Source organism: Magnolia sinica, chromosome 15, assembly GCF_029962835.1.
Source record: "Magnolia sinica isolate HGM2019 chromosome 15, MsV1, whole genome shotgun sequence".
Lineage (NCBI taxonomy): Eukaryota > Viridiplantae > Streptophyta > Magnoliopsida > Magnoliales > Magnoliaceae > Magnolia > Magnolia sinica.
The window spans coordinates 17888267-17952151 of NC_080587.1; the positions used below are offsets into that span (position 1 = coordinate 17888267).

At 40.8% G+C, this 63885-nt stretch overlaps 3 protein-coding genes and 1 pseudogene across 3 annotated transcripts; 2 read left to right on the forward strand and 2 right to left on the reverse strand.

Annotated features, from left to right (window-relative positions):
* Positions 1-14332: 14332 nt before the first annotated feature.
* LOC131226833 (DNA topoisomerase 3-alpha-like) lies at positions 14333-28645 on the reverse strand (annotated as a pseudogene).
* A 256-nt stretch (positions 28646-28901) lies between these two features.
* Positions 28902-34050, forward strand: LOC131226834 (putative invertase inhibitor). Its single transcript, XM_058222555.1, has 2 exons — positions 28902-28967; positions 33673-34050. The coding sequence occupies exons 1-2, from the start codon at positions 28902-28904 to the stop codon at positions 34048-34050; spliced, it is 444 nt and encodes a 147-aa protein (XP_058078538.1).
* Positions 34051-36787: 2737 nt separating this feature from the next.
* LOC131226835 (putative invertase inhibitor) lies at positions 36788-37123 on the forward strand. Its single transcript, XM_058222556.1, has one exon. It carries the CDS (start codon positions 36788-36790, stop codon positions 37121-37123), a length of 336 nt encoding a protein of 111 aa, XP_058078539.1.
* Positions 37124-48829: 11706 nt separating this feature from the next.
* Positions 48830-51158, reverse strand: LOC131226836 (polygalacturonase-like). The gene is made up of 3 exons (XM_058222557.1): positions 50860-51158; positions 49868-50093; positions 48830-49221 (listed from the first exon to the last, which is right to left on the reverse strand). Exons 1-3 carry the CDS (start codon positions 51156-51158, stop codon positions 48976-48978), a joined length of 771 nt encoding a protein of 256 aa, XP_058078540.1. The 3' UTR covers positions 48830-48975.
* Between the last annotated feature and the right edge of the window lie 12727 nt (positions 51159-63885).

The following is a 63885-nucleotide window of genomic DNA, read 5'->3' on the forward strand; positions in this document are numbered from 1 at the left end:
TCAGAGAGAGAGAGAGAGGGCGTGCGTGGGTAGGGCGTTTGGCAACGGTCCGCAAGAGAGAGATCAAAGAGAGAGGAAGAGAGATACAGAGAGAGGAGGTAGAGGATGCGAGAGAGACAGAGAGGGGACATGGATTAGAGAGAGAGGAAGAGAGATTCAGCGAGAGAGAGAAGGGAGAGGATGCGTGAGTGCTGGAGGTGCGAGAGAGACCGAGAGAGAGGGAGAGTAGCATTGGACGCCCTACTTTCACTGACGTCACCAAGTTCTGTGGGCCCCACTATGATGTATTTGTTATATCCACACCGTCCATCCATTTTGAGATATCATTTTAAGTCATGAGTTAAAGAATGAGATAGATAAAAATCTGTAGTGGACCCCACTACAGAAAACAACGAGGAGAGTGATTCCCACCATTGAAACTATCCTGAGGCCCATCGTAATGTTTATTTGAAATCCAACCGGTTCAAAAGTAAAAAAATTAAAAAAATTACAAAAAAACATGAAATAAGCGAATACACAAATATCAGCTTGATCAAAAACTTTTTTGGCCTTTAGAAGTTTTTAATGGTGGGCGTCACTGTCCCACTATTTTTTGTGCTGGGGTCCATTGGAGCTTTGGATTTAACTCATTCTTTGGATATTGCCCTAAAATGATCTCTTTAAGTGGATGAAAGGTGTGGATATAAAACATTCAGATGGCGGAATGAGAGGTATATAAATATCAGGTGGACCACACCACATGAAAACAATAGTGACAGTTATCCATCATTGAAAACCTTGTACGGCCCACTGTACTGTTTATTTGACATCCAATCTGTTTATTAGGTCATACAGGCCTAGATGAAGGGGAAAAACAAAAATCATCTCGATCCAAAACTTTTATGGCCCCCAAAATGTTTTAAATGGTTGACGCTCATTCAACATTGTTTCCTGTAATGTGGTCCATTTCATATTGGGATATGCCTCATTTTTGGTCTCATGCTATAAGATGATCTTTAAAAATAGATGGACGGCATGGATTAAACACATACATCATGGTGGGGCCCACAGAGCACCAACCACCAGCCATTGGACGGAGTCAGGGGGAGTAGTCAATCTGTTCCCCTTATTTGTGGTGTAGTCCATTTAATCTTTGGATATGATTTATCTTTTGGATAATTCTCTAAAATGATCTCAAAAATGGATGAACAGTGTGGGTTAATCCTGAATTTTCGGTAAATCCAAAACTCAAGTGGACCATGCCACACGAAACAGTGTGAAATAATGATTTCCACTATTGATACCTTCCTTGGGCTCACATTAATGTTTATTTGATATCCAACATGTTCATAATATCAAAAGGATATGAATGAAGAGAAAACACAAACATCAGCTTGATCCAAAACTTCTATGGCCTCCAAGAATTTTTCAATGGTAGATGTCCAATCACACTATTTCATGTGGTGTGGTCCACTTGAGCTTTGGATATGCTTTTTTTTTCTTCTTTATACCTCAAATTATCTGTTAACATAGATTAATTGAGTGGATAAAATAAATAAATAATGATGGACCCCACAGAGTTTACTCTAGTAAGGGTAATGATCAGTAACTCACTTAAATGTAGTGGAGAGAGAGGTTTCCTTAAAACATTCATAATCATATATTGGGCCTGCCTAAATGTGATTCAAATATCCAACCTACTCATTATGTGTGTCCCACTTGGATGAGGGGTCAGACCAAGTTTCATCCGCATCCAAAACTCATGTGGGCCCCACCAAGTTCTTTTATATTTTTTAAGATATCTTCACATGTGGGCCCCACCAAGTTTCAGCTGCATCCAAAACTCATGTGGGCCCAAAAATTAGGCACATGGCCTACTAAAACCTCTAAAATCATATTGTATGGCCCACTAGAGTTTTGGAATGGCCTAATTTTTAGGTACCACTCCATCCTGGTGGGGTTCATATTATGAATGGATTGGATGGCATGTAAAAAAACACAGGGCCCCACACATAATATGGAAGGTTTTAATGGTGAAGGACCCAATGCCAACCATTCCCTGTGGCACGACTTACTTGTGCCTTGGATCCACCTAATTTTTGGCTTACGTGGTGGACTTTAAGGGTGGTGCCTAATGGACGAAGAGGATGTGGGCCCTACATGATGGTGGGCCCAGATGTAGTTGCAGAATAAGATTATTAAAATAAAAAATATAAAATAGAATAAGCATAGTCTACAAACGTGGTAGAGGAATCGTCCATCACTCATTCGGGGTGTAGTAGCATTGTTGATACTTGGGGTGGGCATACTGTGATCTAGACCATCCACAACGTGGGCCATTCTATGGTGACTGCTAATTGTGAGGTTTACTATCGTGCATCGAATGTGGACAATTGCATGGGCTTTTTTTTCCCACTTAGCTACTACCTACCGGTTGGATGGTTAAGATCATCTAATCAGTGCAATATTTCAGGCCTTTGATGTTTTGGGGTTGTCAGATCATTGGGAAATATTAACCTAAAGGGGACACATTAAATTCACAGTATTAATATTCGACACACATTATGATGGGGCCCACAAAACTTACCAACATCAACACTTAGGTTCTCACGAGATCAATAAAGTTGGGTCACAATTTTCACCAAAATATTTAGCCCATTTTACATGTCTGGTCCATTCACTCTATTTTTCTGATCAATACTCAATTTGGCTAGTTACTCGTCCCGATCAGGCTACATATGAAAAAGAAATTGGGCATACAAGATTGATAAACAATTTTAGTGAAATTTGATTCAAACATCTGAAGTTATTTACTCTTCAATCCGAACTGATTCGATTATTGTCATGAGAGCGATTAAAGGCCTCGGGATCGATTACGGACCGATTTATAGTCACAAGAGCGTTTGCGTTCCAAAAGTAGGAGGTCCTTGATTGACCTGGTCGTCGAAGTCCTTCTAACCTTTACATGATCAATCTCATGTATTTTTTATTTTTATAACAGATAAGATCCGTCGTAAATTTGTGACGAATCTAAATCCGTCACAAATCCATCACAAATTTTCGATGATTCACATCCATCGTTTGATTTTTGCTCCGTGGCAAATATCTATGGACCAAAATCGTTGTTAATTTGAATTTTTGACGAAAAAGTTTCGTAAAAAATTCACATTTTTAGCATATTGTCTGAAGCGATTTCTGATCGATTGGAGGTCGTAGGAGCGATTATATTCTCATTAGAGGTCCAAAGAGCAATTACGGGCGCGTTGGAGTTCCTTAGATTGATTGTAGGTCCCAGGAGGTCTTAAGAGCAATTACAGATTGATTAGAAGTCAATGGAGCGATTACTGTCACGGGAGCGATTAAGGGCCTCGGGAGCGATTGCGGACCGATTTATAGTCACAAGAAAGTTTGCGTTTCAAAAGTAGGAGGTCCTTGGTTGGCCTGATCATTGAAGTCCTTCTAGCCTTTATATGATCAATCTCACGTATTTTTTATTTTTATAACAGATAGGATCCGTCCTAAATTTATGCGGATCTGAATCCGTCGCAGATCCATTGTAAAATTTTGACGGTTCACATCCGTCGTTTGATTTTTGCTTCGTGGCAAATATCGAGGGACCAAAACCAATGTTAATTTGATTTTACGACGGACAAGTTACGTTAAAAATTCACAACTTTGGCATATTGTCTGAAGCGATTTTTGATCAATTGGAGGTCGTAGGAGCGATTATATTCCCATTAAAGGTTCGAAGAGCAATTACGGGCGCGTTAGAGTTCCTTAGATTGATTATAGGTCGAAGGACGTCTTAAGAGCGATTACAAATTGATTAGAAGTCAATGGATCGATTACTGTCACGGGAGCGATTAAGGGCCTCGGGAGCGATTACGGACAGATTTATAGTCACAAGAGCATATGCGTACCAAAAGTAGGAGGTCATTGGTTGGCCTGATCCTCGAAGTCCTTCTAGCCTTTACATGATCAATCTTACTATTTTTTATTTCTATAACAGATAAGATCCATCGTAAATTTTTGACGAATCTGAATCCGTCACAAATCCATTGCAATTTTTTTACGGTTCACATCCGTCGTTTTATTTTTGCTTCGTGGCAAATATCTATGGACCAAAACCGTCGTTAATTTGATTTTGCGACATCCATGTTCCGTTGTAAATTCACAATTTTGGCATATTGTCTGAAGTGATTTCTAATCGATTGGAGGTCGTAGGAGCGATTATATTCCTATTAGGTCCAGGAGGTCTCAAGAGCGATTACGGATTGATTAGAAGTCAATGGAGCGATTACGGTCACGAGAGCGATTAAGGGCCTCAGGAGCAATTACGGACCGATTTATAGTTAGAAGAGCGTTTACGTTCCAGAAGTAGGAGGTCCTTGGTTGGCCTAATCCTCGTAGTCCTTCTAGCCTTTACATGATCAATCTCACGTATTTTTTATTTTTATGACGGATAGGATCCATCGCAAATTTTCGATGGTTCACATCCGTCATTTGATTTTTGCTCCGTGGCAAATATCGACGAACCAAAACCTCGTTAATTTGATTTTGCGACGGATAAGTTTCATCACAAATTCACAATTTTAGCAAATTGTCTGAGCGATTTCTAATCGATTGGAGGTCGTAGGAGCGATTATATTCCCATTAGAGGTCCAAAGAGCAATTTCGGGCACATCAGAGTTCCTTCGATTGATTAAAGGTCCCAAGAGGTCTCAAGAGCGATTACAGATTGATTAGAAGTCAAGGAAGCGATTGCGGTCACGGGATCGATTAAGGGCCTCAGGAGCGATTACAGACCGATTTATAGTCAGAAGAGCGTTTACGTTCCATAAGTAGGTGGTCGTTGGTTGGCCTGATCATCGAAGTCCTAGCCTTTACATGATCAATCTCACGTATTTTTTATTTTAATGACGGATAGGATCCGTTGTAAATTTGTGACGGATTTAAATCCGTCGCAGATCCATCTCAAATTTTCGACGATTTACATCCGTCGTTTGATTTTAGCTCCGTGGCAAATATCGACGGACCAAAACTGTCGTTAATTTGGTTTTGTGACGGACATGTTCCTCATAAATTCTCAATTTTGGCATATTATCTGAAGTGATTTCTAATCGATTGGAGGTCGTAGGAACGATTATATTCCCATTAGTGGTCCAAAGAGCAATTGCGGGCGCGTCGGAGTTCCTTAGAATGATTATAGGTCCCAGGAGGTCTCAAGAGCGATTACGGATTGATTAGAAGTCAATGGAGCGATTACGGTCACGAGAGCGATTAAGGGCCTCAGGAGCAATTACGGACCGATTTATAGTTAGAAGAGCGTTTACGTTCCTGAAGTAGGAGGTCCTTGGTTGGCCTGATCCTCGGAATCTTTCTAACCTTTACATGAATATTCTCACATATTTTTTATTTTTATCCGTCACAGATCCATCGCAAACTTCCGACGGTTCGCATAAGTCATTTAATATTTGTTGCATGGCAAATATTGATGGACCAGAACCGTCGTTAATTTGATTTTGCGACGGACATGTTCCATTGCAAATTGATAATTTTGGCATATTGTCTGAAGCAATTTCTGATTGATTGGAGGTCGTAGGAGCGATTATATTCCCATTAGAGGTCCAAAGAGCAATTACGGGCACGTCAATGTTCCTTAGATTGATTATAGGTCTCAAGAGCGATTACGGATTGATTAGAAGTCAATTGAGCGATTACGGTCACGGGAGCAATTAAGGGCCTCGGAAGCGATTATGGACCGATTTATAGTCACAAGAGCGTTTACGTTCCAGAAGTAGGAGGTCCTTGGTTGGCCTGATCCTCGGAGTCCTAGCCTTTACATGATTAATCTCACGTATTTTTTATTTTTATGACGGATAGGATCTGTCATAAATTTGTGACGAATCTGAATCCATCACAGATCCATCGCAAATTTTTGATGGTTCACATCCGTAGTTTGATTTTTGCTCTGTGGCAAATATCGACAGAACAAAACCGTAGTTAATTTGATTTTGCGACGAACAACTTCCGTCCCAAATGCACAAATTTGGCATATTGTTTGAAGGATTTCTGATCGATTGGAGGTTGTTGGAGTGATTATATTCCCATTAGAGGTTCAAAGGGCAATTTCAGGTGCGTCGGAGTTCCTTAAATTGATTATAGGTCCCACGATGTCTCAAGAACGATTACGGATTGATTAGAAGTCAATGGAGCAATTACGGTCACGAGAGCGATTAAGGGCCTCAGGAGTGATTACGGATCGATTTTAGTCACAAGAGCATTTTCGATCCAGAAGTAAGAGGTCCTTGGTTGGCCTGATCCTCGGAGTCCTAACCTTTACATGATTAATCTCACGTATTTTTTATTTTTATGATGGATAGGATCCGTCGTAAATTTGTGATGGAAATTAATCCATGAGAGATCCATCGCAAACTTTCAACGGTTCACATCCGTCGTTGGATTTTTGTTGCGTGGAAAATATGGATAGACCAAAACTGTCGTTAATTTGATTTTGCAGTGGACATGTTCCTTCGCAAATTCACAATTTTCGTATATTTTCTGATGCGATTTCTGATCGATTGGAGATCGTAGAGCGATTATATTCCCATTAGAGATCCAAAGAGCAATTACTGGCGCGTCGGAGTTCCTTTGATTGATTATTGGTCCAAGGTCTCAAGAGCGGTTACGGATTGATTAGAAGTCAATGAGCGATTATGGTCACGGGAGCGACGAAGGGCCTAAGGAGCGATTACGGACAGATTTATAATCACAAGAGCGTTTACGTTCCAGAAGTACGAGGTTATTGGTTGGCCCGATCCTCGGAATCTTTCTAACCTTTACATGAATATTCTCACATATTTTTTATTTTTATGATGGATTGGAACTATCGTAAATTTGTAACGGATTTGAATCCGTCGCAGATCCATTGCAAATTTTCGACGATTCACATCCGTCATTTGATTTTTACTCCGTGGCAAATATTGACGAACCAAAACCATCGTTAATTTGATTTTTCGACGGACATGTTCCGTCATAAATTGACAATTTTGGCATATTGTCTAAAGTGATTTCTAATCGATTGGAATTCTTAGGAGCGATTATATTCCCATTAGAGGTCCAAAGACAAATTACGGGTGCATTGGAGTTCCTCGGATTGATTGTCACAGGGGGTCTCAAGAGTGATTACGGATTGATTAGAAGCCAATGGAGCGATTACGGTTACGGGAGCGATTAAGGGCCTCAGGAGCGATTACAAACCGATTTATAGTCACAAGAGCATTTAGTTCCGAGTAGGTCTTTAGTTAGCCTAATCCTGAGTCATTCTCACCTTTACATGATCAATCTCACATATTTTTTTTTATGAACTCGATACATCGTACATTTTCTACGGTTCACATCCATCGTTTGATTTTTGTTGCGTGGTAAATATCGACAAACCAAAACCGTCGTTAATTTGATTTTGCAACGGACATGTTCCGTCGCAAATTGACAATTTTCGCTTATTGTTTTAAGCAATTTCTAATTGATTAGAGGTCGTATGAGCAATTATATTCTCATTAGAGGTCTGAAGAGTACTTACGGGCGCGTTGGAGTTCCTTTGATTGATTATAGGTCCCAGGAGGTCTCAAGAGTGATTACGAATTGATTAGAAGTCAATTGAGCGATTACGGTCATGGGAGCGATTAAGGGCCTCAGGAGCGATTACGGACCGATTTATAGTCACAAGAGCATTTACGTTCCAAAAGTAGGTCCTTGGTTGGCCTGATCCTCAGTCCTTCTAGCCTTTACATGATCAATCTCACGTATTTTTTATTTTTATGATGGATAGGATCCATCGCAAATTTTCGACGGTTCACATCCGTCTTTGATTTTTGCTCTGTGGCAAATATCAACGGACCAAAACCGTCGTTAATATGATTTTGCGACAGACATGTTCCGTCGTAAATTCATAATTTTGGCATATTGTCTAAATTGATTTCTAATTGATTGGAGGTCGTTTTAGCAATTATATTCACATTAGAGGTCCAAAGAGCAATTACGGGCGCATCGGAGTTCCTTAGATTGATTATAGGTCCCAAGAGGTCTCAAGAGCGATTACGGATTGATTAGTAGTCAATTGAGTGATAATGTTCACGAGAGCGATTACGAACGGATTTCTAGTCACGAGAGCGTTTAAGTTCCAAAAGTATGTCCTTGGTTAGCCTAATCCTCGGAGTCCATCTAGCCTTTACATGATCAATCTCATGTATTTTTTATTTTTATAACGGATAGGATCCGTTGTAAATTTGTAACGGATCTGAATCTGTCACAGATCCATCACAAATTTTCGATAGTTCACATTCGTCGTTTGATTTTTCCTACGTGGCAAATTTCAATGGACCAAAACCGTCGTTAATTTGATTTTGCGACGGACAAATTCTGTCCCAAATTCACAATTTTGGCATATTATTTCAAACGATTTCTGATCAATTGGAAGTCGTAGGAGCGATTTTATTCCCATTAGAGGTTCAAAGAGCAATTACAGGCGCATCGTAGTTAGATTGATTATAGGTCCCAGGAAGTCTCAAGAGCGATTACAAATTGATTAGAAGTCAATGGAGCGATTACTGTCATGGGAGCGATTAAGGGCCTCGGGGGCGATTACGCACCGATTTATAGTCACAAGAGCGTTTACGTTCCAGAAGTAGGTCCTTAGCTGGCTTGATCCTCGAAGTCCTAGCCTTTACATGATCAATCTCACATATTTTTTATTTTTATGATGGATAGGATCCGTTGTAAATTTGTGACGGATCTGAATCCATCACAAATCCATTGCAAATTTTCAACGGTTCACATCCGTTGTTTGATTTTTGTTCCATGGCCAATATCGACTGACCAAAACCATCGTTAATTTGATTTTGTGACGGACAAGTTCCGTCAAAAATTCAAATTTTTGGCATATTGTCTGAAGCGATTTCTGATCGATTGGAGGTCGTAGGAGCGATTATATTCCCATTAGAGGTCCAAAGAGCAATTACGGGCACGTCAAAGTTCCTTAGATTGATTGTAGGTCCCAGGAGGTCTCCAGAGCGATTACGGATTTATTAGAAGTCAATGGAGCGATTACGGTCACTGAAGCAAGGGCCTCGGGACTGATTACGGACCGATTTATAGTCACAAGAGCATTTACGTTCCAGAAGTAGGTCCTTGGGTGGCCTAATCCTCGGAGTCCTATCCTTTACATGATCAATCTCACGTATTTTTTATTTTTACGACGGATAGGATCCATCGTAAATTTTCGACGGTTCACATCCGTCGTTTGATTTTTGCTCCGTGGCAAATATCGACGGACCAAAACTGTCGTTAATTTAATTTTGCGACATACATGTTCCATCGTAAATTCACAAATTTGACATATTGTTTGAAGCGATTTCTAATTGATTAGAGGTCATAGGAGTGATTATATTCTCATTAGATGTCCAAAAGGCAATTACGAGCGCATTGGAGTTCCTTAGATTGATTATAGGTCCCAAGAGGTCTCAAGAGTGATTGCGGATTGATTAGAAGTCAATGGAGCGATTACGGTCATGGGAGCGATTAAGGTCCTCAGGAGCGATTACGGACCGATTTATAGTCAGAAGACCGTTTACGTTCTAGAAGTAGGATGTCCTTGGTTGGCCTGATCCTCGGAGTCCTTCTAGCCTTTACATGATCAATCTCACGTGTTTTTTATTTTTATGACGGATAGGATCCATCGTAAATTTTTGATGGTGCACATCCGTCGTTTGATTTTTGCTCCGTGGCAAATATCGACGGACCAAAAATGTCGTTAATTTAATTTTGCCACAGACATTCCATCGCAAATTCACAATTTTGGGATATTGTCTGAAGCGATTTCTAATCGATTGGAGGTCATAGGAGCGATTATATTCCCATTGTCCAAAGAACAATTACGGGCGCGTTGGAGTTCTTTAGATTGATTATAGGTCCCAGGAGGTCTCAAGAGCGATTACGAATTGATTAGAAGTCAATTGAGCGATTACGGACCGATTTATAGTCACAAGAGCGTTTACGTTCCAAAAGTAGGTCCTTGGTTGGCCTGATCCTCGGAGTCCATCTAGCCTTTACATGATCAATCTCACGTATTTTTTATTTTTATGACGGATAGGATCCGTCGTAAATTTGTGACGGATTTAAATCCGTCGCAGATCCATCGTAGATTTTGGACGGTTCACATCCGTTGTTTGATTTTTCCTACTTGGAAAATATCGATGGACCAAAACCATCGTTAATTTGATTTTGCAACAGACAAGTTCCGTCAAAAATTCACAATTTTGGCATATTGTCTGAAGCGATTTCTGATCGATTGGAGGTCGTAGGAGCGATTATATTCCCATTAGAGGTCCAAAGAGCAATTACGGGCGCGTCGGAGTTCCTTTGATTGATTATTGGTCCAAGGTCTCAAGAGCGGTTACGGATTGATTAGAAGTCAATGAGCGATTATGGTCACGGGAGCGATTAAGGGCCTAAGGAGCGATTATGGACCGATTTATAGTCACAAGAGCGTTTACGTTCCAGAAGTAGGTCCTTAGCCTGATCCTCGGAGTCCTTCTAGCCTTTATATGATCAATCTCATGGATTTTTAATTTTTATTACGGATATGATGCGTCATAAATTTGTGACGGATCTAAATCTGTCGCAAATCCATTGCAAATTTTCGACGGTTCACATTCATTTGATTATTCCTGCGTGATAAATATTGACGGACCAAAACCGTCTTTAATTTGATTTTACAACAGACATGTTCCATCATAAATTCACAATTTTGACAAATTATTTAAAGCGATTTCTGATCGATTGGAGGTTGTTGGAGTGATTATATTCCCATTGGAGGTCCAAAGAGCAATTTCGAGCGCATCAGAGTTCTTTCGATTGATTATAGGTCCCACGAGGTCTCAAGAACGATTACGGATTGATTAGAAGTCAATGGAGCGATTACGGTCATGGGAGCGATTAAGGGCCTCAGGAGTGATTACGGATCGATTTTAGTCACAAGAGCATTTTCGATCCAGAAGTAAGAGGTCCTTGGTTGGCCTGATCCTCGGAGTCCTAACCTTTACATGATTAATCTCACGTATTTTTTATTTTTATGACGGATAGGATCCGTCGTAAATTTGTGACGAATCTAAATCCGTCACAGATCCATCGCAAATTTTCGACAATTCACATCCGTAGTTTGATTTTTGCTCCGTGACAAATATCGACGGAATAAAACCGTAGTTAATTTGATTTTGCGACGTACATGTTTCGTCCCAAATTCACAATTTTGGCATATTGTCTGAAGTGATTTCTAATCGATTGGAGGTCGTAGGAATGATTATATTCCCATTAGAGGTCCAAATAACAATTACGAGCGCGTCGGAGTTCCTTAGATTGATTATAGGTCACAGGAGGTCTCAAGAACAATTACGAATTTATTAGAAGTCAATGGAGCGATTACGGTCACGAGAGCGATTAAGGGCCTCAAGAGCGATTACGGAACGATTTATAGTCACAAGAGCGTTTACGTTCCAAAAGTAGGTCCTTGGTTGGCCTGATCTTTAGAATCGACGTTCTTGCGGACAGGTGCGGAGTAGAGGTCGGCGGGATCGCAGGAATGCCACTTGCGGTAGGGGTCGTCGAAGTCAAGCTCCATGAGGTGGCCGGTGACGGAGGTGACGAGCATGCGGCAGGGCTCGGACCGGATCGTGTAGTTGAACTCGAAGATGCGGTTGTAGTGGGACCGTCCATCTTGGGTGCGGAGACCGTGGTTGCGAGAGAGGATCCCAGCCACTGCCTTGGCGACGGACGGCTACTTGGCCACGTTCAGGACGCGGATGGGGCTACCGCCGGACATGACGCGCGACGGACAGGACTCTCTCTCTCTCTCTCTACTGAGAGGGGATATTTTGGAGGGAAAATTAGATGGTAAAGGGAGGGTGGAATAAAAGGCGTAAAAGGGACTGCTGGAGGTGGTAAATGAAGGGTGGAGCGTGTAAACAAGGCAAAACAATGAAGACTTTGAGGAAAATGATTCTCCTTTGCTTTTTCTGTATTTGAGACAACCCTAAAAAGGGTTGAATTTATATAGTTCTACAATGACTATACAAGGTAAAATGATAAATACAAAATCTCATATTTATACATTGTCCATCTATAGAATCGACTATACAGGGCAAGGCATGTGGCCTGTCTAACATCCCCCCTCAAACTAATGCAGGTCATCGACAAGTAATAGTTTGCTAACTAAAAATGAGTGGCGTGCAGAAGTGAGGGACTTCGTGAGAATGTCGGCAATCTGATCATGGGAAGCAACATGTGGTAGCGAAATGAGCCGAGAATGAAACTTCTCGCGGATGAAGTGACAGTCAACTTCAATATGCTTTGTCCGTTCATGGAAAACCGGATTAAAGGAAATCTGAATGACACTCAGATTATCTACATGGAGTGGAGTAGGATCTTGTAAATGAACGCCCAAGTAAAAAAGAAGTCCACGTGACCAGATAATTTCACTACAAGCTGCTGACATTGCTCTATACTCGGCCTCCATAGTTGATTAGGAAACAGTGGCCTGCTTCTTACACTTCTAAGAGATGAGAGAAGTGCCAAGAAAAATACAGTAGCCAGTGGTAGATCTGAAGGTGAGAGTACAACCGGCCAAGTCAGCATCTGAATAAGCACGAAGATCCAGAGAGGCCGTGGAGGAGAAGAACAGAGATCGATCCAGAGTTCCATGTAGGTACTGTAAGATGCGCAATACTGCAGTCATATGAAGAGTTCGAGGAGCAGAAACAAATTGGCTGACAACTTGGACCGCGTAGGCAATATCAGGACGAGTCATTGTTAAGTAAACCAGACTCCCAACCAAACGGCGGTATAATGTAGGATCTGTAAGGAGTTCATCATCGTCATGGCCATATTGAACGTTAAGTTCCAAGGGAGTCTGAACTGTCTTCTGATCCGTTAAGGAGGCCAAGGCGAGAAGATCCTTGGTATATTTATGCTGGCTGACCAGGATTCCACGTATAGAACGCGAAAATTCAAGTCCAAGAAAGTATGTTAGATGACCCAGGTCCTTCATCTTGAAGGATGACTTCAGAACGTCTTTTAATGCCGAGATGTCAGTATCATCACTACCAGTCAGAAGTAGGTCATCAACATAAACGAGAACAATGACGATTCTATGCTCAGAGGTGCGTAAGAATAAGGATGGATCATGACCACTTTGAGTAAAGTCAGCTCCTATAACAACATCATGAAAACGTTGGAACCATGCCCGAGGGGCCTGTTTGAGACCGTATAGAGCTTTCTTCAGGCGACAGACTTTATCGGCAGGGATTAAAGAACCAGGAGGAGGTTTCAAATATACTGTTTCTTGGAGGTCTCCATGAAGAAAAGCATTTTTCACGTCCATCTGAGTGAGAGGCCAAGAGCGAACTGATGAAACTGCCAGAAGAGTGCGAACAGTTTTCATCTTGGCCACAAGAGCGAATGTCTCATCATAATCAATTCTATGTTCCTATTTGTATCCCCTTCATCTATCCTTTCTTCCATCCATCTCCTGTATTCTTGAGCTTCACAGAATAAATCCATTTACTGCCAATTAATTGGTGGTCAGGAGGTCGAGTAACAATGTCCCACGTATGGTTATCATCCAATGCTGCAAGTTCTTCTGCCATAGCCTTCTTCCAACAATCATGACTGGCTGCCTGATGGTATGAAGTAGGAATAGATACAGTATCCAGGGTAGTATTCATGGCAGACATAGAGTATATCAAGTGATCAGGTTGTCGATGTACACAAGAGGAACAACGTATCAGGGTGGGTTCTAGATCAGCAACAGGTACAGTAGGGAGAGTAATAGGTGGAAGATTGGTCTATGGCCGTCGTGAGTAAACCTGTAATGGACAAGGGAGAGTACTCGAGGTAAAAGGAATGTCAGGAAAGGTGATAAGACCAGGAGAGTTTGGTGCGTGCAAAGGAGAAACAGATGAATGAAAGGCAATATGCTCAAAAAAAACAACATGTCATGATACCCGAACACGATGAGAGACCTGATCATAACATCGCAAAACCCTTCCGAGTTTCTCCAAAGATCAAGTACATATATTTGACTGATTTTAGAAATAGTTTGTTACGTTCACGTGATGCCAGGTGAACATAACATACACGACCAAAAACACGAAATGTAGAATATGTAGAAAGAGAACTGGTGAGAACAAAGTAGGGAGATTTATTATTCAGAACTATGGTTGGCAACCGATTAATCAAGTAGACTGAATGCACATCATAACTTCAGCCCAGAAGGAACAAGGAACACTCATAGCTATCATTAAGGTATTGGCAGTTTCAACAATATGGCGATTTTTGCGTTCAGCCACCCCATCTGTTGTGGAGTATCAGAACAGGTGATCTGATGAGTAATCTCTGATACCATGACCAATCCTTCGACAATACGCACACCAATCTGAGCGATGACATGTCCTACTTTGTTACAGCCGCGACAAATCAAAGCAGTGGAACCTCGGTTCGGTGCATATGTGGATACAGTTAGTGCCAGGTCAGATGGTCCCTGAGATGTCCCCTGAGAGAGGACCTGCAGTCGTTGTTCCTCGGCCAATAAATCATTAATAACCGAATTCATTGAAGGAGTGGGGCTACGGTTCAGAAGAGCAGCCCTGCAATGCTCAAATTCCGGACACAGTTTCATAAGAAACTGTCTAACTTGCGCACTCTCGCACATTGTGTGGAATATTTTAAAGTCATTTGGGAATTCTGGATCCATCATAGTCATCTCTGTCCAAATTGTAACCATTGTAGAGTAGAAAATTTGAATACTTTTGTCATCCTGAGTAAGGTGAACCAGATCTTGTTCCAGGCGGTATAACCGAGCCGCATTACTCTGTTGATATATTATCTGGAGATGATCCCACATAGCCTTAGCAGTGCGATGTGGCGTGAGGCCAACAGCTATTGTTCGATCGACCGAATCAAAATCCAGGTAATAATCCGTCCATTTTTCATTTCCCAATCAGCCATTTTGTCGGCATCGGTGGAAGCGGGGATAGTAACAGATCCATCAATTAATCCCCACAAACCACCACCCTTGAGAAAACTCTGAAAGTGGATGGCCCATAGATTGTAGTTGGTGTCATCGAAACTACATCGTGGGGTCTATACGGGAGTCTTTTTCCATAGGTTGGAAGTGAGATAAACCATGCCAAGGAAGAAGTTACCTTGCAGCAGGAGGGCCGGTTGTATAAACAGAAACAAAACAGCAATAGCACCAGAGGCAGGGATTGTGCACAATACAGAGGCAGGAGCGTGCGCAGAGGGTGATCAGATGAGGCAGGGACTTGTGCAGCAGGTCGTGCGCAGTAGAGGGTGATCGGATGAGGCAGAGGACGTGATCGGACGGGACAACAAGGCGTGATCGGACGTGACAGGATGCACGCGGATGTGATCGAACAGCGGGGCGTGATCGGACAACGGGGGTGTGATCGGACGGGCCTAGGAATAGTCAGACAGAGGTCGGACAGAGATTGAGGATGATCGGACGTGAAGCAGGGGCATGCGCAGGGCCAGATGCAGGGCCGGATGCAGCAATAGCAGGGCTGGACAGGGCTATTGCTCTGATACCATGTAAACAAGGAAAAACAATGAAGACTTTGAGGAAAATGATTCTCCTTTGCTTTTTCTGTATTTGAGACAACCCTGAAGGGTTGAATTTATAGAGTTCTACAATGACTATACAGGGTAAAATGATAAATACAAAATCTCCTATTTATACATTGTCTATCTATAGAATCGGCTATACAAGGCAAGGCATGTGGCCTATCTAACAGAGTGGACAGCTGGAGGTGGTAAATGAAGGGTGGAAGAAAAGCTTAAAGGGGGCTTCTCAAGGTGGGACCATGTAATCAGACTTCAAACAGTTTGACTCCAATGATGTGGTCTTGAATCCAAAATCCCGGGCAATCCCAAAATCCAGGCAAGGGCACTGATGATCTCCCTCCCTCTGGAGATGCATGACACCTCCTAAGAGGCTCTTCGAGAATTAGAATATCCAAATAAACAGTTAGGAAACTAACTTGGGTTTAAAAGAGGGCAACATTTATATATATATGGGAAAAGGTACTATGCGCTCGAGATGAGAGGTCGAGCGCATAGTACCTTTTCTCATATATATATATATAACAGAGTTGTGGAAATTTGATTTCTGCGGCTCCAATACATATATAAAACCCTAGGTTTCTATGTTTGTGTGTGTGTATGTGTGTTCCACATTAGAGAAACTCTGAATTACAAATAATAATAATGAAATTTTATTATTATTATTTTTTTATAAAAAAAAAAAAAAGAATGAAAGTACCTGTGGCATGGAAATTGGATTTCCACACCATAGATATTCAGAAAAATTAAAGTGGTGCCGACCCCAGCTTATGGCAAGGCTGGGTCCCATACCTATTTGGCTTATTTGGATTGGCTTGTAAAGATTCTAGAATACTTCTGGCTGGGTACTAGTCCTATTGGATGAGAGGTTTTCCTAATTGTGGTTAATACATGCAATGATCATGGTTACAAGTCAAGAGTAGCTTAGTTCGATTCGGTTAGGCGATCTCAACATTTTATATTTAGGTGGGTGTCTACAATACCCATACCAGCAAGCACAGATGGACACACTTCATCCATTCCACGTGGACATATCAATGCATGCAAACAAGTATAAATGGGAAATATGAAAGAACACAATAAAGGAAAGATTTCTAATAAGTCTCTAAAGCAATGACAAGTACCAGATTTGTTGGTGAGAAACGAGTGTTTGCATCTTTAGTAGCATAGAGCCGATCAAGTAGCTTTTTTATGTGATCGTGCATCGTTGCATCAGTGCCAATACCGGCCTAGAGAAACAGGGAAAAGGAGAGATACACATACATTAGCAAACTATTGTAAATGATGAATAAGAAGTTTATAAACAAATGAATATTAGAAAAATACACATAATAATAGAGTTGATAAGAAGTATATCCTAAGCCATGAGGGAGAATGTACCGTACTCACAATCTTACCTTGTCCATACAACTTAGCAGATCGGATTCACTTAAAAGAGGGGGTGGTCTTGTAACACCTGAATCAAGAGTTAATGTCGTTGGAACAAACTGCATATCACAACAATCTGAAAATATCAGATTTTGCTTCAGCTTCCTTAACTATTCTATCAAGAAATGAATATGTTGCTTAAATGCATAATGACCGCACAGCCTTATGAACCTAGGCACATCTTATGACACTGTTAAAACATTACATAATCCACAATAATGAGTTTTGAAACTGAAATTAAAATGCTTCCATAGAGACGATAAATTACTTCCCCACCAACATAGACTGCAACTTAACCATCTCACAAACTTTTTTAAGTTTCCACCAAATAAGGTAAGAGTGCCTACAAGTCTATGAGGGGGAAAAGGAAAAAAGGCATAGATGGATAAGTCAATGGGCCCCAACAATTTGAACCCGCCAATCAGCCAGTTCAAACTAAATTACAAAGTAATAGGTTCAGGAAATGTGTTGCACTTTAATCAAAAGAACCCGTGTTACATTCTTTTTTTTTTAAATTCGATCGTCATTTATACTATCAGGTCATGCACACAGGTTTTGGCCAAAATGAGGGAGCTATGTTCCAACTCCAAGTGGTAACTTGTTGGACATTTGATTTCATTGGAAAGGAGCCAAAAAATAAAATTGAAAAAGGATAGCATTATGTAAACTTGGAAATAATAGTTCGATACCATGCAAAAACTGAGTGCTCTACCTTAAGGGAAATTGATACGGACATCATGCGCACACGTGCACGCACGCCACCCCCCCTACGCACGTATGTACGAAGGAGGGCCCCGCCGTCGATCTGGCTCGATGATGACGTCCAGGGAGGGCCTCCTAGTTAGAAGACGAAGTTTGGTTCAAAAGAGTGGGCCCGATAGTCAAGTAAAGCCCATCATAGGATCTCATGATCGTGGCCCACTAGTTGGATTGATCTCATACTTTAGGTCTTGCTTATTGATATTATTTAGAACATCATGAACGCTTTAGATTTTTTTTGTTTGGTTTTTATTTTAGTTTACTTCATCGCTAACTAATAGGTTGCGCACATGGCGTAAGTTTTTGGATATAGGGTTTTCCTACAAATAGGCACCCCTTGTAGCTTTTTTGATTCATTGAAGATTAATAAAAATTATGCGTTTTCCTACTCTCTGAATTGTGAAGCCTAATTGGGTGCGAAGCCCCCCCTTCATCGAAGGGTTAACTACCGTGGTGCGAAACCACATCTATCCCGATTCGCCCCCATCCATCGCCATCTCTACTACCCATCTTCTACCATCCCTTCTTCTCATCTCACCCCATCATCTACACTTCGAATTAATCATCTATTGCAGCAATTCTCCTCCCCACATCAGAATTTCAGAATCTGGGTTGAAACTTCGACGGAGCACCATGCATAAACCGTACATCGGATCAAGCAGGGATTTGAGGGTTTTAGAGTTCATCCCTGGTCGTCCAGGGCTAAGGTGGCCTTTTTTCTGAATAGTGGGCCCCACACACGTGCGGCCGGGATCACACGCACGTGCGTCTGGGCCATTGTTGTTGTCCACTCGTGCGGTACTTCTCTGGTTCGTTTCTCTCCTTTCTTTCACTCTGCTTTCACCCAAAATCCCTAAACCTAACCCTAAATTACTCAAATCTCCAATTTTATACCATTTTTCTTACCCTAGGGTTCTCCGAATTGGAATTTCTGAATCCCTTGGATTAGGGACTGATTACTATGCATGTGTGGATGATTATTTCTTATCTTTGAGTATCGTTTGTTTCATAATTTTTATTGATCTAGCCCTATCATGTGTAGGCCTGGACCCGCATAAATTCCCTTTAATTGAATGTTTGGACTTTCATGTGGGATATGGAATTTGTGTAATTGTTTCTGAACTAACGTGATCTTAAGCCTGAAATCTCACATATCATATTTAATTTTCATGTCTTGCATCAGAAATAATATTTATAATAATAATAATAATAATAATAATAATAATAAAACATGAAGTGACAGTGTGACACTGCTAAAAAAACATCAAGATAAATGCTCATGATGAAGATGAGACCATTAAAATAAATCAACTCTCCACTTATCCAAATTAATGTAAATATATGAAGGCATAGATTGAAAACTAACCTGTTGACCGAAGGTGTAATTCGGGATCATTGAACCACCCCAAGATTCAAATCTATATACATCCAAGTAATTTTTCTGGAAAACATACAAAAGGAGAAATCAATTAACAAAAACATAGAATAGCCTCAAGGTTTTCTCATAAATGAATTGCAAACTGTTCATCTGGATGAATTTATATCCAGTGTAACTAACAGCATTAGCAGCATGCCTAGAAATTTTAGGCCACCTGCACCTCGTGCAACCTGAAAAATGTTGTGAGGTACCCTTATGGATGCCTCGGAAACGGTGGGAATTTTTGACACCCATTGAATTCCTTTCCCCATTTATTTTAGATCGAAGTTTTGATTGATGAAAAAATACCCTCCCAAATTTCTTAGCTTTATCATAACCTCAAGGATCTTCTTCTTGATTTCTTTCTTCTATTGGTGTTTTAAGCACTACACTGTACTTCTTAAAAGCAATTTGAGTTTCCGTTTGTACCTTCATAATAACAGTTTGGACCGTGGAACGGTAAGGGCCACATGGCCAAGTATTGTGTAATACCTCCAAAAATTTTAATCTTATTGAAAAAATAAAAATGACATGACGAGCATGGTACAACACACGGAATACAAGCTTCTTAGGCACAACTCACAAGGGAGAGTAGATGTCAATACTCAACGACAGTACAAGAGTAAGATTTACTGCAATTCTATATCGTTATTAAAATTGATGAGGATTAAATAAATAAATAAGCAATAGAATGCTTACTGCTACTATCACACGCCCAGAGGAAGAAAATAATTTGCCTGCAATGTCAATTTCGACAGTAGTTTCAGCCCCTACAGCTGGCTGTGAGACACAGGCAAGGAAGTGGCGAACAACCAGCTCATACAACCTCTGATGACAATTACAAAAGAGATTTAGTGCTCCATGAAAGCATAGGAGCCATGCACCCTTCCACTGGTTAACAAGAAACATAACCTTCGAAGGAAACGAATACCGTCTAGAAGAACCATATGATCCTTAACACAAGGATATGTGTAGTACCCTCACCTTGACCTTGAGTATTGACCAGTCAATCCATTGTTTGGCGATCCATGCCATTCATCTGATGGGCCCATTGCAGTTAGACCATGTCCTACAAACCAATCCTAACAATTCAATCAATGGCCTGAAAATAAATGATGAGGAACAAAAGCAGCAGCTCTCCACATTCGACAGGAAAAGAAGCCAAAGATTGGGTTGCTGTATCTGCTATCCTCCAATTGGGCCATTGGGGAGATTTATGGAGCATGGTATGATAGGGGCCATTAGATCACATATTTACTAGTCTGGAAAACCAAGCCATGGGACCCACTTGTACAAATTGACGGCTTGAGGATATTGTACATATTTCCAGGCACAGGATTATGCAAGTCCTACACATATTGTGAACATCGTCACCATAGCCTTCTCCCAGCTATTTGGTGCTGTCATAGAGTATAAACACACATGTCGAGTTCAAATATGGACTGCTAAGCTATGGTCCTAGCATTGTGTAATTGGTGTATCAGTATGCCATCCAGCCCATCCAGAAAATAGCCCCACCATGAAGACCACCTGGTGCAAAAATCAAGGCGATCCAGTCATCAGGTGGGCAACAATGTAGGAAATAATGGATGGCCGCCGCGGGTCTGACCTAAGGTACATGTGTGAACCACCTGATGAGTGGATTGGCCTAATTTATGCGCCAAGTGATCTTCATGGTAGGGCCAACCTTTTGGAAAGGTAGGATGTCATATGCGCAAGACATGTCGGCAATGATGCGCCAGCTGGACCGTAACTCAGCAGTCCAACTCACTATATTTGAGAACTCTACATATATACATGCATGCACAAAACATTTAATGAAAACGGTTGCACTTTACCTACATTGTGGTCTTGGCTCCATCCAGATTCTCCAGCAGAAAATTTTGTTGGATGAATGGGTGTGTGTGCTTTGTCATCATGCCCACCACTACCAGGGTTTCTCCACAGCCCTGCATCAGGATCCAGAAGCCGTTGCGCATACGAACCCCATGAAGGATGCCCTTGTTGTTCCCGCACAATTGCCTGCATAAAACTAGCCCAGATGATGATTTGATTTGTTGAAAGAAAATGCAGAATCATTCAGAAGAAAGATCAGTTCTCCAGCAGAAAAATGCTGTACCGAGAAATGAGCCACTGCCCCAATGTTGAATGGGCTAAAAGAGATTAATTCAACAACATTAAAATTGCAGAAAGTTTGGTTAAAACTCATAAATTACCAATGGTTTAATGCATAGATCTAAATGTAATCATAAAGAAAGCAGATAGCAAGAGACATAAGGAATCACAGGGTCCTGATGGATCAGGATTAGGATGTCAACTGATGCAGCCCGTCACTACAGGTGGGGCCCATGGTTCAGTGATCGAGCACTCTAAACCCCGGAACCCTCATGCCAATTTTCTTCCTTATGCTTTCTGTTGATTATCTTCCATTGTCTCTGGGACATTTCTGAAGTAATTTGCTCACCATCTTATTGATGCAAACCCTAAGTCAGAGTTTTTTTGGCAGTTTGAATACAGCGTTTCTTGGATTCTCTGATATCTTGCTCTGTGCTTGATTGCTTATTCATGAATAGCTAGCTTCCTATCCATATTTGTTCTTGAGGGATCCTAGTCACTGGAAGACTCGGCCGATTGTTCTCAGGTGGCTGTTTTCCCCTTCTTCCCATCATAGCTTTGGGCCCTGTATCTGGTCCTAGTTTTAGGTGCTATGTTTAGGTTTTTCCATTTGTCGTTAGCATAGATTTGGGCCTATCTACTTCGTTTGACCTTTACTCTCTCAGACTTGTACTTCTTGTATATTTACCTCCCTCTCTCAAATTCTGCTACCTTGTAGGGCCTGTTCAGATTGTGGGAAAAGAAAAGAAAAGGGTTTTACATTGTTTGGACCTTTTGTGTTGTTTGGATAGCAACAGGAAATAGTGGATTCCATTAGTAATCAGTAGTCTTTTCCATAGTCAAATTCTTATGCACAAGATACGAGGTGACCATTGTGAGAGGATAGGAGATTTTCAATTGCAATCCAAACAAGTCACAAAAAAAATAAATTAATTAATTAAATAAAATGGAATCCACAAGAATCCATGTTTCAATAGCGCATATGGAATCCATAGGAATCCATCATTAGATAATCATTAAACGCTTTCTTTTCTTTTCTTCTATTTTCTTTTCCCACAAACCAAACAAGTATCCTTTGTTCTATTTCATATGGAATTAAACATAATAAATACGGTATAACAGTAGTCGCACTGTATGCATCACCAACAATCCAGAACATTTTATTAGAAGCCAACAACTATTTTATCAGCAGCCAACCACTAACTGATAACCAGAAGAGCAATGTAATTGCGTACCAAGGAATCAGGTTGATTACATTGCTGCAAACCAAGTTGAAGATTAATTTTTATTACAAGTAGATGACCACCTAGTAGCAATTACATAACCATCACAAAGTTCATTACTCAGATTGTATGCATCAATTATTAAGTTGCTTGATAGTTTGATTTATGGTTTATATGGACGCGTGCTAAGGATAAACATTATCTCAATAAATGACCGTCTAGTTGATTTTCAGTTGTATGCTAATATTTTTTGATGGATGATTACCTAAACAAAGAAGAAATATCATCATATGTTTGCTTGAATTTTTTGAAACCAAGAGAGGATTAAGTAGAATTCACAAACAAGTATATTCTGACAACTTGCAACATCAATGGGTTGTTTTTTTTTCCTTTTTTTAATTAATTTGAATGGCACTTGCAACATTACTGTCAATAAGATATTCCATACAAACATGCAAATCCATGTTCCCTGAGTAGCAGTTAGTATCTATATGAGGATAACTGATGAATCCACCTTGGTAAGCAAATATAAATGTAACTAAGATATCAAATACGAACATGCAAATCCGTGTTCACTGAAAAGCAGTCAGTCTCTGTACGAGGATAACTGATGAATCCACTTTGATAAAGATCTTCTGCCACCTGGGCAAAAGAATTAAAACAAAATCATACTCAAGCATTTAATTGAAGACTATCCCATGTACCATTTGAACAAGCATCCAAGCTTGCAACGTAGACAAGCCCATGAGAATACAATAAGAAAGTAACTCATTATAAAAGCTCGATGAATTCTTTTGAGATTTCCTTTTTATGTGAAAACGAAAGAAAAAGAAAATTCACTTAAATAATGAAAATGGAGATTGCATTGATGGATGAATATATTATAGACAGAAAGCATTGAGAGACCAAATGAAAGATAAGGAAATAGAGAACAAGCGAAAGAAAACTCATCGTTTCCCTAGCCATTCCATTTCTATCACCATAATTTGGTAACTAATACTGCAATACAGTTCAATGATTCGGGTCTATTTCGTACGTCTGGAACGAAACAAAATATAGACTAACGCATCTATGTTTTACAATTTACAAGTGTCTTTGAAGTTTTATGTGATCATCATGTACTACTCAAACTGAAAGGGAAATTTTACAGAATAGTTATAAGACCAGCAATGCTTTATGAGATAGAATGTTCGGCAATCTAGGAATAACATGTTCACAGGATGAGCGTAGCTAAAATGAGGATGTTGAGATGTATGGGTGCAAAGACGAGGAAGGATAGAACTAGAAATGAATGCATTCGAGGGAATTTAGGAATAGCACCAACAGGTAATAAGATGAGGGGAAGTAGACTTGGATTGGTCATGTAAAACAGACATCAAAAACCACGTCAGTTAGAAAGAGTTGGTACAGGTTGAAGGCTCTAAAAGGGCAAGGGGAAGGCCCAAAAGGACGTGGATGGAGGTAGTAAGAAAAGACTTGATGACCTATGGTCTAATTGAAGGTATGGCACTTGATAGAGTGGAATGGCGGAACAGAATTAATGTGGCCAACCCTAACTAATTGGGGTAAAGGCTTAGATGATGATGATGATCTATGTACTACAGGCAGCACATGTGCCAACCCAGCACGTGTCTGGGACATCCAAGCCTCACCAGAGGTGGGTCCTGCTGTTAAGAATATTTTGACCAGGCTGGTCCACTTATTAGGGAACCCACACTGCTACTGAATCTGGACCACTAACAGGTTTCCTTAAAATGTCAATTCCTTTTGTACATGGGCGGCCCTATGGCTAGCAAACCTCAATAGTACAATGGACATATGGAGGGATAATGGATGGTATTGTAAGTGCAGACACAATAACAGAACACAGCTATGAGCTATCAAACCATGGAAGCAACCCCCCACTCGACACCTTCATAGTGTGTTCAGAACTCATCCGGAAGTACCGGGACACTCGTTTTTGGAGCTCAATAGTACTCAATGGATATGGGGGATACTTAAGTTTCTCCTGATTTCTCACTTTAGTGACCTGAAATAACCTACACAGCAGATAGATTAGATTTCACTTCAAATGCCCACACATTTTATGAGAAACCTAATGACTTCTTGGATTATAAAAAATGAGACAGGCAATTTAGCATCAAGTTCAAGTGTATGACTTAACAGTTACAGTGGGTTCTTCAACACACATTTCATAAATTATGACAGCACAAGTGTAGTCGAACAAATGCCCACGCCTGTTAAAAAAAACATGAAAATTGATACAAAGCTATGGGTGTTAAAAAACTTAAAACAGAAAAAATATTAATAGTAATAGTAACTGAATGTGCCAAAAGCCCCGAAAGTATTACATCCAATTGAAGGTGGCAGTTCCATCATCTGAGGTATGAGAACAATTGATTGTCCAGAACTCTTCAGGCTCGTGCGCCTGTATTTCCCAGTACCTTTCCACGACAAACCCAACTGTTGGGAACTACAGAAGACAAGAACATGAAGTTCAGCTAACTTATCAATACATCCCTAAATAAATTGAGCAGGTGAAAGAGCCACAAGGCATATCATTTTAGTTACTTCAAATATTTTTGTTAAAGGGCGCAGGAGGTGTCCCACCTGACAAGGACCATAGCTTAGAACAAGATTCCTATCACCTGCAACAAAATCTAGAACAAATGCATCATTCAAAAGCATTGTCTGAAACCTAGTGAAGGAGGCACCAATAGGTCAATTTCCTGCAGATGATTTAAAATTAAATTAGAACGTAGAAAACCAGCTTATGAAATCCAAGGCCAAAAAAAAAAAAACCTTTTCATTAAAACAGTAGGGAAAAAGTGGAGGATTTTCATATTGAGAATTCTGTCTCATCTCCAGGCATCAACAACCACAGAAAGAGGGAGGGGGAAAAGGGTTAAGATGATTCTACAAGAGATAAGACCACTACTTTCGATAATAAGATCTCAAATCCTATTCAAGAGTATGACTTGAATCCTAGAATTCTACAAGAGATGAGACCATTAATGAGAGTAAGATCTCAAATTCTATTCAAGAGCATGATTTGAATCTTACTCTTCCCACGCATAAAAATTTGGCAAGTGTCCGCAAGATCTGGGCAACTCATCAAGTTCTCCACCATGTATGCAAAGTGGCCCAAAAAAAGGTACGTCTGCTAATCATATGGACCACCAAACATGTATGGAAATATGGACAGTTAAAAAAATAGACCAAATGTCCACACTCAAATGAACACGCATGACCCACCTGATGACCGAATGGGACTGATTTTTGGGCCACATCACATATACAGTGGGCCAACCTGAGCAGCTTGGATATCACATAGACCTGACGTGTGAACATGTGTACAGAGAGGAATCAAAAACCTACTGCAAGCAGGCATAGTAGGGATCAGTTCTACGGATAAAAGAAATTTAAGCAATTATGATAGTTCCATCTCCCAAGTAGTACAAGGATACCAGAGAACTTTAAAAGAAAGGGCAAGTAAGAACTATCTTTTAAAATGAAGCAATCACCTGCCTAGCATCCACTGCATCCGCAAACAGTTCATTTGGGCGAACAAGATTCTGCACAGACTCATGGATTTCCCTGACATTCCCACAATCAAAGATGTAAGACTTGGATTACAAATGCACTGTGGATTTGCAGAAGAAACATATACCACAGCCAGCCATCCAGACCTGTCAATCAATGCAGAGAACGAAGCCCTCCATATGTCTAGATGACGATTTGCAGCTGTACAGACCTCTACCACTTCAAATGCAATATTCTCACCTTCCCAATCGCAACCAAGCCACAATACAAGCCACTGACACTGCCTGGCTTCATCCTCCATAGTCCTCTTGATGTCCAACTTGTCCTGTATTTTCCAGGAATCCAACAAAGAACACGCCTCTCAAAAGAAAGAAAATGGTTCATGATCTGGACCATACGCTGGGTGCATCCCACCACGGGCCACGCAAGTCAAACAGTGTCAAACCGGTGGGCCTTTTTGGCTTCAAACCCGATCAATGCCAACATCTTTTGATGCCATCAATTTATAGCCCATTGAATGATGGTTAAGATCGTCCAATCATTGAGCTTTTCTACCATGGCAGATCCATGGCGGAACGCACCCAATGAATGGCCAGATCATGCACTACTGGTTTATTATGAGATGCCAGCTAAAACTAAATTCAACCAATTGATAATCACCAAAGTCTACAAATATTATTTTTTTTGAAGGATCACAAAATTTATATTAAAAGAAGAAAAAGATACAAAAAGAGCGGGGCCGCTGAGGAAGCGTACCACCTAAGATCCAAGGAAAAGAAAATTACAGCCCTTTAGATTATCTACATTTGCGGCCCACTCTAAGATTAATTGTTTTGCTCTACGCACTAAGAGCTCGACCGATTTGGAATCATTTCTGAAACATCTTCCATTTCTTTCTTCCCATACAGCCCACCAAACAGCCAGAAAAGCTATTCTCCAAATTGAAGTTCTTCACTTTACTAGGCTGACATCGTCCACCAAACATCTTCCAAAGTCTACAAATATAATTCCATCTTAACTGAATTGCACAAGTAATGATTTTTTTCAAGAGGAAATGCAGTGCAAAGAAGAACCATTCAAAAACAAATGCAGTGCCCCGACAAATTGCCGTAGTTTTCATTCTGGCCTGCATGGAGCCACCTTACAATTATCCAGACCACTCATCCTGTGAGACTCCATAGGGGATGGACAATGCTGCAAATGCTCCAGCCATCGGACGGTCAGCCTGCAAGTGGATGATCAATAGAAGAACATCCAACAGGCCACACACAAGGCGAAATAGCCTGCCTATCAGATGGACCATATCAGTCCAGTGACCATCCATGGCGGACCCCACCAGGTGAGCAATTTGGATCATGGAAAGATGGGCACCACTTCTATGGAATGCTGCACAAATGATAACGCAGAGCATTGTATAACACCTCTCTTGTCAAACAGTAGTTGGGGGTCGACGGACTTATATTTTTGTTTTAAACCATTAATTCACAAGCCAACAATCAGATAGCTAGAGATTGCCTGACAGGAACCCTTTTTGCAGCAGTATCTATCCACAGCAGGGACCACAAGATGAACGGTCTGGATTGTGAAGAACAACGTGCCTCGTCCATACAAGATAATAGACCATTGGTTTTATTTTGTTTTAAACCATTCATTCATCAATCCAACGATCAGATAGCAAGAGATTGTCTGACAGGAACTATTTTCACAGCATCATATGCCCATGGTGGGGACCACATGATGAACGGTCCAGATCACAGGACGATGGGCCTCACCCAACATACATGCTGCCAGCCCCAACTGAAATGCTGCTGGCTCGGGGCAAGGATCCAACATTTCCTTCGACTCAAATCATTACTCGAATAATTTACCCCCTGTAGCATCTCTAATTTACAATCGTGCCCTAGGAATTTCCAAAAAAGAAAAAAACAGGGGAACAGTCAGTCGAGACAGACCGACATGCGGGACGTTCTTGCGGACAGGTGCGGAGTAGAGGTCGGCGGGATCGCAGGAATGCCACTTGCGGTAGCGGTCGTCGAAGTCGAGCTCCATGAGGTGGCCGGTGACGGAGGTGACGAGCATGCGGCAGGGCTCGGACCGGATCGTGTAGTCGAACTCGAAGATGCGGTTGTAGCGGGACCGTCCATCTCGGGTGCGGAGACCGTGGTTGCGAGAGAGGATCACAGCCACTGCCTTGGCGACGGACGGCTTCTCGGCCAAGTTCAGGACGCGGATGGGGCGACCGCCGGACATGACGCGCGACGGACAGAAGGACACTCTCTCTCTCTCTCTCTCTCTCTCTCTCTACTGACAGGGGATATTTTGGAGGGAAAATTAGAAAGGGGGGATTGATATTTACCGCCAGACTACCTGATCAATATACCCTCTACTTTTATTTTTATAATAAAAGAGTAGAACGGGAAGGGGAGACATTGGATCCTCTTGATGCTAATATATGGTCGCTGGAATAATAATGGGCACCCTGCTTATGACAAGTCACCCTCCCATGCCAAAGTTACATCAGGCACTCATGATCGAGTAGGATTAACTTTGTGTGCATACATTTTACTATGTGTAGGGTTAATATGTATATCCTTTTGTTGCTTGTTGCGTGTATGGGCTTGTTGCGTGTATGGCAATGAATTTGCCTTACAGTCGCATATTACATAAGGAATCATCCTTAGGATATTCGGAGTTATCCTCGATAATTCTTGACCAAGATCTTGGGGAGCTAATCCTCTTCATACATGAAGGAGATCTCACGGTGGTCAGCTTCCAAAGAGGTCGTCTCCTTGTGGTCGGCTTATAAGGAGGTTTGCAGTCGACCACTGATGTCGGCCCCTAAGTCGGCTTGGTCGAGGTCTTATAGACCAAGCCAAACTGTTGGTAATGGTCGGGGCCTATTCTTGGGGCCAAGTTGGTACCCAAAGTCATTCGTTGATCGCGATAACAAGACGTCGCCCAAGGCCGAGGTAACTGCTAGTGGTTGGTGTTTGAGTTGTCCATAGAGGTCATGCTCGACAATTGGGGTGAGCTCATTCTGTTTTCCATGCTTTATGTTCTTTCTCAACCGGGTTGAACAATCATTTTCATAAGTCGTGAATTGATGCCATTGCAAACATAGCTAAACCCAAATCTCAACACAGTTGTTATCTAGCCGCTTAGTTTGAGCTACTCAACTCAATCGCTTTCATAAGCACTTAGATGAGTCACATCTAACTTATTCAAGTTGCACAACCTTAGTGGGGAATGACCATACTCATTCCTCAAAGGACCCCGTCTTGAACCTAGTTCAAGGCAATGTGTGAGTAATAAAATAATCACAACAATTCCATAATCACACATCTCATCTTGCTCGCGGTCACTACGCCAAGGCGGTTGATGTGTGAGATTGACAACCCCTGCCCGATGACATGTCTTAACCCACATCTTACATAGAAGGACGAGGTGGATGTGTGTGCTAGCAATATGTCCACAAAAAGAATTATCAATATACAAATATTTGAATACCAATAATTTAACGAATAGACAATGCCAAAATGTCCATGTCACAAAATAACATCCTACGAAAACCTAGACTCCATGTGAGTCTGAAAAGGATCTCAAGCAATCGACTTAGTTAGCAGATCAGCAATCATCTCACTAGTGGGTATATGCGTTAGGACAATATTTTTCTTCACCATTATATCTCGAGCATGGTGATAACATATCTAAATGTGTTGTGACTTGCCATGATATTTGTGATCCTTTGCATAAATAGCAGTCATGCTATCACAATACACCATGACATTGTCATTAGCATGCAGTATACATTTCAAATATCGAAGGAACCTTCTCAACCATATAGCTTCTTGAATGGCAGAGCAACCCGTAATATACTCCGACTCTATGGTAGAAAGTGCTATACAAGACTGCTTCTTACAACTTTAAGAGATGGCCTCACCATTGAGCATGTACACGTATCCAGAAGTAGATTTGTGCTCATTCAAATCGCTACCACAGTATACATCATTGTGTCTTCATATGCGAAGATATGACCTCTATAGCATAGCATGTAATTTGTGGTCCCACGTAGGTATCGAAATATCCTCTTGACAGCTGTCCAATAAGCTAGTCTTAGATTACTTTGATAACTTACTTGCAAAACTGATGTATGGTCAAGTGCATATCATGGCATACATCAAATTGCCAATCGCACCAACACATAAAAATTGTATAATTTTAGTTTGTTTCTTTTTTGCATCCGTCTTAGGGCAGATATTTAGACAAAGTCCATAACCTTTGTCGACAAGAGTGTCAATAGGCTTGCAGCCATGCATTTGGAAGCATTTGTGCACTGTCTTAATATGCTTTTGTCTAAAAAATCACTCTTATCCATGATTCACTTATGTCACACTAATGGAGACAATTCAGAGGATGAGCATTGCCTTTGTAACACCTGAGCCAAACGACGCATGACCCTAGGGCGTCCACCAGCAGAGCCGCCCCAAGACCGTTCTAGGTATACTACATGGGGAAGTGTGCAAAGCCCTAGAAACTAAGGATGAACAGGGTTGAACGGCCACTTTCACAAATCGTGAATGGATGTCATCGCAAACATAGCTACACCCAAGTAAGACCGAACCCGAAGCAAACTTCGAGGGTTGGCTCTCCCAAAAACCACCTCGACAGACCAAAATAGATCTAGACCACTCAATCATAGTTCCATTAGGTCTGAAATTGTAGATGATCATCTACCTCACTAGGCTTGAGGCCCATCGCAGTGGCAAACCAAGAAAGTTCCTAGAATCATACAACTTGGGCCAAAAGTTAAAACACTTTACACGCAAAATCTCCTGAGCAAAATTTTGAAACTTATGTGAAATAGGTTACCAGCTCTTTTACAAATTTACGACTTTTCGACCATCGGATTACGACCAAACTCGAGGCACGAGTTAAGGATATTTCCCCGCTCGCATCCATATAATCGAGTCATCGATCGATCACCGATGACCTCCATCGCAAGTGGGGTCCCCATGGTTGATCAAAGCATCTAATCTCTACCCGATTGTGACCAATCATATATTTTATGGTGGGGCACCTGCCCCTTAGTGCAGATGAGCCAACAGGCCCCCAAAGGGACCTTGTGGGACAAAAAAAAAAAAGCCCGCCAAGGGCAAGTTTAGTAGAAAAGATGTCCCCAGGGTTATTTGTGCACAAATCTCAGACTATAAAAAGCCTGTAAATTCACTCCCTCACTCCTATACGAAATTTTAATTGCAAACATGGAGAGTGAGTAGGGATAGAGGGAGAAAGAAACATTCGGTGGAGCTGATTTGGGAGATTTTTCCGCCACAACTAGCAGCTACATAGCTTACGACCGTGTCGTGCTATAGGAAACAACCCAACGACAAGAAAGAGGTAACTATCGAAGGCTCCTCATGGTTTGAGCCTTATAGGCTAATTGCATACCCTCTTGCAAGCTAAACTTACTGGTGTAGGGCACCGACACGCTGATCTACAGACCTTAACCTCAAGAGCGGCAAGATTATTTAAAAAAAAATGACGAACCACTTATAGGTTCAAACCATTACCCTTAGGTTACCGATTATCGAACCCATATTGCAATTAATGGTATGTGTAGTGAGTAGATGTTTGCATGCTAATCAGTGTATATTTGTTCAATTAATTGCTTTCGATAATTTTCAAAATTTGCGTAATGTAGCTTGAACATCTAATTGCATGTCATAATAGAGAGAAATTACTTAAATTTCTTGTTCATGCTCCATATTATTCTCCTACATACACGCCTAATTTTGCCTTTTCACATGTGAATTGTGATAATTTGGGTAGTACGCTTGCATGTTCGATAAATTGCCTAAATCAAGTAAAACCCTCATGATTTATTGTTTTGTATTCCTTACTATTCTTACGACGAGTAAAACATGCAGTGTACTAATTGATTGTGGCTAATTGGTTAATCTGGTTAGCTGACAAACCATAAAACTTGGAAGGATAGCCCTACTTAGGGTGGCTGCCTCAGGCTAGTCTGACTAACCTAGGTTGAACACAGACAAATCAACAATAGTTGGACGACACAGGATAATTGCAGAGTTCACCCGAGTCAACCGAACTAGTCTACTAGCTGACCAACTATGTGTGTCTATCATGTATGACCACGCCCGCTTGAATCTGAAGCACCCTGCACCCCAAAGAGGCCTACTCATGACCATTAGTGTTATGATCCCCGAGCCTCGGGGAGGCGGGTATGGTGGTATGAGATACTATGTTCACGTTGTTGGCCTATATTAGGGTGACGAGCCTCCTTATAGTGACTGCGAGCAATTTAATTCATAATATTTCCCATCATATGAGTTCATCTGGGAGTGACGAACCCAGACAGATTAAGGATAGTAGGCACGGGGCCGTTACGGGCACCCTTGGGCCTAGTGATCGGGTTAGGGACATCGATAAAACAGAGGTGTTTCGGCTTCCCCAATCTTGTTGGATGAATGTAACTTGAATAAAATACTCGGATAACATGATCACTCGTCGCATTGCATTAGTACAGGTTGTAGCAATTTAGGCATTGTGGTCGTGTGATAGAGTGTTGGTATTTACGAATGAGGCGTCGAAGTCGCTATGAGGGAGTGTTGAATTGTGAGGACATGCACCATCTCATAATAACATGCACATGCATTAACAAGAGTATATATGAATTGAATGTTTAAGTTGTTTTATCATTATCTGTGCTCATGGAATTGATAACATTCGTAACTTAATGCTAATGGAACCATTGAGTTGATCACTCACTCCCACTCTAAGACAATGTTTTAAAATATCAACCAGACTCTATCATAAATGAAGGTACCCCGGAGTCCGACACATTAGAGGAGGCATCCGTGGACTCCAAGGAGGAGTTTTTATATTTATAGCTGTTGGGTGGGCCACTATAGGTTGCTTTAGGGGCAGCGATAGATTTTGAGTTTAGACATTTTGCATTTTAGAACCGTATGTATTTTTGCTGGGATACGGTCCCATACACTAGACATACACATCTTCTCGATTAGTCATACTTTAAGTTAGAATTTGCATCCATTTCAGTGCACGTCGCGTGATCCATCTTACATTCCTCAAATGCTATTATGCCAAGTAAAATAAACCATACAATCTGCTTCCACAATGCATAAGTGATACCCGGAATATGAGGAGTCGAGTATTCACTCGGCACCTGAGATTCAGGGTGTTACAACCTTATACACCTTCTCTAATGATGTGGTCTCCCTAAATCATATATAAATATAATTTTTAAGCCTTTCGCCTAATATGGGTTGACACACCTGATGGTTGGGAATTTTACATGAACATTACGGTGTGGCCCACCCGAGGATGGACCCCATAATCTCTTGACATATTTGCACTCGGGGAGTGTCATTTTTAAGCTTGATAGATGTGTTTTATCATATACTAAGAGAGTTGGTGGAGAATTTAATCATTGGATATAGGGCTATGTTTCATTGATTCAAACTATTTATACAGTGGGATCTTGTTGGCCTGGCTAACATCTCTCTCGATCTAACATTGCGCAATGCTACGGACACACATGCATTCATTTCTCACTTGTTGGAAAATGCCACCGACCCTGCTATGAAGAAATGGCTTAACAGTTGCCAGAAAAATTACGACTATGCGCTTGCTGGGATCAGAGATACATTCAGGGACATTGCTTCTAAGGATTATGAGAGTATGATTTTCACTGTTGATATCGTTGGTGCTCAAGCTCTAATATGCGAACATTCGTTCGGAGAGAAGGGTCATAAATCCCCATTGAATCACAGAAATAACGACCTGAATCGTCTTTCTAACATCGTTGGGGCCATTGCATCTATCCTTATGCCACCGGAACGGGATGATTGATTTCCTTCACTCAAAGTTGCTCGAGTTCTCTTCAATAAAATAAATATGTTTGCTTATCTTTAATGAAGATTGTTACAATGTGATGTTCATTGTTTCACCGTAAAGTCGTGGAAACGAAATCGGTTTTCAACGGTTTCAATTTGTGAAACCCACACATTTCTCCTTCTTCTGATGTGACGTTTGGGTTTTTGTATTTATATTTTGATTCCTTTCAATCCAACAGGATGTATAGAAAACTCTTACAAAGGTTGTGGGAGTTGGGAGAATCGCTTATCTCATTTTCAAAGTGGCAACTGGGAAAAAAGATTTCGGCCTTTTCTCTGATGTTGGGTCCAGTGTAGTGAATATTTTTAGGCATGCGGACAGTTTCTAAACATCTTTGGCTCGTAAGGCCAGTCTAAGATCTGTTCAAGCCCGGCCTGCAAAGGAAAACACAGGCTTGAGTCTTACCCCAGCCTGTGATAGGTTGAGATAAATAGGCGAGAGTGTGACCAGCAAAGTAAAACCAGGCCTGAGTCTGGCCTAGACAAAAAGGTCCAAGTGCAGCCCGCAAAGTAAAGCCCACTCTTGAGTCTGGCCCAAAAAGCAAAACCCACTCCTGATCTGGTCCAAGCCTGTGACAGGCCTAGAAAAATAGGCTCTTGCGTACCCTGCAACGTAAAACCCAGCCCTGATCTCTCTCACGCCGAACCAATGCCTGCAAAGTAAAACTCGGGCCCATCTGGCCTGGGCTGTGATAGGAGAATACAAGCAGGCTCGAACCTAGCTAGCACAGTAAAACCCCAGCCAGAGTCTAGCTTAGGCTCATGATCGGCCTAGACAAATAGACCTAAGCCTGAGTCATGACTATGGATGGCCTGAGCCCAAGGCCAGGTCCAGACACCCTCTATCGTGCAAAATCTTGGTTGTTCCTTTGGCCTGCCTAGTCACATGTGATAGTGATTTTTCTTTTTTTAAAACCTATGCAGCCTCAACAAAGCCCAATTAATAAATGGACTTAATCTTTAGACCTGGGTCAGGACCTCGGGTCTAGTATTTTAGTCCAAGCCTAGATTGAAGTGGGCCAAAACCTGAGAGACCAGCCTACCCATTGATAACCCTAGTTGCCCATGTAGCCAATTTAAATAAGCAATGTGTTGGAAGAGAGGAGTACACAAGAAAATTTTCAATTGAACTAATGTTATCTTCTTGGTGTAAATTTTGGGTGTGCACCATATGCAATTGGATCAATAATCTTAAAAATCTAGTTTGTCCAGCCCACTGATTTGTGTTTAATTAACAGCCTGGAAAGAGATTAACGAGGAGGATCTGAAGGGGAGAGATTAGAAAAGATCTCTCCATTAGAAAAAAACCTAATTACTAGATAAGATATTGTGTCCAAGCACCACAATGATGAATGAATGCGCCCAAAGGCCCTAATACACCTGTAAGAGATGGGACTAATTACATGATGATTAATTCCATGCTTTGTTTGTAATACCGTGGTTAAATTGAATAGATATACCCACCATCATTTGAAATTATTGAAAGTAACGTACCTGTTATGTCTAAACTATTCATTTGTTTTGTAACCTCATTTTATGGCATAGGCCAAAAAATGAGGTGGATCCAGAACTCATGTGGCCCCAAAGAAGTTTTCATCGGTAAGTATTCCATCCCCATCGCTTTCTATGGTGGGGTCCACTTGAGCTTTAGATTTACCTATTTTTTGGCCCGCTCTAAAATGATCTCGAAAAATGGGTGGACAATAAGCAATGTGTTGGAAGAGAGGAGTACACAAGAAAATTTTCAATTGAACTAAGAAGAGTTTATTCATGTATATATAACAAAACATGCTTTATTGTGTTTATGTATCAGGGCCTCTGATCCCAACCTCTGATGTTTTTCAGGAAAAAAAGATTGATTAGTGAGGAGGATATGAAGGGGAGAGATTAGAGACGATCTCTCCATTAGATAAAAATCCTAATTACAAGATAAGATATGGTGTCCTATAGAAGCACCACAATGGGGAATGAATGGGCCCGGATACACATAAGAGATTATTAATTACAAGACTTTCTTCCAAACACTCAAATGCTACCGTATAAGATACCCATAGTATTTCTTTGGAACTAATCAAGACTCCTTGCATGGAGTTTCGCAAGGTGGTGAATTCTGTACACCTGAAGTGGTAAGTCGATCCACGTTGGAGCAACATGACACTACCTCACTGGTGGGGTCCATATTTCCTAAGTTGATATCAGTAAGTTCCATGTCTTGGCATGGAAAAACTGCACCGCAATCAAAATGGACTGCAAACTTGTAAATTTGGCCATGGAAAAAGATATGCATAAACTTACAGTTGGGGGAAATTGACATTTTTTTTTTCTTTGGACAAGTTGTCTGGTTCCAAGCATTAGATCCTTGACCGTCAATAATTCCTCCACCACTCACTGTCAACCCGTCCAAGTGTATGAACTTTATCCAACTATCATAAGTAAATGCAACAAGGTTTGGGAGAGCCTTCACTAGTCCCTTTATCACAACTTCAGGAGATGATTCCTGATGGCATGGCCCAGTAAATGTAATGGGGCCGAGTAAGAACTCTCCATCAGGTACCATGAAGCTCGTTCTACAACCAGCATAGGAACATGCATTTTCCCATGCAGCTAAGAAAGCCTGTATCCACACCTTGGATTCTGATCCTCGAACAGCAACCGCAGATCTTGTTGGCCTAGCTAACATTTCTCTCGATCTAATGTCCCGAAATGCTACGGACACTCATGAATACATATCTCGGTTGCTCGAAAATGCAACAGACCCCGCCATGAAGAAATGGCTTAACAGTTGCCTTAAGAGCTACGGTTATGCGCTTTCTGGGATCTCAGATGCATTCAGGGACTACGCTTCTAAGGTTTATGAGAATATCGATTTCACTATTCAGATTGTTGGTGCTCAAGCTCTAATATGCGAACATTCGTTCGGAGAGAAGGGTCATAAATCTCCGTTGAGTCACAGAAATAACAACCTGAATCGTCTTTCTAACATCGTTGGGGCCATTGCATCTATCATTAACTCGCCAGAATATGATTAATTTCCTTCACTCAAAGTTGCTCGAGTTCTCTTCAATAAAAAATAAATAAATATGTTTGCTTATCTTTAATGAAGATTGTTACAATGTGATGTTTATTGTTTCACTGTAAAGTCATGGAAATGAAATCATTTTTCAATGGTTTCAATTTGTGAAAACACATCTGTCCATGATCTCTCCCTGACCCAAATGCAGCCCGCAAAGTAGAACTTGGGCCCATCTGGCCTGGGCTGTGATAGGACAAATTCAAGCAGGCCTAAGCCCAGGCCGCACAATAAAACCCCAGCCTGAGTCCAGCTTAGGCCCGTGATCAGCCTCGACAAATAGGCCCAAGCCTGAGTCATGACTGTGGATGGCCGGGTCCCCCAAGCCCGAAAACCCTCTATTCTGCAAAATCTAGGCTGTTCCTTTGTCCTGCCCCCAATCATACATGATATTGATGGACTGGGCTGATGGGATGTTAGAAGCAGCTCAAGCCTGGCTCAATTAATAAACGTGATTATTCTATAGGCCTGGGTCAGGACCTCGGGTCTAGTATTTCAGCCAATGCCTAGATTGATGTGGGTCAAACCCAAGGGGCCAGCCTACCTATCAATGGCCCAAGTTGCTCATGTAGCTAATTTAAAGAAGGAATACAGTGGAAAAGAGGAGAGTCTGCTAGTAATTGGTGTATCAGCCAGAATTTTCATCTTGAACCCTTGTGAGAAAATGCATGTAGTATCATTCACGATTCCAAGAATACAGTATTCTGGAAAATCTAGTTTGTGCAGCACATTGATTTGTGTTTAATGAACAGATTGGAAAGAGATTGATTAACGAGAAGGATCTGAAGGAGAGAGATTAGAAAAAACCTAATTACAGATATTGTGTCCAAGCACTGCAATGATGAATGAATGAGCCCAGAGGCCTGAATACATCAACAAGAGATATATAAGACTAATTACATGGCGCTCTTCCAAACACTTGAAATGCTACCCATGTAGATACACTCGGTATTTCTTTGGAACTAATCAAGACTCCTTGCATGGAAATTCACAAGGTGGTGGATTTTGTACACCTGAAGTGGTTGGTCGATTGACATGAGAGCAGCAGGACGTTACTTTAATGGTAGGGTCCATAGGCCCTAAGTTGATATCAGTAAATTGCATGTCCTGGCATGGAACAGCCGAACTGCAGTTAAGCTCGACTGCATACTCTTTTGAAAAAGTGCCGGTGATGTTTTTGTATGTAACATGGCTGATCTTAACTCGTGATCAGGGCTGCACAAGTTCACAAACAAAGAAAAAAAAAAAAACACATGAGATTGGAAGGTGTGGATTAACTGTTTGATTGCAAGTTGCAAAGTTGTTATTTTAAATTCAACAAGAAGCTCTTAGAATCGTTGGATTTGATTTGGTTTATTACTGTGAAGCAATATGGTTTTGTGAAGCAAATGATTCCAGCAGCCTAGATTCGGTGGCAAATATGACATGTGTAATTATTTTTATTTATTTGCTGGGCAGTTGGACCTTAAAATTGATAACAATAGTATATTTTTGTGTGCACTTGTGTGAAAACCAGATTAGATAATATTTTGTTAATAAAATTAAGACTAGATGTGGGTTTTCCACTCTCTCTCTCTATATTTTTTTTCAAAATTTCATAATACTAAAGCCAAGGAGAAAACTCAAATTTTCACGTGGAATAATAAAATGGATAAATGATCCAATAGAATCAATTTGTTCAATCAACACAGTAAATCATGATTTGATAGTTGTTTTCCCCATACCTAACCGGATGACACACCTTATAACTTGACGTGCTCATAAATTTCAAGTGCAGAGACTTATGTATTGAAAGTTACCTTCTTTGTGCAAGGATAGACTGGACAGTAGTTTTGGTCGATGCTAATTGGATTAGAAACTCTGTCGATTATGATATCGGAAGCGTAATTATTGGTGATTCGGGCCATGTTTTAATCCTTACGCTAAGTGCTGTTTGTGACGTGTACACCAATTACAGACTTTTTCTTGTGCATGTTTACCAAGACTACCAATTCTGCAAAATTTACCAAAGCTTAACAATCAAGAATTCACTATGTACAACAAGTGACATTCTCTTGACAAATAAAAAATAAATCTAAAACAATTCAATAAATAGTACTTTTGTAATCATATTTTTATTTCTTATTATGAATTGATAACTCAATCTATCCCAATCTAATTCAACCCATGAGTCAGTAGCCAATATACGTCCCACTAGGTTCAATTAGATGAGTCACCCCTATGACTTGGGTGAGTTGTGGTGCAATCTTAGACCAAATGAGTCAATTGTATACTTCAAGTTTCTTCTTTAAATTTTACTTCACATCATTCTTTTTCAGATTCATTTGTTTTCTACTTAAATTCAGTCATGGCTTGTATTTGATTCCGTCACACTTGTGATATCACATTCACTTTATTTGCGGTTAGAGTTCTTACTAGTCATTTTAACAGGCACCATTTACAAATAGAATTAATGATCAGAGCTATCACGTTGAGGATAATTTCCTTACACGGATGATTCTAGCTATCACTGTCAAGATTGATTTAGAACGTTAATGAGAAAATTTTAGAGAACCCTGTTAAACTTGAGAAATCAACGGTCAGAATCTTCGCTTTAGCATTACAATATAATTATGGTTTATATGCGTTAGTCACCAAGAAAGTGGACGGTTCAAATCATCGGACCATTTCAACAAGTGGGCCCAATAAGGGCATCTGTGTGACATACGCAACAACACAACTTGTTACATAACTTAAGGTGCTTGGTGGCAGCTGTCTAGAAATCAAATCATAATCTCCCTGACGCAACGAGTTGCAGAGTAAAAAGTATGCAAGTAGCCGCATGTGGGGCCCAAAATGGTGAATGCAATCTATTCATAAAAAATAGAAGTTGCCACATCATGAAAATAGGATGCACTATAAACCATAGCGATCCAATCATCATATCGGGCTTTTTAGGACAACCACTCAAAATCCTTAAATTCACGTGTTGTCCTGTAAGATGGTTGGGTCGGCTATATAATATAATGCAATGAGTACTGGGAGCCATGCCAAGGCTTAACATGAATACTATGCAATATGAGACATAAACGGTCGATGCAAATGTAATACGAAGTAATGTCGGTGCTCATATCCAATCCACATATCAAGTATATTTCCATTATAAGGGAATCACCGGGGTCTATTACACTGATGGATGACTGCCACTCTACAGACCCTGCACAGTCAAACGAGCGTAAGAGACCTCACTACCTGCCTGTGGATAGTCAATCACCAGCAAGACTTGACCGTAGCGGACCTATTCACGAGGTGGTCAGACTCAGCCTATCAATGCCTCCTTACATCAGGCGAATAAGGCCACACCCCTATCCAACCGACTACACGATAGTGGGAGTCGCGGCCTAACGGTATAAGGCCCTTGTTTGCTCATATATTCTACCAGGTTACGGCGTTAGAGCGGATCCTTGGTACCATGGAAGTTTTGAGAATTTCACTCATGGGCATCCTATGCACCTGGTATGCTCAAATAACATTTCCGGTATCCAAACATGGTCATCCACAATGTATCTGTGGAAGCTACAGCCCTGATGAAGCAATGTCTATAATGCTTATATGTTATGCAATGTCAGATGCATGAATCACACAATCAACATGATATTTTAAAATGATCCTAGAAAAGCGATAAACGGCGTGGATGAAACTATTATATCACCAATGGGCCCCACAGAGCCCTGCCCAGATAGATTACTGTCCGGATTAGCGCAGGACGCAATCCGCGTCCCCGAAACGGATTGGCTACTCCCCACCACCAACCAATGGCCAGTGGTCGGTGCTATGTGGGCTCACCAAGATGTATGTGTTTCATCCATGCCGTCCATCTATTTTTCAAGATCACTTATCCCTCTCATTTTGGGATGAAGCCTTAAAATTATCCGTAAAAATGGATGAAACACATTATGGTGGGCCCACATAGCACCGACCACCAGCCAGCCACCTGCCATGAGTCCAAATCGGTTGGACCAGAACCATTCAACCAACTGGTAATGTCCAATCTGTCAATACCGTCTGACATCCAATCCTTCGAATAGGTTGACCCATCACCAGCATCATTCGGCTCAAAAATCATATCCATCCATTCATAAGTGGGCCACACCATTAGAAGCAATGTTTCACTTATCATAACTGACAAAATACAAGTGCATGTCGTCAACCTGATGAGTGAAAGTTGTTGATTTTGAAAGCATGATTGGTCAAACCTATTGCAGAGGTTGGATGTCACGTACACATAACAGGTTGGAAGTTATCTGCTAAATGGACGGTGAGTTTGTGGCCTAAGTGATTGGACTTGAGTACGGTCCCTATAAAATGCCAACTCACGCTCCTTTTATGAAAATGAAAGGAGCTAAGAAAGAAGAAAGAAAAGAAGATGGGCCGTCTTTTCTCGTTCCCAATTCTACTAGTATCAGTCACCGTTTTCCTTCAATTTTCATATTCCACGAGCTCTTCATTAATTCACAAGACATGTAAGTCAACAATTTACTACAAATTCTGTATCCACACCTTAGATTCTGATCCTCGAACAGCAAAAGCAGATCTAGTTGGCCTTGCTAACATATCCCTCCATCTAACGTTGCGCAATGCCACGGACACACATAATTCATTTCTCACTTGTTGGAAAATGCCACCGAGCCTGTTATGAAGAAATGGCTTAACGGTTGCCTTGAAAAATACGACTATACGCTTGCTGGGATCTCAGATGCAATCATGTTCTTTGCTTCTAAGGTTTATGAGAATATCGATTTCAGTATTCAGATTGTTGGTGCTCAAGCTCTAATATGCGAAGATTCATTCGGAGAGAAGGGTCATAAATCTCCGTTGAGTCACAGAAATAACGACCTGAATCGTCTTTCTGACATCGTTGGAACCATTGCGAATATACTTGACCCAGATACTCTTGTTTGATTTCCCTCACTCAGAAATATAAAAAGAATATGTTTGCTTATCTGCAATGAAGATTGTTACAATGTGATGTTTATTGTTTCACTGTAAAGACGTGGAAATGAAATCGGTTTTCAACGGTTTCAATTTGTGAAGACACATCCGTCCATGAAAATGGATTTTCAATTCCACGGTCTTTCAATTTGTGAAACGTGTTGAAACCCACACGTTTCTCCTTCTGATGTGATGTTTGGGTTTTTATAGTTATATTTTAATTCCTGCCAATTCAACGGGATGTATAGAAAGCTCTTACCAAGGATGTGGGAATTAGGAGTATCACTTATCATATTTTCAATGTGGCAAATGGGAAAATTTGATTTCGGCCTTTCGTTCAATGGGTCCAGTATGGTGAATATTTTTGGGCATGCGTACAATTTCTGAACATCTTTCAGTCGTTACCCATAGGCTGTCCACGGCTGTGTTTGGGCCAGGCTCAGATCTATCCAAGCATGGGCAACAAAGTAAAACGCAAGCCTGAATCTAGCTGAGGCTCATGACAGTTCAAGACAAATAAACCCAAACATAGCCTACAAAAGTAAAACCCAAGACTGAGTCTGTTTGCTGAAGCCTTAAATCTTCAGATTTTTCTATTGCTCAGCCACGACCGGTCGAGGGAGCTGCTTGACTTGTCGAGCACTGCACGACTCGAAGTCCAGCGAGCTCACTTTTTTGGTATCCGGGACTCACGATCGGTCGTGGTGATTGCTCGACCAGTCGTACGGGTCCTACGACTAGTCGTAGCCTCGGCTCGACTAGTCGTAGTTACGTAGATTCATTTCCGAATCTGATGTGGACTACAGAAATTTGAGTCAGTCTTTCGCAAGGTGCAAAAGGAAGTTGTCTAAACTATAAATAGGGGTCCCTAGGGCTTTTCTAAATAAGGGAAAAATTATTCTAAAGCATTCTAAAGGATTTTAGGGTTATCAAAAGGGTGTATCAAGGGTGAAATTCGAGTTTGTTCGAATCGGGTAAGTCCTCTCTCTTGTAAATTTCTTTTCATAGTGGATTTCTGTCGCTTTGTGCCGTGGTTTTTTTCCGCAAGAGTTTTCCACGTTAAAACTTTGTGTTCTTCTGTGATTGCTTGTTACTATTGAATTGTTATCCTAGATCTAGATCTGTGTGATTCTGTAACACAAATCCCTAACAAGTGGTATCAGAGCAATCGTTGGGGCACAGATCTAAATCTGTAGGATTAGTAATAATGGAAAATGGCAAGTTTGATATTGAGAAGTACTCGGACAAAAATAATTTTGAGTTATGGAAGGTTAAGATGCTTAGCCTATTAACCAAGTAAGGCGAGATTAAGGCTCTTGAGGAGCGAAAATTTACCATGAAAAATGATGAATAGGAAAACATTAATAGTAATGCTTTAACCTCTATCCGTTTATGTCTCACAGATAAGGTTCTTTATAATGTTTTGAGGGAGAAAACTGTGGCTGGTTTGTGGGTGAAGTTAGAGAACATTTATGCAAAGAAGTCCTTTGAAAATCACTTGCACCTGAAGCTACAATGTTATACCTTCAAGATGGCAGAGGGTGGAGATCTAGAAGCCCATATCAGCAACTTTAATAAATGGATGTGCAAATTGCTGAATATGGAGGAAGTGGTCAAAGATGAGGAACAGGCATGTATATTGTTGAATTCTCTTCCTGCATCATATGAGTCTTTCAGGGACACGATGTGCACCGCAAATAAAACTCTAAGTGTTGACACTGTTATCTCAGCCCTTCAAGAAAAGGCTATGAGAAAGTTAAACAGTGACATGGGAGCATCTTCCGATGCACTGATTACGAGGAGCAGAGATTCTGAGAGAGGTATAGGATCCTCAAGACCTAGATCCAAATCCAAGGGCAAGGGTAAATGAAGATTAAATTGTTGGAATTGTGGGTTGTCTGGACACATGAAGAAGGATTGTAAAAATCCTAAAACGAAGAAAGAAAATTCAGCGGCTTCTTCCAAAGAGGTCAATGTGGTCACATCTGATGAAAAATCAAGTGGTAGTGATGTTCTGTCTGTTTATATGATTGGTCACTTACACGACAATCATAAAGACAAGTAGATACTTGACATAAGAGCATCTTACCACATGACTCCTCATCGAAGTTGGTTCGCCAGTTACAAGGAATGTGATGGTGGACAGGTTTTTATGGGTAATGACAATGCCTGTAATATTGTGGCTATTAGTACAGTGAGTATCAAGATGTTTGATGGGATGGAGCGTACCTTAACTGACGTAAGGCACGTTCCTGATATAAAGAAAAGTATGATTTCTCTCGGTGCACTCGAGGCTATAGGGTGCAAGTTCACTGGTATTAATGGTGTCCTTAAAGTTTCAAAAGGGGCACTCGTAGTTATGAGAGCCCAGAGGCATAGAAACCTTTACAGATTGATTGGGAGCACTTTGGAAGGTGGAGCGGCAGCAACTATTGCAGACTCCACGTCTCTACGTATGTGGCATGCTCGTCTGGGCCACATGAGCGAGCGGGGCATGAAAGTACTTTCTGATCGGTGTTTGATTTCAGTTTTTAAAAATTCTGAATTAGATATATGCGAGCATTATATATATGGTAAACAATTTAGACTATCTTTTAAATCTAGAAACATGTTTGTAAGAGAGTGCTTGATTATGTGCACTCTGACGTATGGGGGCCATCGTCAGAAGTTTCATTAGGGGGTCGTCATGGTTTCTTTCATTCAATGACGACTACTCCAGAAAAGTTTGGGTTTACTTCATGAAACATAAATCCGAAGTTTTTACCATATTCAAGCAATGGAAGACAATGGTAAAAAAATAGTTAGGGTGAAAAATAAAGGTTTTAAGGACTGACAATGGTGGAGAATTTACTTCCACTGAGTTTAATGATTATTGCAAGCATGAAGGGATCATCAGGCACAACACAGTGCGCCACACGCCTGAGCAAAATGATGTGGCTGAGCGAATGAATCGGACTCTCCTGGAGAGGGCTAGATGCATGTTAAGTAATGCTGCGTTAGGCAAGAACCAATAAACTGAGGCCATTAACATGGTTTATTATTTGGTGAACCGGTCTCTTTTAATGGCCATTGAATGTAAAATCACAGAGGAAGTATGGAGTGGTCAGAAAATCGACTACTCAGATCTACACATATTTGGTTGTGAGGCTTACTCTCATGTATCGTCAGTTGAGAGAGATAAGCTAAATCATAGGGCCAAAAAGTATATTTTTGTTGGCTATGACATTGGTGTGAAAGGTTACAGGTTATTCGACAAGGTCACACGCAAGGTTATCACTAGTCGTGACGTCAGATTCGATGAAAGCTCCCTATTTCGCAAGAATGAACAAAAGGAGTAAGAGGAACCGAAAAAGGTGATCGTAGACGTCCAGGTTGATACAGATGATACACAGGCAGAGACAAACGCGAAGACAGCAGTACAGGGTCAGGTGGAGCAGCTACCTGTGAGAAGGAACCCATCGCGTGATCGCAGGTTACCGACAAGATACATGGACGACTCTAATATTGCATATGCCCTCATTATAGATGAGGGAGACCCATTTACTATTCAGGAGGCTCTTGATGAGCCTGATGCAGAAAAGTGGAAGGCGGCGATGGATGATGAGATGGACTCGTTGCACAAAAATTACACATGGGAGCTGGTGGAGCTTCCTGTGGGCTGAAAAACGATCGGATGCAAGTGGTTATTCAAAAAGAAACATGATAGATACAAAGCAAGGTTGGTAGCGAAGGGTTATGCTCGACTTCACAGAGATAATCACGCCGGTGGTTAAGCAGGTATCTATCAGATTCGTATTGGCGTTGGTTGCCCAATACAATCTTAAGTTATAATAGATGGATGTGAAGACTGCATTCCTGCATGGAAAATTGGAAGAGAAGATTTACATGAAGCAACCAGAGGGCTACGAAGTTAAAGGGGCAGAGAAAAATGTTTGCAGGTTAATGAGGTCGTTGTACGACCTGAAACAGTCACCTAGGCAGTGGTATAAAAAATTTGATTCTTTCATGGTGAGTTAGAAATTTACTCGGAGTGAATACAATCACTATGTCTATTACAAGACACTGAGTGATGAAAAATTCATCATCCTAGTACTGTATGTTGATGATATATTAATCGCCTGTCATGATATGTCTGAAATCAACGTACTGAAGACTCAGTTATCAAGGACATTCGAGATGAAAGATCCGGGGGCTGCAAAGAGGGTTCTCGGCATAGATATTCATAGAGATAGGAAGAAGAGAAGACTTTGGTTGTCACAGGCAGAATATCTTGAAAAGGTATTGATCAAGTATGGGATGGACCAGACAAAGTTGGTAAGCGTTCCCCACGTAGTTCACTTCAAGCTTTCCTTAGAACAATATCCTAAATCCAATGACGAAAAGAAGGATATGTCTCATGTGCGCTATTTAAATGTGGTTGGCAGTTTAATGTATGCCATGGTCTGTACGAGATCGGATATTTCACAGGCAGTTGGTGTTGTGAGCAGATACATGTCAAACCCCGGCAAGCAACATTGAGAGGCGGTGAAATGGCTACTTCGATTCATTCGAGGTACAAAAGACTACGTCTTAATTTTTGAAAAGACAGGAACAAAGTTGGTAGGGGTATGTGGATTCTGATTACGCAGGCAGTATAGATTCTATGAAGTCTACTTTATGATACTCGTTTGTACTAGCGAGTGGAGCAATCAGTTGGATGTCGAAGCTTCAGTCCATGGTGGCTCTTTTCATGACCAAAGCAAAATATATGGCAATGACAAAAGCGTTTAAAGAAAATGTTTGGCTCAGATGCATGATAAATCAGTTGGGACTTCAGCAGGAGGCCGTGCCGGTTAACTATGATAGCGAGAGCGCTATCAATTTGGCTAAAAATTCTGTTTATCACTCTCGTACTAAACACATTGATGTTCGTCACCACTTTATCCAACAGGTGCTCGAGGAAGGAGGCGTTGCATTGGAAAAGATTTACACCAGCGTGAATCCAGCAGACATGCTCCCCAAGGTCGTTCCTACAGAAAAGTTCAAGTTCTATGCAACTCTTTGGGCTTGGCGATGACATAAAAGAAGGACAGTGTGCATGAGAAGCGTTGATTGAAGCTATGATGAAATGAAGAGATAAGAGAAGAGGTCAAGGAGCTACACGGCTGAAGATTGAAGACTTGGTGGAGATTGTTGTCTGAAGCCTTAAATCTTCAGATTTTTCTGTTGCTCGACCAATCGTGGGTCAGCCACGACCGGTCAAGGGAGCTGCTCGACTTGTCGAGCACTGCATGACTCGAAGTCCAGCGAGCTCACTTTTTTGGCGTCCGGGACTCATGACTAGTCGTGGTGATTGCTCGACTGGTTGTAAGGGTCCTACGACCAGTCGTAGCCTCGGTTTGATTAATCGTAGTTACGCAGATTCGTTTCCGAATTTGATGCGGATTGAAGAAATTTGAGTCAGTCTTCCGCAAGGTGTGAAAGGAAGTTGCCTAAACTATAAATAGAGGTCCCTAGGACTTTTCTAAATAAGGGGAAAATTATTCTAAAGCATTTTAAAGGGTTTTAGGGTTATCAAAACGGTGTAGCAAGGGTGAGATTCGAGGTTGTTCGAATCAGGTAAGTCTTCTCTCTTGTAAGTTTCTTTTCATAGTGGATTTCTATCGCTTTGTGCCGTGGTTTTTTCCCGCAAGGGTTTTCCACGTTAAAGCTTTGTGTTCTTCTGTGATTGCTTGTTACTATTGAATTGTTATCCTAGATTTAGACCTATGTGATTCCGCAGCACAAATCCCCAACAGAGTCTTGCCCAGGCCCGTGACAAGCCTAGACAAAAAGACCTAAGTGTGGCCCACAAAGTAAAACCCTGGCCTGAGTTTGCAGTCCTTGACAGGCTTAGGCAAATAGTCTCGAGCGTGGCCCGCAAAGAAAAACCCAATCCAGATCTGGCCCAAGCTCGTGACAGGCCAATAAAAATAGGCCCTTGCGCAGCATGCAAAGTAAAACCCAGCCCCGATCTCTCACAGTCCCAAGCGCAGCCCGTAAAGTAGAACTCGGGCCCATCCTGCCTGGGCTGAGATAGTCGATTACAACTTAATATTACTAGCAGGCATAAGCCCAGACCGCACAGTAAAACCCCAGCCAGATTTCAGCTTAGGGCCGTGATCAGCCTAGACAAATAGGCCCAAGACTAAGTCATGATTGTGGATGGCCGGGGCCCAAGGCCAAGCCCGAAAACCCTCTACTCTGCAAAATATATATAGGTTGTTCCTATGGCCTGCCTAATCATACATGATATTGATGGACTGGGCTGATGGGATGTTAGATGTAGCTCAAGCCTGGCTTAGTTAATAAACGGGCTTAATCTATTGGCCTGGGTCAGGACCTCGGGTCTAATATTTCAGCCCAGGCCTAGAATGAAGTGGGTCAAACCCAAGGGTCCAGCGTACCCATTGATGTCCCAGAAGAAATGCGTTGGAAAAGAGGAGAGTCTGCTAGTAATTGGTGTATCAGCCAGAATTTTCATCTCGAACCCTAGTGAGAAAATGCATGTAGTATATCATTCATGATTTCAACGACACACTAGTCTTGAAAATCTAGTTTGTCCAGCCCACTGATTTGTGTTTAATTAACAGCCTGGAAAGAGATTAACGAGGAGGATCTGAAGGGGAGAGATTAGAAAAGATCTCTCCATTAGAAAAAAACCTAATTACTAGATAAGATATTGTGTCCAAGCACCACAATGATGAATGAATGCGCCCAAAGGCCCTAATACACCTGTAAGAGATGGGACTAATTACATGATGATTCTCTTCCAACTTAAATGCTACCATATAGATACATGCAGCATTTCTTGGGAACTAATCAAGAGTCCTTGCATTGAGTTTGGCAAGGTGGTGGATTTTGTACACCTGAAGTGGTTCCTCGATTGACGTTAGAGCAACAGGACATTACCTTAAAGGTGGGGTCCATAGGCCCCAAGTTGATATCAGTAAATTGCATTTCTTGGCATGGAACAGCCACACTGCACTTAAGATTGATTGCAAACTTGCTTGAAGAAGTGCCGGTGATGTTTTTGTACCTAACATGGCTGATCTGTACTCGTGAGGGCTGCACAAGTTCACAAAAAAAAAAAAAAACACATCAGATTGGAAGGTGTGGACTGGGCACATACCGTGTTTAAGTGTATGATTCCTAGTTGCAAAGCTGTTATTTTAAATTCAACAAGAAGCTCGTAGAATCATTGGATTTGATGTGGTTTATTACTATGAAGTAAAATGGTTATGCAAATCAAATGATATTCCAGAAGCCTAAATTGGGTGGCAAATATGACTTTTGCCGTATTGGTGTAATTATTTTCATTTATTTGCTGGGCAGTTGATTATAGCAGTATGTTTTTGTGTGCATCTGTAGGAAACTAGAATAGATAATATTTTGTTAATAAAATTAGGACTAGATATGGGTTTTCTGCTCTCTCTCTCTCTCTCTCTCTCTCTCTCTCTCTCTCTCTCTCTCTCTCTCTCTCTCTATTTTTTTTCTTCAAAATTTAATAACACTAGAGCCAAGGAGAAAACTCAAATTTTCACATAGAATAATAAAATGGATAAATAATCCAATAGAATCAATTGTGTTCAATCAATACATGGTAAATCATGATCTGATAGTCGTTTTCCGTCCCTAACTGGACAACACACATTCTTATAACTTAACACACTAAAAAAAATTCAAGTGCAAAGAATTATGTATTGAAAGTTACCTTCTTTGTGCAGGGATGGACTGGACAGTATTTTTGGTCGATGATAATTGGATTAGAAACTCTGTCCATTATGATATCTTCGAATGTGATATCGGAAGCTTCAAGTATTGGTGATTCAGGCCATGTTTTAATCCTTACGCCATTTGTGGTACCATTGAGAGTGCAATTTGTCACAAGTACACCAATTACAGACTTTTCTTGTGCACGTTTACCAAGGCTACCAATGCTGCAAATTTTACCAAAGCTTAACAATCAAGAATTCATTACAGTGCATTTGACATTCTTGACAAATAAAAAATAAATCCAAAATAATTCAATAAATAGTTAAAATAAATTTAAAACAATTCAATAAATAATTCTTGTGTAATCATATTTTTATTTCTTATTATGAATTGATAACTCAATCAATCTCAATCTAATTCAACACATGGGTCAGCAGGGAAAATGCACCCCACTAGGTTCAATTAGAGTCACCATTAGACACGGGTGAGTTGCGGTGCAATCTTAGACCAAATGAGTCAATTGGATACTTCAAGTTTGTTCTTTAAATTTTATTTCACATCACTCTTTTTCAGATTCAATTATTTTCTACTTAAATTCAGTCATGGCTTGTATTTGATTCCGTCCCATTTGTGATATCACATTCACCCTATTTGCAGTTAGAGTTCTTATTAGTCATTTCTAACAAGCACCATTTACAAATAGAACTAATGAAAGATATAATTAGTACAAACTATGTTTTTTGTTGAAGAAATAAGGAAAAGAGATGTGAGGTTGGAATCTTAGCTTTAATGCCACATTATGAAAGTAGTTAATTTTAAAAAAATTTAGATTAAGAAAAAACAACTACCTAATTCTATTTTATTAACAAAATAAGATATAAATATATAGTCTAAACTCCTGAGAAAGCATCAGCAATATAAGAAAAAAAAAAGAAGAAGATACTAGACCCTACCAGTTTCTGATCTAACTTCCAGTTTTCAAGCATGTACCTGATTCCATGGTCTGGGCCACAGAATATGCCCGAGACGAAGATATCATTGCTGCCTTCTCCAATTGATACACAGTCATCACCTACATCTATGGTAGAAATTGTGATATTGATGTTTGTGGATGAACTGATATGTATTCCATCTGTATTGGGGCTGTCCCCTGGAGCCCTGATATTGAGGTTGTGAAGTTGAATTCCTTGGGACCTAAATATGCTGATGTGGAAAGACTTGCTGTTTAAGAGATGAATATCGTGGATTACAGCGTTGGTGATATTCGTGAACTTCATAGACTGTACCATACCATAAGAATACATTAGTTTCATTTCCCCCTCAATTCGCATGCATTCTTTATCTTCAACATCTCATTCGTGATTCAAAATTAGAAATGTACTCAAATGGTTTTAGGACTACCATATGATAGGATCTCATGTTCTTTTTCTCAAAAGGTTTTTGGTTTGATTCCCATGTGAATAATCAAATGCAAACAGACCACCATAGGCAAAGGAATGATTCCATAACTAGTGGTGACATACCATCTTTCCTGCCTACATGCAACCTATGTAGGAAATATGCACCATGAAAATGGTAGGCCACATAATCAAGACCATGAGCCAAAAAATTAGTTAACATTGCTCACAAGATGGGGTGAACCATTGAAATTAATGGACAATCAATGATCTAACTCAATGCTTAGGTGCGGCCACCGAATGAGTGAATCAACCTGGTTTTTTGAATAGGTTGATCTTCTTGGTATTGATGTCCTTGCAAGTAACATATTAGTGGGAGAAATCGTGCAAGCACTTGTTCTCAATAGTAGTGATTAGATCTCTAATTAAATTGGCAATGCAAAAAGAGATGAATAAACTTACAGTTGGAGGAAATTGGCATTTTTTTCCTCCGGGCAGGTTGTTTGTTTCCAAGCATCAGCTCCTTGGCCATCGAGAATTCCTCCACCGCTCACCGTGAACCTGTGCAAGTTTGTAAACTTTATCCAATTTTCATCTGTAAATGCAATAAGGTTTGTGAGAGCTTTGACTATCCCCTTTATTTGGACATTAGGAGATGCTTTTTTATAGCATGGCCCAGAAAATGTGACAGGGCCCAGTAAAAACACTCCACTAGGCACCAGAAAGTAAGATTTGCCATCATAGGAACATGCAGATTTCCACGCTGCTAAGAAAGCCTGCAAAAACCACAAACAGATAAGAAGAAAAGAATTGAAGACTTGACTGTTCAAATTGAGCTAAATAAGAAAAGACTTCAAGACATCAATTTGTGGGCTTGAGCGAAATATCACACACGTGGGCTCATGTGAGAGGTGCATGCTATAGCACATATATGGCTTCAACGTTTTCTCATTTTATCATGGGCCCACTATAGGCTGCATCATTCCTTCTTGGTTGGGAAGAACTTGTCCTTAAAGATTAATTAGGGCTTCAATAGGCTGGGTTAGGGCTGCGCCAAGCTTTTTAATCGTTCAATAATTATACACCAATCCAGTAGTCAGATAATCTAACAAGGGTAATTTTTTGGTTCATGATTCATCTAAAGTAGGAATCATAATTGGGAGAGTTTAATTTGAATTTGTTGTATGCTAGGTATGTAATTTCTAAGAAATTTATGAGTGCTTGCGTATCATCCATCACACTTTGTCGGAGTATCAGGGTTAGGAATAGAAACATCTACAGTTAGGCTGTGCCTAGGGGTGGCTTTGGCCTGTTTTGGGCTGTTTGGGCTAGGCCTGACAGACTGGGCCTATTTAAAATTCTGATTTTGTCAGGCCTTAGCCCAGCCCATTTACAGGACAATCTACAGTTAGGGCTGTCAACGGGCCAAGCCTGGGGTTGTCCTTGGCCTAGAGTTTGAACTGTTTCAGGTTGGGCTGTCGGACCAGGCCTATTCAAAATTTTCATTTCGGCAGGCCTGAGCCCAGCCCATTGACAACCCTAACTAGAGTCTCAAAAAATGCAGTTGTGCATCACGCCGAGTTTCCTTGCATTTCCCTCCTCACAATATAGGCGGCAAATATATGTGGTGATCGCAATTGCCGATGATTATATTGGTGGGTACAGGTCCCATATTTTGAATTTCAGTGGGTCCAGGTTCCATCTTTTGAACCCATTGGTCTGACCCAGGTTGGGTCCAGTTAGTTTTAATAGTATGGTTATATCAGATTTAATATGTGTTGATGATCTAGCAATAAATAAGGTTCCCTAAACCACACAAGCATGTAAGAAATCAAGTTCAGACACATTGCATGTGTCAAAGTGATACATGGGCGTGTCTAATTGGACTAGGCTAAGACAAGACGTGTCTAAGTACAACTAATAAGCAGCTTGAATAGAAATTGGACTTGGGGTGGGCCAACTCCACCAGCCAACTAGCCCATAATGTTACATAAGTCAGGTCAAGTTGCCATTTATGCAAATGCAAGCCCAAGTCAAGCCCATCCATGAGGACCCATCAGTTAGTGATCAATTAGAACTGCATGTTAGATTCATATCTAAGTCTATTTTGGTTGGGTCTGGGGGCAGTTCGGCTTTCCTCCCACAGTGGTTAGATCTGCATTACCTTGGGGTCTTTCTCAGCTTCTCTTCTTATGATAGGCTTCTCTCAGGTTCCTTTTTCTTCCTGCAGAAGCCCGAATGTCTATAGGGTGTTTTTTTGTCATCTTGGGCCTGGGCTGTTCCCTCTGTAGGGTGCCTGGGTCCTTTTGGGTTTCCTTTTCTTTGTGGGTTTTGGTTTGTTTATGGTCAGGTTTGGTTTCTGAGGCGCACACTAAGCGTCAGGCTGTAGTTACTTTGTTAATTTGATATATGAAATCCCCAGTTCTTAAAATAATAAAATAAAATTCTATGTTGGCTGTTAAGGGCTGATGACAAGTAGGGCTTTCAATGGGCCGGGTAAAGGCCCAGCACAATAAGAACTTTGAATGATCCGGGCAGTAGTTCATATGTAGGGCCCAAATACATTCTGTAGGACTGGGTCTGTGATTGAGTCTACTTGTAATCTTGAAATGGCCCAGCCCAGTTTGTTTTAAGGTTGTTAGGCTGATGTTTGAATGTTGGGTCCATAACTAACCTTTTTTATTATTATTATTTTTTTATTTTTAAAAAAATAACCCTAACCTTAGCAGTATGTTGACCTGGGCTTCAACTTGGGTCCTTGATTCATGAATGGCCTTGTCTCAGAAACTCGGCCGCTGCAAGAACCTGGTGGACCCCACATTTCATTTGGAACCTTATTTGTTGCTAGATTAATTCACATCCACTGGGTCCTGTTAGTTTTAACAGTATGATTATATTACATTTAATATGTGTTGATGATCTAGAAACAAATAAGGTTCCCAAAACCACAAGCATGTAAGAAACCTAGTTCACACACACACTGCATGTGTCAAAGTGATACATGGGCGTGCAACATAAACTATCCATCGGGTGGGTAAAACCATGCAACTGTGCTTATTTGTCCTGAACCCAACTTGAAATCTAGAATCTCAAGACCCGATGAATATCAGATCCGGATCGTATAGGAGTCTTGGTCTTCAAACTCAGACCCAAAAGTACCAAGACCCAGCAGCAAGACCCGAACCGATTACACAAGAATGGGTACCCCAACCCAACCTTTTGACAGCCCTGGTAAGGAGAGTTGTAGTGGCCCACCAACCACATGTTGTATGTTGTACAGGATATATGAAACTGGATCACCGAAAAGCGGATACTTATAAGATATTGGACAGCAAATAGATGCAGTAGATCGATTTACATGCAAGGCTACATTGCATGCATGCATGCGTATGTTCATACTCAGTTGAGAGTACAAACAACAACAGTAAGGATATTTAAAAAGAAATAATGAAACTTACGTAGCTGTTTTCTCTTTTTCCATCACCCACAGCTCCATATTCAACAACGTTAAAAATTCCATTGACAGATGTCACCGTGGGACCCACTTTTACAGGGAACATCTCCACCATCAAGAAAATCAAGAAATAAATAGCACAAGCCATCACGTTTAAAGATGTTCTTCTTCTTCTTTCTTTTTTTTTTTCTTTTTTTTTTTTATTGTAAAAAAAATAAATTCTCGTAAGCACAGATCAAAGACGAAAGCCTCCATTATTATATAGACAGCCACCCCTCCGCCAAAACAACATCATTGAAAATATCATCTCATGAGAAATTTGAAAATCTCATGAGAAATATCAAATCTTATGAGAAATTCTAAATACAGGAAGTTTATAATTTTGACATTTTTATAAAATAGGACCTCATTATTATGACATTTACATTTACCTTTTTAAAAAAATGTTCATTAAACTACCTCATTAGTTTAAGTAATTACCATTTTCCTTATTAGATTTTTATAATGGCATTTAAATTAAGCTGGTCATTTTTGTAAATGGCAAAAATGCCCTTACGAGGAATTAAAAAAACAAAGTAACATCACCGTGTGCGAATCACACATCTCTCTCTCAGAATAGCCACTTTACAGTTGATCCAAACGGTCTGATCGGAGTAATCAGATCGAAGGTTTATCAAAGTTTAGTACTGGTCCACATGTTAATCGAATTGCTAGGACCATCTGATGGGTGCATTTCCTAGCCTATGGCTTCAGCAGAATTGCTAGCTAACTAAATAAACGGTCTAGATCATCCTAATATTCCTCCATTGCTAAACCATAGATGGCCCTTTTCAGAACTAAAAAGTGGCAAGCTAGTTACTGTAACATAGACAGTGACCAATCGAGACAGGTCTATGTGACCTCATGAACAGTCTAGATGGAAAATAAAATCAATGTGGACCTTAGGAAGGTTTCAACAGGGGATTTTAATTCCCACTGTTTCTTATGGTGTGTTCCACTTAAGCTTTTTATCTACTTCATTTTTGGATTAGTAACCAAAAATAATCTAGAAAAACGGATGGACGGCGTGGATAAAACACATGCATCATGGTGGGCCCATAGAGCTTGGGACGCGTAGTGGTGCATGGATATTCCTGTAAGCATCCAATCCGTGTAATTTAACGACGAGTGATCTTCTTCTTTGAAAGCAAAAGAGAAGATGTTTGCTCAAATGGATGATGTTTATTTACTGCCCACATGTGGTGCTACACGTGCACCGTCGGCGGAGCCCATCCTTTTCAATTTTGTTTTTTGAGAAATTTAGGACTGTGAATGTATTTGGTCTATCCACGCCGTCCATCCGTTTTTACATCTTATTTTAGGTGTTTAGACCGACATTTAAGCATACCCAAAGATCAAGTGGACCATACCATAAGAAACAGTTGGAATAATGACTTCCACCGTTGAAACCATTCTAGGACCCATAGTGATTTTTATTTCTCATCCAAACTGTTCATAAGATCACACAGACATAGATGAAGAGAAAAAACAAATTCAAGCTTGATCCAAAACTTCTGTGGCCCCCAAGAAATTTTCAACAGTAGATGTTCAATTCACACCGTTTCCTATGAAAGTCAACAACTTCCGCTGGTCAGCTGGACCGCATCTATATTTTGTTACTTATCATCGCCTATAAATTGTTTCCTATGATGTGGTCCAATTCATAAGTGGGTGGGAATGAATTTTGGAGAAGATGAATTTCGTGATGAGACCCACCTATTAGAAGTGTTAGATGTAACAGATTCCTGATGGATTGGAAGTTCTCCATTGGATGGACGGTAAACGATGGTACAGCCGGTCAGACTCAAGGAGGCAGCGAGCCAAATAATAGCATTGGTTTGATCTGTGAAGATATGATTGTAAATGTTACTAGTTAGAGTGTTGGCCTACCGTGATGTTTGTACAGCATTTAAACGGTGTGAAATGGTCGCCGCATACTGAAAATGGGATGCGTCAAAAATCATGCGGATACGACCATTGTTGGGACTTGGACTACAGAATCACATAGATATGGATCTAGGATATCAATCCAAAGAGCACCAAGCAAACACAAGATAATACAAAGATTTAACATATAAAACTCTTTCAGAAAAAAACTATGGCAAAAAGCGACAGATCTTTGCTATGAAAACAGAAATTACAAAGAGAATGGACTTACCAGACTTGAGAAATCTTCAAATCTCTCTCCTGCTTCACCCTTTTAGAAACCCTAGAACTCTTTTAGAAAGCCTTAGAATTCCTTAGAATAATACATCTCAATCCCATTTACACCCATATATATAGTTTTAGGAAGAATTCCAAACAAAATCGGAAAGAATCATAAATGAAATCGGAAACAAATCCCGCAGTTGCGCAAAAAACTTGTGCAGAATTTGATTAGATTTAAGACATCAAATACAACCATCTCCACCATGTCTTGCATCTTCAAACATGTAGTTCTTTGTCTTCTTCTGTTATCTCTGTCTTACATCATAACTTCATCAATGCTTCTCGTGCACAGTCTTCCTTTTACGTCATCGCCAAGCCCAAAGAAATTGCACAGAACTTGAACTTTTCTATAGTAACAACGTTGGTGAGCATGTTTGTTGGATTCACGCTAGTGTGAATCTTCTCTAGAGTTACGTCTCCTTCCTCAAGCACTTGTCGGATAAAGTGGTGACGAATATCAGTGTGTTTAGCATGAGAGTGATAAACAAAATTTTTAGCCAAATTTATAGCGCTTTCACTGTCATAGTTAACCGATATAACTTCTTGCTGAAGCTTCAATTGATTTATCATGCCTCTCAACCAAACACCTTCCTTAAACGCTTCTGTCACTGCCATATATTCTGCTTCGGTCGTGGAAAGAGCAACTAAGGACTAAAGCTTCGACATCCAACTAATTTCTCCACCCGCTAGTACAAACGAGTATCATGAAGTAGACTTTCTGGAATTTACATTGCCAGCATAGTCTGAATCCACGTACCCTACCAATTTTGCCCCCGTCTTCTTAAACGTTAAGACGTAGTCTTTTGTACCTCGAATGTATCGAAGTAACCATTTCATCGCTTCTCAATGTTGCTTGCCAAGGTTTGACATATATCTTCTCACAACATCGACTGCATATAAAATATCTGGTCTCGTATAAACCATGATATACATTAAACTGTCAACCACATTTGAATAAAGTACATGAGACGTAACCTGCTTTTTCTCATTTGATTTGGGACATTGTTCTGAAGAAAGCTTGAAGCGAGCCATGTGGGGAATGCTTACTGGCTTTGCCTGGTCCATCTCATACTTGATCAGCACATTTTCAGGGTATTTTGCATGTGATATCCAAAGCTTGCTCATCTTCCTGTCTCTATGAATATCTATGCTGAGAACCCTTTTTGCAGCCCCGAGATCTTTCATCTCAAATGTCCCTGATAACTGAGTCTTCAATACATTCATTTCAGACATATCATGCAGGCAATCAACATATCATCAATATACAATACTAGGATGATGAATTTATCATCACTCGGTGTCTTGTAATAGACACAGTAATCATATTCACTCCGAGTATATTTCTGACTCAACATGAAAGAATCAATTTTTTATACCACTGCCAATTCAACTGTTTTAAGCCGTACAACGACCTCATTAACTTGCAAACTTTTTTTCTACCCCTTTAACTTCGTAGCCCTCTGGTTACTTCATGCAGATCTGCTCTTCCAACTCCCAGTGCAGGAAAGCAGTCTTGACATCCATTTGTTCCAACTCGAGATCATATTGGACAACTAGCGCCAACACGAATCTGATAGATACTTGCTTAATCACCGACGCGAATATCTCTGTGAAGTCAATTCCTTCTCTTTGAGCATATCCCTTCGCTAACAACATCGTTTTGTATCTATCTTGTTTCCTTTTGAATAACCACTTGCATCCAATCGTTTTTCAGCCCACTAGAAGTTCTACCAGCTCCCATGTGTGATTTTTGTGCAATGAGTCCATCTCATCATCCATAGCTGTCTTCCACTTTTCTGCATCAGGCCCATCAAAAGCCTCTTGAATAGTTGATGGGTCCCCCTGATGTAGAGCGGGTTGCAGACAGTTTCATGGCCAAGATGGATCAGAAAAGGCCCGGTCGACGACAGAAGTGATCCGGATTGTCGAACCTTAGATCGGGCATATCTCACAATCCGGAATGAGTTATCGGGCATAAAATATATGATTTTGTGGTAAAACGGGCTACGCAAGCCGGATTTGCGAGTTACCCCTGGATCAATGGTCGTTTCCCTATTTTAATTCCGTTTTTATTATAAATAGTAAGTTTTAGTTTGATTATAACTCTTCATAGGTCGGGCTTTAGGAGTTGCACCCAACGTGAAAAGAGCTTAGAATAATTAGGAGAACGGTTTGGTGAAGCCAAATCAAATATTTAGGAAAACCAAACGTACTAGTAGACATCATGACTGTCTTTGATTTCTCTCTCATTTGCTTGGTATCTATATTTAAAGGGTTGTGAACTCGTTTATTTCAATCATCAATCAAATTTCGAATTTATTAGAATTTATTTCAATTTTTCTTTCTTTCTTTCCCTAAGATGCATAATCAAGAGAATCCAAACCTTCCAATTACAACAATCAAGTTTCATTCACATAGCTTTCTTTGATGGTCGAGGGATGCAAGAATGTCTATCAGAGGAAAGCAAAAGCTAGAGTATGTTGAGGGGTCCTAGTAGAACCACTTGAAGATGACACTAAATACGGAGAATGGCAAGCCAATAATTCAACGAGTGAAGAAAGCAACAGCTGTTTTACATGAATTATATTTTATTCTAACCAGAATAATTTGGCCCGGATCTTCAGTGTGTCAAGATATCACATCTCTTAGTTAGGAAGAAACACTTATTGAATATTATACAGGACTCTCACAAGAATTATAGTAGCCTGAGAATATAAAATACTTCCTTCCAAAAGAAAATGAAGCCCAAAAATGTTGATGGGAACAAGAAGGATATATGAATTAATGGCAGGATTAAATCTGAAATTTGAAGATCTCCATGCTCAAATACTCAGAAAACACATCTTCTACCTTGTCTTAACAATCTAGATGCCCTTTTGCTAAGCGATGAGTGATGAAGAGAAGTAATGGGAACATCCTTTACCACAATAGAAAGATTCCCCTTATCTCTAAAGCACCTATAGATCATGGTCAACATACTGATAGACACAATGGAGACGTAATGACGACCATAACTTGTGAGGATGTGGCAGAGGCAGAGGGGTGCACTTTTGTACCCACTGCAAGCAAAGAATTAGTTTGTTAAAACTCGCTATAAACTGTATCGTAAACCCACCTCAATACTCAAGCAGAGTGCTCATAAAACTTCCATCAAATCAAGAGAAGTTCAGCTGCGGATCACAGAGACAACTACAATCCCTCCAGTGATTTGGTTTTCATCTCACGACCAAATATCAGCTCATGCTCCAAAAGAATGGCTAGTCTTCAAGGTAACTCCTCTTCCGATTCTCCAACTCTTATGCTGATTAGTACCATCTCCTCTTCCCTCCAAGTTTCCATTACTGGTAGTCTGTGGGTGATTAACTCAGAAGCTAACAACTATACACCTAGTACGCCGAATCTCTTTTCTTCAATCATTCACGCTTCACTTGGCAAGGTGAAGCTAGCATATGGCATCTTCATTCCTTCCATTTCCAAAACCCATTCCTCAAACCTCTTTCCCATGTCCAAGCTCATTCCTCAAACTCTAACCATATCCAAACACATTAAATTGGTCCTTTTGGTCCTATAAGACCATTCCCATTAGCTAGGCCCAAAACCCAATAATAGGGCCATTTGTTGCCTCCCCATTCCAGCCCATATGCCCACACCATGGTGTACCATAAAGATTATTAAAGGGCCGTAAATATCGTTACAGCATCGTAAAGGCCATTACGTAAATATAATAGTGGCAACCATTACACATTACAGGGTTGTAAAGGCCATTACGGAAAAAAATGACCCGTAAAGGCGTTACAACCCCCATAACGGCCCATACGCCCCTTGTAAAGGGCGTAACGGCCCTGTAATGGACCGTTATGAAGCCAATACAAGTTTTATGGATTTGTTTTCAATAAAAAAAAAAAAAAAAAATCAAAAATTAAAAAAATAAGTAAATAAATAAAAAGGAAGAGGTCATAACAGCCATTGCACCTCGTATCGTAAAGGTAATGGTGGTGGCCGTTACGGCCATCGTTACCATTACAGAATACCTTGGCCCACACGGATCTAACACTGCCATCAACCCTAGTTCAAACTCAAACCTTAATTCTAGACTAAACCCAATCTAAACCCAATCCCACAAGTTCACACACACTTTTAAGCCCATTTTCCAACTTTATGCACGTTGACTCCTACACCCTCCCAATCACCCTCTACCTCATCACTAAAATTCCTCTATCCATCCATCTCATCACATCTCATCCTACTTAATTTCCACCTCACCCTATGTTATTCTGACATGATAGTCACCTCAACTTGGCATTTTCAAAAACTCATAATTGAGAGACAAACAACCTCACTTTTAACATAATGCCCCATCCACACCAAATCCTACATTGAAAGGAGACCTTGGAACCTTTTCCAAAGAAATACACCACTACATCTCCACTACACATATTTCTTTCTACATTGATAGGCATTTGCCCCTACCAACACTCATCCCAAACTGTTCTATAGCAACCATCTCCACTCCCATCTAAGAGCAATTACGAGAATCAAGCTCCCTGATAAAGTCCAAATCAACCTACACGGCTACACGTCCACCCGCAGAGTAGAATGAGAGCTAGGAATACAAATGAATAAGAAGAAGAAGAGCTACATTATCCACATCACCCAAAACAAGGAAGTCGAGATTTCCAGGGTGCATGCATGATCATTGTTACTCTATATGCTTGGTGGAGGTGCGGTGCAGTAGGTGCGGTGCAGTAGGCAATACTGCATATGAAGGTCAAAGACACACAAGTAGCAATACATTTGATGCTAGGTTCAGTAGCTTGCTCAAAAACTCAAATTGATGCGGGGACACACTCGGGGTGGGTGACCCATGCAGGAGCATTTTCACAACGGGCTCGAGTGGGGTAGCCCGTGAGATGCGGGGACACACTCGGGGTGGGTGACCCATGTGATTTGGGGCCCACGGGGAGTCTCGTATTCGATACTCCTCACCGGGGGTAATTAATGCGCATTTCACACCGGGCTCGAGTGAGGTAGCTTGTAGGATGCGGAGACACACTCGAGGTGGGCGGCCCATGTGATCTGGAGCCCACGAGGGGGGTTCGGCCGAGGTCCTAACCCATGAGATGTGGGGCCTGGGCTATGAGATAAAAGGATTAATTCGCCATACTCAAACAGTTCGAGCTTTTAGAGCAAGTGGTTAATTGTCCTGCATCAATTATTTTTTGAGGATTAATGGAAATTTTATTAAAGGCTTGCTTGCAAACAAGCAGAAAAAGAATAATAACGAGGGGTAAATTACTAACAAATTACATCCCAACTATAGATCTAACAAAATCTAAGTCAATTTTCATGGTGGAGCCCCATTCCAGAATATTCACTTTAATAGACAGCAGTTAAGCATCAATAGAGCCTACGGAGTCCCGGAACCAGCGTCTATTTCTCACACCCCAAATGGCTAGCAAAATAAGGTTCCAAATCGGCCTAGTCTTCCCAAGCACCCTCACCATGTCACGCCGAAGGGCCAAAACAGATTGCAGATCACCCATGGCATTTGAAGACGAGAAAGAAAATTCTCCCAAATCTTGGCAGAAATGGGACAGGGCATGACCAAATGATTGATAGATTCAAAATCTCCCAAGCATAGGCAGCACATGTTTAGGATGACCATTGCTCGCTTTTGAAGGTTAGTTATTAGTCATCAGAACCTTCTTCCTACCCACTAAGTAGGTGAAAGCAGCCACTTTGGGAGGAGCACTGTACGACCAAAATTGATAGGCAAAGGTCCCAAGAGGGATTGTAGACTCCGAGAGAAGCATATTGTAGAAGGATCAGACTGCAAACCTACTGGAGCTATGGATAACCCACACTAAAGAATCCGTACGCCCTGGTGGGACCACGTTATGAAGTCGCCCCAAAAGAGAAAGAAGCTCTTATGTTTCATTGTCCAAAAGATGTCTCCTGTAAGGAGGAAGCCAAATAGCTGAGGAACTGCAATAATGAAAGCAATCTGCTACCTTTAGCTCGTCGGAGGTCGCAATCCTAGCCAAAGATACAGATCAAGGTATTCAATAACGGTAACGATGGCCGTGACGGCCACCGCCGTTATCGTTACAATATGGACCGTAACGGCCACCACCGTTATCGTCACAATACGGGCCGTTACAGGCAATTTTTCTGTAACGGCCATTACAGCCATTTTGGCCCTGTAACACGTAACAATTATGGCCGTTACCATTACGTAAGCCTTTATTTCCGTTACGTAACCATTTTTTTTTTATACCTTTATAAAGATTGTACGGTAAACTAACCAAGGGCCCTCCAGAAGTTTATTCTAGAGCCATCACTGAGGCAAAAAGACACTCCTTCCCAAAACATTCCACTCAGATCCACAATAGCCCGCCACAAGAAGGATGCCCTATGATGAGAAGACTCCTTGGTCTCCCATCCTCCTCCCTTGAGACCGTATTTACACACTATTAATTCGTGCCAAAGATGCCCCTCAGTCCCGTATCTCCAAAGCCATTTTCCAAGGAGAGCTTGATTCATACGACTAAGTTGACAAATTCCCGCGCCACCCTGATCCATAGGCTTACACACTTCCTCCCAAGCCAGTAAGTGGAATTTAAAACCATCTACCGAGCCCCTCCACAAGGAACCCCCTCTCAACCTGTCCAAATTATCCCGCACTGATTTTGGACAATGGAATTAGGACATAAAATAAACTGGCATGTTGGATAGAGTGGCTTTAAGGAGAACCAAACGTCCGGCCAAGGAAAGATAACAACTCTTCCACTGAGACAGCCTATTCTCAACTCTCACCAGGACCTTATCCCATTATTAAGGAGTGTAATAAATAATATAGTCACACCAACTTCAAAAACCATACCAACCAAAGTTGGACTATGAGGGAGGATGCTGGAT

Excerpts from the sequence above, each read along its gene's own strand:
- LOC131226835 (XM_058222556.1), top strand. The coding sequence starts at position 36,788 with ATGTCCCGAAATGCTACGGACACTCATGAATACATATCTCGGTTGCTC.
- LOC131226834 (XM_058222555.1), top strand. The coding sequence starts at position 28,902 with ATGAAGGAGATCTCACGGTGGTCAGCTTCCAAAGAGGTCGTCTCCTTG. Across the intron at positions 28,968-33,672 it reads TGTGGTCGGCTTATAAGGAG|TGGGATCTTGTTGGCCTGGC; the intron begins GTTTGCAGTCGA and ends CTATTTATACAG.
- LOC131226836 (XM_058222557.1), bottom strand. The coding sequence starts at position 51,158 with ATGGTACAGTCTATGAAGTTCACGAATATCACCAACGCTGTAATCCAC. Across the intron at positions 50,094-50,859 it reads GGCCCAGACCATGGAATCAG|CATTGGTAGCCTTGGTAAAC; the intron begins GTACATGCTTGA and ends TAAAATTTGCAG. Across the intron at positions 49,222-49,867 it reads TCCATCCCTGCACAAAGAAG|CCCTCACGAGTACAGATCAG; the intron begins GTAACTTTCAAT and ends GAACTTGTGCAG.